Source organism: Chenopodium quinoa, unplaced genomic scaffold (assembly GCF_001683475.1).
Source record: "Chenopodium quinoa cultivar QQ74 unplaced genomic scaffold, ASM168347v1, whole genome shotgun sequence".
Lineage (NCBI taxonomy): Eukaryota > Viridiplantae > Streptophyta > Magnoliopsida > Caryophyllales > Amaranthaceae > Chenopodium > Chenopodium quinoa.
In genome coordinates this window covers 10,518,203-10,590,291 of record NW_018744239.1, presented here as the reverse complement: position 1 = coordinate 10,590,291, position 72,089 = coordinate 10,518,203, and the positions used below count along the sequence as shown (strand labels likewise).

Here is a 72,089-nt window from a genome sequence, read left to right as displayed (position 1 = left end):
CTCCCGCTTCCTCCACACAATTCCTTCCTCCTCCCCTTCCCTCACCGCAAAACCCATCTCCCTCCCATTCCCCACAACGAAACATAGCCCCATCATGTGGCTGGGTTGTTTTCAGGGGTTAGAAGAAGGGGAGGGGCGGTAATCAGGGTTAGGGAAAGGGGAGAGTATGGGTTTTAAGGGTTGGGGCAAAGGGAAGGGTGATAATTGTGGTGGGTTTCATGGTGGGGGTGAGTTTCAAGGTGGATGACCAAGAGGGGGTGGATTTCGTGGTTGGGGAGCTGCTGGAGGTGGTAAAGGGGCTGCCGGAGGTGGTGGGTAGGTGGTGCAAGGGTTTATCTAATTAATTAAGGTTTAAAAGCTATTAATTACAATTTAGACGAATAATTATGTCATTAAGAGGTTAAGTAGGCTGATTAACGAAAAGGTAGTAGTTACTAGAATTAATCTATTTTAGGGGTAGTAATTAACAACTTTTTTTTGGGTTGTAATTCACAAAGGCCTTCTTTTTGAGGTAGTAATTAACAAATTTTCCAATAAAATTTTATGTAGATTTGACAACTCAATGGATTCTGAAAAGTCATCACATGTAATAAATGGATTATGAAAAGTCATCAAATTAAGTCTGAAAAGTATTAATTGGATATGGAAAAGTATTCAATTAGAGTTATCAAATCAAGTGGATTCTAAAAAGTATTTACTATTGGATTTTGAAAAGTTAGTAGTATGGTAAGATTCTGAAAAGGAGTTAACAAATCACGTGAACAATGTTTCACACAAAACGACAAATATTTAAAATTTTATTACATGGTTGCAATACTATTCATTACACAAACCATTATCAATTGGAAGGATAGACACATTAAACTAAACATATATAGCACAACTAACCAAACAAATGAAAGCATTGAATGAAAAAAAAAAACTTAAAACACAGCACTAACACAATGCAACCTAATCATAACATAACATTAAAATGCCCTAAATTTGCTGAGGTATTCTTGGAGTTCGATGATCATCTGATCTTCCCACGGGGCACAGACTTCTTTGGCAAGAAATTGTTGGAGCATGTCCCAATTCATTTTATATTGTTGCATCTAAATGTTTCTCTCCTCCCATTCAATTTGTTTTTGTTATTTAACTTCTTTCTTCTTCTCTAATTCGTGTCTCTCCAAATCTCTATCAACAGCCTTATCCCTTATCTCGTTGTATCAAGTGCCTGAGTTGTTACTTCCTTGCCCTTTAACCTGAACTTACCCTTCTTCCCTCCATCAGGACGTGGTACAAACTCATCAGCAAGAACGTCTCCACTTGTTGGTGTATTTGGTGTTGATCCACCATCTTCACCCCTTGATCACTTTCCGCTGCTACCGCTCCCCGGAGCGCCAACCGTCGCGGGCTTCTTTGATGGACGACCACGTCCTGACACATGACCGTTTTGCTCTAGAATAGAGTGATATCTTTCCCACTTCTTAAGTTGGAGCCACTCTTTATAGAACAGGAACTTCCCAAAGGAGTTCTTATGGATCTTGTGGGCCTCAACAATCACATCATCAGCATTTTGCCCGCTATGCATCCTTGCCTTGTCGATGCTACCACACCACTTGACAACCGCGGAGTAATTCTTAACCACCGTCACTTCAGACTACCAACGATTCTGATGGCAATCTCCTCTAGGTTTGCTTTTCTTGCTATGTCGTAGGACGCTAAAACCTTCTGCCAGAATACATTCAACTTCTGACTTGTTCCGGTTTACCGATCGTTGGTTGTGTTCATGTACGCAGTGATTAAAGCAATTGTCTCTACATCATCCCAAATTTTTTTATCGGGCTCTTTAGTGGGTTTAGTAGTGAGATGAGGTGCAGATTGGAAGGTCGGCTGTGTTAGGAGTTCGGTGAAGTTCATTTGGGTGCATGGATCATCCAATTCCGGCCTCCTCCTCGTCATCGTCTTCTTCATCGTTATCAACTGCATAATTTTCGTCTGTGCTCTTGCCTCCTCCAGGTGTTGACTGACAAGAAATATTTAAATCACTCCCTAGACCATATTCAATCGTAATTTTGTTCGTAAATTGGTTCAGTTGAGAAGTTTGATTGACTTGGTTGAGTATAGTTGAAGCTTGGTGGGTAATTTTGACAATTTCCCTAAAAATTCAGGGTGAAACATTGAGGGATTACTTGTGGATAATTTTGTGGGTGATTAGGGGGAGTTTGAAGACAATTTTCTTGATGTATAGGATAATTGGATGGATTTTGTTGAGCATTTTTTTTTGGTTTTGCGCTTTCTTTGAGGTTTTAGATTAAAAGCATAATTAGGAATATTTAGATCCATAATTTATAAATTTTTTGGCTAGATTTGTGGAAGAAATTAAATTAAGATACTAACTGTTTTTATTCTAAGAAAAAATATGGTATCAAAAAGAGGTAATTTTTGAGGTTTTCGAAACTATATCAATATGGGTGTTTACTTATAGAGAATGAAAAAAATATGACCGTTGGTAATTTTTTTTTTTAAAAAATAATATGTTTAAAGTTATTAACGTAACAAAAATTGTAACGTTAATAACTGTTGGAGATCCAAGGGCATGCATGAGGACACATGGTGAGCTATTGCATGTTGCATATGTCAGCAATTTACCCTTTTATTTTTTTTTTAAAAAAAATCGCTTTTGGAGTAAAAAATTCAACAAAAGTGAGATCTTTGTCCGACAAATAATTTTCATGAACGGTTTGGTTTTCCAAACCATTTATACTTGTTCAAGCTATTATTCATCATCACCTCATGTATTTTACATTATTTTATTCAAATAGTAACACAAATAATTTTATTTATTCATTGTTAAGGATGCTCTAAGAGCACCCACATTGGTGGGGTTATTCACCATTTCCTCTTTAGTCACTCTACAATTCTCTCTCCAACTTTTATTTATATACCTCACTAATTATTATTGTTTTTTATGTTTTGATTTTAGTTATTTAATGTTAACAAATTCTATTATAAAGTAATCAATATTTAATTTGATAACAAGTGTGTGACCCCAGGCTTTGCCCCGGGTGACACTTTAATTTGAATAATTTCATTTTTATTTTAGACGCTTTAAAAGACATGTTAATTTTTTTATTATGGGTATATTAGAATATAATGACAAGAATAGCTTTTTTTGGATTTTATTTTTGTGATTATTCTACATTATAATACTTGTATGTATTTGTATATAAATGTGGATTACAAGATCATGATTAATTTCTAGCTAAGATGGTTATACAAGTGGTTTTCATTCAATGAGGTTTGAGGTTCAATTCTCTTTGTATGTATTTTTAATTTAGAACATTGAGTGATGATGTGGCGTGATGCTAAAGGTTGTAGAATGTTGATGTGGCGTGATATTGGTGTAAGAAAGATACACGTGGTACATACACAAATTTAATAACGCCTTTTAATATATAGTATAGATATATTTAATTAATGACCTTATCTTTCAATTATTCTTTGTAGTACTAATAAGTCTTGTTGAGCATGAGTGGTTTCAAAATAATTAAAATATAACTACGTTAAATTATATTTACTATTAAAACAACAATGTCACAATAATCAATTTATTGGCTTTAAAATAGTATGTTACAACTAATAAGGAAAAACAAAACAACGGTAATATCATTAAACAAGAAAAATATTTTCCCGACTACTAGTTACCTTTATTCATTACCAAAGCGACGACATATATGTTCAACCAATTCTTTCTTCAATGACATATGAATCCCCCTGTTTCGTACATTATTTCTATTTGCCATATAGTCCGCTAAATTTAGTTTGTCTAGTCTTCCACGTCTCACTGTGAATGGTTCGTTGTTATTTTGCTTTGAAGGTTCTCTTACATTTTTAGGTTGGTTAGAGATAAATTCAGATGCATCGTAATGCAAATAAGTTTCTCGCTCATTTCTTCAACAATCATATTATGCATGCCATTATAATTTTTCATAATAATTTTGTCGACCATGCGAAAGCTGGTTGGCGTATTATAGCGAATCGAGCTTGTAATAGTCCTAAAGCACGTTCAACATCTTTGCGATAACTTTCTTGTTTTTCCGTAAATAATCTTTGTTTAGCGGTTTGTGAAAGCTTGATTGCTGGGATAAACGCTGTCCATTTTGGATATATACCATCTGTAAGATAGTATCCCATATGGCATGTATTGTCGTTGACATAGCAGCTAACTTGTGGGGCTTGACCCTCACAAATATCATTGAGCATTGATGACCGTTGGAGGACATTTATATCATTGAAGGAGCTTGGTGTGCCAAAAAATCCATGTCATATCCACAAGTCTTGTGACGCAACGACTTCTAAAATGATCGTTGTTGTTTTACTTCTTCCTTGGTACATTCCTTTCCAAGCACGTGGATAATTTTTCCACTCCCAATGCATGCAGTCAATAATGCTCCCCAACATACCAGGAAATCCACATTACTTTCACGAAGAAGACCTGTTCTTTTGAGCTATTCTACTCTGCTCTGTTGAGCTCCACTTTGCTCTACTGCTCTACTTTACTCTGCTCTGCTTAAAAAAATAATTAATAATAATTGTTAATATTTCATAATAATAATTAATATTTCATAATAATAACTAATATTTCATAATAATAACTAATATTTCATAACTACGGATTTTTCATGAAATACCACTGAGTTTTTCCAAAATTTACCATATACCACACAAAAAATTTTAATTCACCATATAGCACTGAGTTTAACATAAATGTCACAACATGCCATTTCCGTTAACTCAGTTAGTCATTAAATTAATTGTGCTACGTGGCAGCTTGTAATTGGTTGCCTTTTAAATTATTTAGCTTTTAAATAATTATTTAATTAATTATCAAAAAAAAATGTAAAGGACCCTTTGAGGCTGTATAATTGATTTTTTCTTTCTGGAAAGTTATCCCCCAAACTGTTTGTTGAAATGCGCCTCCTCCATTAAAGCGCAATCTGAGTTCTCCATTAAAGTGGCTTCTGAGCTTACTCTCACTCCATTGAAGCAGTTTTTGGGGTAAGATGGTTTTTGTTTGTAATCATTGAATATCAATTTCCCGTCGAAGCGCATTTAACATTCTCCATTGAATCTACTTTTGATATTTCTATCTTCCATTGAAGCGGCTTCTGAGGTTAAGTTGTTGTTTTGAATATCAATTTCACAATCTAGGGTTTATCTGATTTAATACTAAGATTGAGGCAGGGAGAGGTTATGGGAGTTTCCCGAGGATAGTTTTGCCCCTCTCCTTAGACGACCACCGTTAACGGCGACCGTTTTTTGCCGCCGATTTCTCCGACAACCGTTAAAACTGTCCACCATATCGGAGAGAATCGCTGGTGCCGGAGTTATCAATCTTAAAGGTTGGGATTTTTGGGTTAGGGAATAGGGATCGGGTTGGGGGTTTCTACAGGTTCTGGGTTGGGGTTTTTGGGTTAATTGAGGTTTTTGGAAGAGGGAGGAGGGCGAGCTGCCGGGAAAAGGAGGGAAGGGGGAAGAGGGGGGGCTGCCGGAAAAAAAGGGAGGGAAGGAGGAGGAGGTAGCTTCCGGAAAAAGAGAGGGCAGGGGAGGATGGAGGTTGAGGGGAAGAGGCAGCCATTGATGAAGGTGGAGGGGAAAAAATAAAAAAAAAAAAAATTAATTTTTTTTATTAATTAAAAGTTAATTAGATTATTAAACGAATTTATTGAAAGCCAATAAGTGAAAGCCACGTGGAACTATTAACTTTAATTACTAACGGCGTTAACGACAGTTAGAAAAAATGGCATTCTGTGTTAATGTACATAAACTCAGTGCTATATGGTGAATTAAAAAATTTTGTGTGGTATATGGTGAATTTTGGAAAAACTCAGTGGTATTTCATGAAAAAATATTTAAAACAATAATAAATAATATTTAAAAATAATAATAATTATTATTTAAAGATAATAATAATTAATATTTAATAATAATAACTAATATTTAAATATAATAATAAGAATTAATTTTTAATAATAATTATAATTAATATATAATATTAATTCATAATAATAACTAATATTTAAAGATAATAATTAATATTTTATATTATTTAACACATTTTATGATGTTATAAAAAGAATAAAAAAAATCTCAAAAAAAATCCAAAAATCTGTCATCCTTATATCCAATAGCTAATTTTTTGGTCAAATGTTGGCAAAGACCTATTCACATTAATATCCTCAATTTCCCATACACTTTTTTTAAAGTTGGAAAAAAAATTAATTTGGTACTACATAATATTAACGGCTACAAGCAGGTTCAATTCAAAGTCTCGAACACTTTCTTTTTCTTCTGTCTCTCTTCAGCAGGTTTTGAAACTTCCGAAGGTTTGTCACCCAGACCTGCAGCCGCCTGCCAACCCGCCGCCCTTCCGTCCTATCGCCCTTTAGTCGGTAGCCCGTCCTCTCAATTATGGTTTTTGTAGGTTTTGACTTTGTAGGTTTTTGTTATTTTTCATAATAATAATAATAATAATAATAATAACAACAACAACAACAATAACAACAACAACAACAGTAATAATAATAATACTAATAATAATAATAATGATAATGGTTTTTGTAGATTTTGACTTTGTAGGTTTTTGTTATTTTTCATAATAATAATAATAATAATAACGGTTTTTTCACGATATACTCCTGAGTTTTTTGTTTACTCACCATATATCCCCGAACTTTTTTAAATTAATCATATACCTCCAAGTTTGCACAAAAATACACCATATACCCTTGGTAACTAATGATTGTTATCCTTGTCAGTCATTAGGGTTAATTATGACCCGAAACCACCCTATATACATTCCCCTACCCCCGAAACCACCCATATTCCTTTTTTCCACCCCCAAAACCACCCCAAATTTCTTTTTCTCATCTTCAAAATCAATCATACGGATATGGTTATGGAGATTTGGAGTGGTTTCGGGGGTTGGAGAAAGGAGAGGAGTGGTTTCGGGGATTGGGGGAGAGATCTAAGGTGGTTTCGATGCATAATAAACCAAATTTTACTCATTTTGTTGTCATTAGGAGTATATGGTGAATTTTTGTAACTACTTAGGGGTATATGGTGAATTTGAAAAATTTCAGGGGTATATGGTGAATCAACAAAAAGCTAAGGTGTATATGGTGAAAAAACCGTATTTTAGATTGAATATTAGATTTCAATTAAGATTTTTGATATTCTATCTAGATTGCCATCCAATTACAAAACTTTGTCTGACATCCCATTGTAGAAGGTGGGATATCCCTCATCATCATTAATTAAACACATGAACTTTACCACAAGGTGAAAACAACACAAAAGGACTTATATATATTTAAATAACATTAACTAATTAACACAATCACTAAATATTTAATAAAAGCATTACAACATAAACGAAAAACATAAACATTACAAACTAATACACTAAATAACATGACTGAAGACAAACTACAGTTTTATAATTAAGCTAACATAAAAGACACCCAAACTAGCCTAAGAGGTGGCTAAATTCCTCCTTCGGTTTTTTAAGAAGTTTTTCATCGTCTTCGATGAGGTGTGATTTGAATAATTTGAACCTTTTCTTCTCTGTCTCTTGATGATATCTTGCTCCATTTGTTTTGATGATTTCTTGCTTCTCATTAACATTTAAGTATTGCTCTTTCATCATATTCATATTTGATAAAGCTTGGGTGAACTAATATAAACTATAAATTCCAGAATTAGCAACTGATTTACCTTTTTCTTAGCCTTTTTCACCCCATCGGGTCGTCCACAACTTCTGTCATCCGTAGGAGTATCTGGTTCTGATCTTTTAAAGCTATCACTTTCTTTAATTTTTGGTACTTGCATGCTTGTTGGTCTTCATTTATCACAATTACGCAGCACTTCCCATACACTAATTAAGTAAAGTGAATCGTGCTCCATTACATGTTGTTCTATACATTTCTTGAGTATCAGTCATGACATTATGTTTGTTGGTACCACTCCTATTTCTATGTTGTGCCGGCGTAGCAACCCACCCATGTGTTCAAGTCTTGGTTTATTCTACCGCAACGACTTTTTATAGCCCTCAAAATTCTACGTTGGATGATTGAAGGCTTTTCTACCCTAGCTTGTTCATACAACTCATATATATCTCTCCACATATCCCTCAAAGTTTGACCAGTTGTCTTCTTTGGATCATCAAGCGTACAATGAATCAAGCAGAGACAAGTGCATTGTCTTCTTGTGCTCCCCACTTATTAGAGGAAGCGTTGTTGCTCTTTTTTGGATCTACCATGTCAACCTCATCATCATCATCAGTATTAATTTTTAGAGGAGTTTTATTACTACTCTCATCTCCTCAAGAAGTTGTAGGAAACGTTGAATTAGATGGATAATTATAGGGATATTGATGCACAAATTGTTGTTGAAATTGGTTAGGAAATTGTTGATTTGGATGTACAATTATTGCCGATTAGGAATGTTATAATATAACATCCTATGAACATTTGGATTAGAAAGAGTATTTGGGTCAAAATGAAAATTAGCTTGAAAATTTGGAGAGTTGGAATTAATATAATAATTTTGATTGTTTGGGGAGTAGAAATTATTTCCTTGATTTAGATTATTAGGATCCATAAGTAGGACTAATATGTGTGTAGGGAGTGTTTAAACAATATGGAAATTGAATGTTGAAGGTTAATAGAAAGGGAGTAAAAAATTTTTAGTGTGAATAAATATGTCAATATTAGAATCTTTTTATAGCTGAAAATATGGCATTACCAATTGGTAATTTAAAAAAAAAAAAATTCAAAGCAGTTTATTTAATTTTTACCGTTGAATGCTTTTGTGGTAATGAACACAAAGTATATTTGCTGTATAGTTTACAACGACTAGTAGTATAAGTTTGAAATAAATGGTCATTGTGGGAACTTACTGGGACCAATGTCATTTATTCACTTGCTGCTTTAAAATTCTGATGTACGTCAGAATTTAATAGTGTTTCATTTATTTTAAATTATCATTGAGCTCAAACGGTGTCGTTTTAAACATCTTCAAGGGAAAAATATATTTAAAAATGACATAGTTCACGGTACGCGGACCAATGTTATCAACAACTCGCCAGTGAGTGGAGCCTCATTGTTTACCTTACTCATGAGTCACATGCAACAATGGTGAGCTACCTCATGGAAGGAGAGAGAGAGAGAGTTGTGAGTAACTCTTGAGTAACCCATTGTGAGTGCTCTAAGATCATGAGTAATGGTGGGTAACTCACAACCACTACAAGTCACCTCATTTATTTTTCTCTCTTCCAAATCATCTTCTACCTCACTTTCTACTATCTTAAAGTTACTAATATGATTCACCGTATTTTTTTTTATCTACAATGGTAAGGTTACTCACCACTCTCTCTCCTAATTTTATCAATACCCCATTGTTTAGGGTAAAAATACCTAGGGCCACGTGGCCCAATGAGATGGCAACACGTGTCACCTCAGGAGAGGTTCACTAAGAACCAATCCCCTACTGACATGTGGGATTTCCAATCATTGGGAAAAAGCGGCCTTCGTGGCCCAATTCTCGAGATAGCCCACCATTCCTAAGTTTCCGTAACCTAGGATGGCAACACGTATTTCGAGACCCTATAAATAGGGAGATGTTCCCATCATGGGACACATTAAGAAATATCCACAAAAAGAGAGCAATCATTAATTGCAGATATTCTCTCGGAATCCGAGAAGATACTTTACTTTCCGCACTTTTTACAGACTCCATACACGTTCTAACTTGATTGTCGGAGGCGGAACTCCACCCAACCAGAGTTTTCGTTGTTTTGCAGGTACAGGCGTCCATAATCCAGTCTTGGTGTTGTAACTCTCCCGAGGGACACAGAAAACCCCGAAACATTTGGCGCCGTCTGTGGGGAGAGTACTTCTAAGGTGGCTTCGTATGAGTTTGTATCGCCTACTAATGAGAAACAGCCTTTGGCCGGAGTAGAGGTCTATACAGACCAAGACAGTGGTGACGACTTCGATGTCGACACTTATGTGGCCCCAGACGGGTCACTCAGAACAAGGCGCACCCGTCCCTTAGAAATAAAGGAACGGGGTACTGATCAAGCTGGCTTAATTGTGCCAATTATAAAGCTGTCTGAACCCTAGGCGGCAGAAGGCGCAGCCCCTGTCACTCGAAATGAGCTCATGGAATTCATGACAAGTTTCAAAGGGGAAATCAAGGATCTGATCAACAAGAAGACGGCTGGCTCCAGCAGGGGTCAGTCGGCCAAGAAGAAAAAGCCAGTTAAGGACCGTGTGCCTACTCCACATCCCAAACCAAAAGATGAGAACCGACCCTTGATTGATCTGTCTAAGATCTAATTCCCTGAAATAGGGAAGAGGAAGGCCATCCGACAATTTCAGCCAAATGGATCAAAGAAGACTTATTCGGATGCCCGGATGCTAATCTAGCAAAAGAAAAGTCAACAACTATCTGAGTCGGCCTCAACATTGACTTACCCAGACAGCTTTCAGAATACCTCGATGAGGTATTCGCAATCAAACCGAGAGGGTTAGTCAGGCGGCCTGTCCGTCCACTCTGGCCCTGAGATAATACATTCGGCTCCGTATGTGCCTCAACAACCATACATGCTATTTGGACAACAATATATGCAACCGGCTCTCTTTGGGGGTCAGGCGGCACAGAATGTTCAACCTTTGGACTGACAGCTTTGTCTGCTTAAACTTTGGGAACAACCTTCTGCGTTCTCCAAGGAGATAACCGAGGCGGCCCAACCGGCCAATAAAAATGTGTTGGTAGGTACTTATGATGGTACCACTGACCCTGAAGATCACCTGATGACCTACACCAACCTCATGTACCTACAGGGGTTGGACGATGCCACCTGGTGCCGATGCTTCCCGGCTACATTGAAGGGCATTGCCCAACGATGGTTTGGCAACCTGCCAGCCGGCTGTATCAATAGCTTCAAGACGCTTGCGTACTTGTTTGCTTCTAACTTCTCTATGAACATCCCTGCAAAGAAAACAAGTCTAGACTGGAGTGCTATACAGTAGGGAGATAGAGAAGGGCTTAGGTCCTACGTCAAGCGGTTCAACCTAATGAGAATTCAGATTCAAGGCCTGTTTGACGAAGTGGCTTACACAGACTTCTTAAAAGGTCTGAAAGACGGGACGACCTTTAAGTTCGACCTTGTCAGAAAGAGGGTTGCTACCCTCCAAGAGGCGCTGATGGAGGCGGAAGCCTATATACAGGCGACTGAACTCTGTGCCATCAGCAAACGGCCAGACCCTAAGAAGTTCGACAAAAAAGATAGTCGGTCTGCTTAGCCGGCTAAAAAAGAAGAGAGTAAGAAACGAAAAGAAGTCTTGGTGGCAGATAACTCTGGTCAGCCATCCCAGAAGAAAAATAAAGAGTTAAAATCGTACGTCCCCAAGTACGAGTTTAAAAAAGACTGCTACTCCATCCTCATGGAGATCAAAGACCGGGTGACAATTGAGAAACCGGCTGTAATGAAAGGTTCCACCATAAGTCGGAACAAAAATAAATACTGTCATTTTCATGAGGATATAGGCCACGACACCAACGACTGTTATAGCCTCAAACGGTTGTTGGACCGTCTGGCTGATAAAAAGGTGCTGAAGTCCTACATCCTAAAGTCCAAGGTGACTCTAAAAACAAACGGTGGACAACCGTTCAAAAAAGAAGACTAACTTGCTAATAGTTCGGACACTAACGAAGAACAGATCTATACTATAGCAGGCGGTTTTGTTGGAGGGGGTCCAACCATCCGGGGCACTAAAGACTATATCAGGCGGTTGGATGTCAATTCAATTGATGAGGACCAAGCGTCAAAAGACACCTTTCCTGAGAAGGACAGGGATAAGGTCAGGCGGCCGCATGATGACCCCATAGTCATCGAATGTAAGGTCGCCAACCAAAGAGTGGGCCGGATCCTTATTGACACCAGGAGCTTGTCTGACCTTATCAGCTACAAGTGCTTGGCGAAGCTCAACTACAAGCCCAGCATCATGCACAAAGTCTCTCACCCTTTGGTTGGTTTTAGGGGTAAAGTAGTGCATTCAGTGGGGATGATTGACTTACCCATCCGGCTAGGAGAAAAGGGTGCATATAACCTGATATTGGGTCGTCCAACCCTCAATGAATCCAAGGCTGTCATCATCCCATCCCTCATGCTGCTGAAGTTCAAAAGGGATGATGGGCCAGTAGGATCACTGAATGGGGATCAAAAGGCGGCGCGAGAGTGTTATCTCTCAGACGTCAAGCCTACTGTGGCTGCAGCCGGCAAGGTAAAGAACCCATTGACCTTGATGACTTCAAGGAATCGCGCCTGCTCTTAAGGCAGACGACAAAAAGAGGAAGGCGGACCAGTTGGTGGCCCTCAAAAAAGAAAAGCAATAGCAATCACTGATCGGGGAACGGTCAGATGATCTCCGTCCCCAGCCGGCTGGTGAAAATATTGACATCGCCCTAGACAATACACGTCCAGAGCGAACTTTTAAGGTTGGGACGGTTGCATTTGCAAAGTTGGGTGCAGACTTGCACCAACTACTAAAAGAGTTTAAAGACATTTTTGCCTTTGAAGTGGAAGAAATGCCAGGCGTCAGCCCGAATCTTGCTGTCCACAAACTCGCCGTGGATCCAAAAAAGAAGCTGGTTAGGCAAAAGAAAAGAAACCATAGTGAAGAAAGATCACAGGCGGCGGCCGCCGAGGGAAAGAAGCTGATGGAAGCTGGGTTCATTCGGCAATGTTACTACCCGGACTGGGTATCAAATGTTGTTCTCGTTAAAAAGCCAAATGGAACCTGGCGGCTGGCGCATGTGTGTTGACTACACAGATCTGAACAAGGCATGTCCAAAGGATAGTTATCCCCTTCCAAAGATTGACAGTCTAGTCGACTCTACAACCGGCCATGCCTTGATGAGCTTCATGGACGCCTACTCAGGCTTTCATTAGATACCCTTGTGGAAAAAAGATTAAGAAAAGACGGCATTTGTCACTGATCAAGGGTTATTCTGTTATACTGTGATGCCGTTTGGCTTGAAGAATGCGGCTGCTACTTTCCAACGAATGATTAATACAGTCTTCATTAATCAAATTGGGAGGAATGTAAAGGCGTACATAGATGACATGATAGTCAAATCCAAGCAACAAGAGGATCACCTTACTGACCTCCGAGAAACGTTCACCACCCTCAGGCGGCACAAGGTCATGCTCAATCCCAAGAAATGTGTCTTTTGTGTTGAATTTGGAAAGTTTCTCGGATTTTTGATTAATCAAAGGGGAATAGAAGCTAATCCAGAAAAGGTACAGGCAGTAATTGACATGAAGTCACCCCGCACTGTCAAAGAATTTCAAAAGTAAACCGGTTGTCTGACGGCGTTGGGGAGATTCCTCAGCGGTCAGGTGACAAGTGCCTTTATTTCTTCCAAGCAACCAAAAAGAAGACAAGATTTGGATCGGAAGAGGATGCTAAGTCGGTGTTTCAGAAGTTGAAGGAGCACTTGCATTCATTGCCAAGGCTTGTAAGCCCTCTACCACAGGAGGTGCTTTACATTTATTTGGCCGTCTTAGACCATGCCCTCAGTACCGTACTCTTGGCTGAAAGAGACGGTATCCAGCTTCCGGTTTATTTCATTAGCCATGTTCTTCGAAATGCTGAACTACGGTACCCCATGGTTGAAAAATTTGGCCTCGCTCTTTTCATGGCAGTCAAGAAGTTAAAACCTTACTTCTTGGCACATCCGGTTGTGGTCTATACAAATCAACCTTTCAAGCGGCCAATGACAACTTTGGAGTCATCCGGCAGGATGCTCAAATGGGCTATTGAAATGCAAAGCCTTGAAATCCCTTTCGAACCTAGGAAGGCAGTGAAAGGTCAGGCGTTTGCTGACTTCATAATGGAGAACTCTTCAAAAAGGGTTACCTCTAGCCATTGTTGAAATGTGTTACCCCAGAAAGGGGGAAAGAGGTTTTAGAGGATCTGCACTCGGGCTTTTGTGCATCACAAATAGGCGGCAGGACTCTAGCAAAAAGGGCCAAGCGACAAGGCTACTTTTGGCCCACTCTTAAGGAAGATGCCATGGAAATGGTGAAGAAGTGTGGTAAATGTCAAAAATTCGGTAAACTCATACACCGTCCGGCTACTGATTTAACGACTATATACAGCGCAGTGCCATTCGCCAAATGGGGTATGGACATTTTGGGTCCATATACGCCTGCTACAGGCGGACGGAGGTACATTCTAGTTGCCGTTGATTACTTTACCAAATGGGTAGAGGAAGAGGCGGTCAAGGGCGTAAAGACAAAGGATGTCATCTCCTTCATTTGAAGGAATATCATCACCCGGTTTGGGGTACCTATGTCTATGGTTTTTGACAATGACCCTCAGTTTGAGACGCTTACCCTCAAAAACTGGTTGGGAGATCAAGGGATATCACATTGTTTTGCATCAGTCGGCCGTCCCCAAGCAAACGGCCAAGTTGAAGCCTTCAACAAGCTCATCTCAGACGACATTAAGAAGAAAATTGAAAGGGCTGGCGGTCTATGGGCAGATGAGTTGCCTCATGTCCTATGGGCCATCAGGACAAATGAAAAAGGGGCAACTGGTGAAACCCCGTTTCTCATGACATACGGTACAGAAGCCGTCCTGCCTATTGAGCTTCACGAACCAACTCTAGCTTCGAATCATGCTCTATGATGAAGAGGCAAATTGGGAGGCCATGCAGCTAGCATTGGACTCACTTCCTCAGCGCAGGGGCAATGCCGCCTTGCATCATGAGATTTATTGTTTGAGAATGACGAGATCCTAGAACAGAAGAGTACACAAACGACCCTTAAAAGTAGGGGACTTTGTGTTACGAAAAATGGAGGCAACCGGTAGGGCCAATGGGCAAGGAAAGTTGACTGCCAATTGGGAAGGCCCCTATCGAATCTATGAAGAAGTGAGAGGCGGCACCTACCTCTTGGAAACTCCAGACGGCAGGCAGCTAGCAAGAACTTGGAACGTAGACAACTTAAAAAAGTACTACTTCTAAGACTTGTAAAGATTTTGTTGTAAATAGAGTTTATCAATGAAAAGATGCTTTATTTCTACATACTTATTGCTTTTTGCACCGCATGTATAATGTACAAAAGGACCTATTAAAAATTATGTTTGCTCCAACATGAGTGGATGCAAGCTAAGTCCAAAAACTTAGCAGCTATTAAAAAGGTCAATAGCTCGATAACCAACGCCTGCTCCAACATGAGCTGGCAATTGGCGACACCCATCTAGGTGAATTCGTCGAAGAGAGCATCTCCCATTTGGGTGGAACATTGTTCTATAAATCATAACTCAAACGGCTTTAACCGTCTGTCTAGGTTAAAATACCTCACAGCCGTTTGAATAATCAATAAGTGAGACCTAGATACAACCGGTCGTTGCTCCAAAGCAACACAAACAGTAACTGATATCGTGGTTAGATATAACCGGTCTTTGCTCAAAGGCACTACAGACGGTTACAATTGAAAAATTAAGCTAAGTCAAAACCTTAGCAGCTAAAACATAACCTGGTTATGGCACCTACACACGGCCAATGGCCTCTTGCTATTAAACAATCGGCGAAGACTGATTATCCTAAGGGTTAATTCACAACCGGTTAATCGAGTAATCTAGGTAGGACCCTAGCCAAAACCGTCTGCTATTCCAACTTAGAAATTAATATGAAAAATTTCTTAAGAGGCGATTAATGACCGTCTGACTTTCCATACGGATGCTTGATTGGACGACTGCCTGCTTGGGGTGGGGCAATTACCAAGCAAACAACCGTCTAGAGGCAGATAAAGCCAATGCATCCGGTAAACCGCATGTGTTTAGTTACTTTTCAAAAATTCGCATGCATTTGGATACTTAACAAAAATTGCAAGAATTGAAAAATTGAAGCAAAATTTGACAAACACCGACACAGTCGGTAGAACATATCATTAAAAAACCGACCAAGAGGCCGGGAGAGTTATTGTTAACCGGATCCACATTCGGTGAAAAGAGATATAAAAATACACGGCACGCAGGTCGGAAATACAAGCAGCTGAATTACTGAGCCGGGGGTGAAGGCACATCCTTTGCAGGCGGGACTGGGGCAGAGGCCTCCTGGTCTTCCTCAAGATCCTCCTCTTCTCCTTCGAAGTCCGCCTCCTCCTCGACGGCTGCAACTTCCTTCTTGACCCAGTCTTGGAATGGCTCTGGCTGATTTTCCTCCTTTGCCAGGATAACAAGATTTGCATATTTGTAGGCAAGCTCCCAGGTGCTGTAATCCACCTCTGAACTTAGGAAGGACCAGGCCATCCTCATGCTATTCTCGCAGTCGTGCTCATTCTCCTCAGTGAGTCAGCTCTGCTCAGCCTCCAGCGTGGCCTTGAAATTTTCTCAGAGGTGGCCCTTTCCTTCAAGCGGCTTTCTTTGCCCGCCTTACCTCTTCCTATTTTCGGGCATACGGCTTTTTTAGCCCCTCCACCCGTAACATCGTCTATACATTAAAAGTGTTAGATTGCAACCGGCAAATACTAAGAAGTTAGTAAAACTGGAAGTGAAACACTCATACCTCAGATAGCTCGGCCAGGATGCGGTCAATATTGAACGCATGTATACCCGGGATGGCCTCCTTGTCTTCCTTGGAGACGACCTTCAGCATGTCCCGGGAAAATTGCTTTACATCCAGCCATCGGGGAGACAGATCTACACCAGAAAGATATGGTGAGAAAGCAACATAACCGCCTCCAATAGATTGCCGGCTACCAAAGGAACCTTATGACAGAAGACGAGAATGTGACTTGACTCGCATGAGCCAACCAAGCTCAAGGGAATTGAAGGTTTCAACAGTACCTTGAAGGTTCAAATCGCCTACAGCTCTAAGAGGCAGGACACCAGACGGTGCCGCAGCAGCATCCGTCTGGGAAGAAAGGTCAACGCATAATTGTAGACTCTTTCCTCTAACGGAAATTCGGGAAGTCGTTTGAGCAGACGAGGTCTTCCTAGTCTTGTTGCCAAAAGTCTCCTCACCAGACCTTGGTCTGATGACCCTAGAGAGGGACCTAGGAGCCCTGTCTCCCTCCTGAAAAATAAGCCAAAAATTAGGCATAAAGCTGGGACCAAGCACAAACTATACAAACGGTATATCACTGTCTGTACATATAGAAATAAAGCAATAAATTGGAAGTTGGTTCAGACGGTTAATACCTTGCTTTTAGTCGCCAGTGCGGCTCTCTTCTTCTCCACATTCTCCTTGCGGATGTCTGCGGCGGATTTAGTAGGCGTTTTGTCGATAGGAAGCATGTTTAATGCGGTTTTTGCAAAAAAAAGAACCGCCTGTTAGATCATTAAGCAAGAAAAAACACAAGTTACAAAAGATAGAGACAGCAAAACATAGCCGGAAGAATAATCTACATACATCTGTCAAATTTGGTACTCAACCCACAGGCGGACAAAAATGCCTCGACCCTCAAAAACTCATGTTTAGGTACCTAGTTTTTGGGTACACTAATTAATTCCCCGGTTGAGAGAGTAGTGGTTGTAAGTTCAAAAAACCCCGCCAATATTATTTTTTAATAACCCTCATCCGAGATTTGAGGTAACTTGCACTTTTGCCCCAGCAGATCCGGTCTCCGGTTGTAAGTGCGAAGTTCAAAGTTTTCTCGCTTAGTGGGGGTACAAACCATGTGGAAGCGGTGTTTCCAGTCTGACCACTTAGACGGTTTGTCTAGGGTCATTAGGTATTTTGGGTAGGTGGTTAAGGTATACCATGCCCTCCACCAGCCTGGACTTCAGCTCAAATAGTGCATCTTGGAAAAGGCCTCCCAACCGAGATGGAGACCCTACATCTCGCAGGCGGCGATGTAGCCCAGATGTTAACCCAAGAGTTTGGGGTTAGCTGCCTCACTCCTAGGCCATATCCCCTAAGGATAGCCTTTATTGCATTGTGAAAGGGGAAGCGGAGCCCAGCCAAAAATGCCGCTTCATAGCAGCCGAAATATATATTGGCGTTGGGCTGGTCGTCATTCCAGGCTATGGTCCCCAGCTCAAGTGGCACCCGGATGGTATATCCGTTTCCTAGAGGACGTTTGAGTTTAACAGTCTCTAGGTGCCTCTCCAGATTTTCCCTGTCTTTGGCTGAGATATGGATTTGAAGTGGATCCCCTTAGTTATTCCATGTTGGCCTCTCTTTTCCTCACTATCCATATCCGGAGATAGAGAGCTGCTGGAGGCTACAGACTCAGACCCAGAGGCGGATTTACTCCCGTATCTCTCAGGGGCAATCACATCCGCCTCCTCTTGACCAAATATGGAGGCGACTTTTTCTCCGTCTCCATTTTCGGACCCTAGAATCCCATCACTGGGAGTGCTGGGTGTGCCTATAGGGGATCCTCTTTCCATCTCATCCTGATCTACCTCAGGCGGCTTTTCTTCGGTGCTCTCCTCCCTATACTCTGGATCTACAGCCGTCTTCCTAGTCCTAGCCATAGTGTCCGCACAGACACGGAGACGACCGCATTGGGAGATGAGCAAGAGTGATCCAAGCACCCAGAGGCAGCTCCCCCAGTTCTAGACTCAGCCGTTCCAGGGGACTAGCCGCCTACTAAACTATGGTGTGCCGTGTGTGCTATTGCTGAATCCATTAATGGAGTAAAATGTACACAAATGGAATTATATGAAAGAGTTGATAAGAGGTGAAACGGTACCTATGAGATGAGCTGCAAAGTAGTCAAACGGTGGTCGGTTGAACTAATAGGCAGGAACTGAACAATTGCTTGCTAGAAGGCTCAGACGGGTATCCGGTTGCGCCCACTTGAAATGCCAAAGCTTTCTTGAAGGGTACATAGGCGGTTCTAGAGAAGATAACCGGATGTACCCCTTAGAAAAAGAATAACAGTTTGCAAACTACCTAGACGGTGTACCGGCTGTGAGTAGTGAAATGTAAGCAACTACTTGCAAGGTATACAGGCAGTTATCAGAGTTTATCTCTTTAAAAACGGACGTCTCTCTCTCTAAGTTTTGGAAATGTCCAAAAAAGGGAGGGGTAAAAATCTATTTATAGAAGGGTAATTCAGGGGGCATCCCCGTAATTTCCCTAGAAGACAAACGATTAAAAATCGTTCTCCAATGGCCGCTGACAGATGTCACCAGTGCCACGTGGCATGCCACGTCACACCCGTGAGGGGCAAATGTTTAGGGTAAAAATACCCAGGGTCACGTGGCCCAATGAGATGGCGTCACATGTCACCTCAGGAGAGGTGCACTGATAACCAATCCCCTGTTGATACGTGGCATTTCCAATCATTGGGAAAAAGCGGCCTTCATGGCCCAATTCTCGAGATAGCCCACCATTCCTTAGTTTCCGTAACCTAGGATGGCAGCACGTATTTCGAGACCCTATAAATAGGGAGATGTTCCCATCATGGGACACATTAAGAAATATCCACAAAAAGAGAGCAATCATTAATTGCAGATATTCGCTCGGAATCCGAGAAGATACTTTACTTTCCACACTTTTTACAGACTCCATACACATTCTAACTTGATTGTCGGAGGCGGAACTCCACCCAACCAGAGTTTCCGTTGTTTTGCAGGTACAGGCGTCCAGAATCCAGTCTTGGTGTTGTAACTCTCCCGAGGGACACAAAAAACCCCGAAACACCCATCATTTATTCTTTCTCTTAATTTGTAGTTATTGAACTTACATAATTAAGTAATAAAACTAAGACATTATTAATTTTTATTTATTTTTTTTATTTATTTTTATTTTCCTAATTTTCGTAATGAAAAATACAAAGTAATATAAAATTTAAATAACATAGTTTATAAAACAAAGAGATACATAAAAATTTAAAATAAAATCTTCATTAAAAGTGACTTTGGTCATCTCTTCATTCGTTGCCGAAACTTCCCCGTATACGTCAACCAAGTCATTTTTAATGCAATATGAGTCTCCCTATAACGAACAATGTTTCTATTTTCCATATAACCATTTAAATTGAGCTTATCTAATCGTCCTCTGTTCACGATAAATGGTTGGTTGTCGTTACCAGATGATGACCCAACTATATTTTGTGGTTGATCATTGATAAATTCTGATGCATCATAATGCAAATATCCATCTCGCTCATATTCAACAACCATATTGAAGCCATTACGATTTTCCATAAAATTTCAGTCGACCATGCTAGACCTAGTTGACGTATTATTACAAATTGAGCTTGTAACACTCCAAAGGCACGTTTGACGTATTTTCGATAACTCTCTTGCTTCTTGGTAAATAATTTGTGCTTAGCGGTTTGTGGATGTTTGATTGTTGAGATAAATGTTGCCCATTTCGGATAAATACCATCTGTAAGATAATAACCTCTAGAGCTTTTCCCTCACATATATCAGAGAACACCGACAACTATTGGAGGATATTTATAACCTAGTGTGCCAAAAAAGGCATGCCATATCCACAAGTCTTGTGAAGCAACGACCTCTAAGATCGTCGTTGCTGTTTTACTTTTACCTTGATACATTCCTTTCCAAGCACCTGGACAATTTTTCCACTCCCAGTGCATGCAATTATTAAGATCCATAATCACAAAATTTTTGCAATGAAAAAAAGAAGAGTAAAAATTTTAAGGGTGAAAAACTATATCGATATTAGGCTCTATTTATAGATAAAATTATAAGTAAGTCATTGCTGCAATTATTGTTTGAAAAAAGTTTAAAAGAATTGTACATTTTACCGTTACAAATATCTTTGTAAAAATAAAAGTGAAAAAATAGCCGTTGTACTCTACGTTAATATTAGATTATATGAAATCAAATTTTGCTTTGTAAGTGGCACTTGTCATCTTTTTATTGGACCATAGAAAAATTAGAATTTTTTTTTACTTTTTTTTATTTTTTTTATGTACATGTCAGTTACTTGGTAGTAGGGTGTTCCTCTTACTATGAGTAACCTTTGTGTCACTTTCCACAATAGTGAGTTAACTCACAAAGAGGAGAGAGAATATTGTGAGTTACTACTAACCCACCATTGTTTATGCTCTAAGAGTAAGGCCATTCGATGACCAAAATATTTTGGTCATGAAATCATGTATTATTATTTTCTATTCCACCTCACCTATGACCAAATTTTATGATCACTCTCATTTTAATACCTTAATGGTTGTCCAAGAAAGTTTGGTCGTGAGTTACCTTTGTGTCACTTACCATGAGTACCTTTGTGTCACTTTCCACAATAGTGAGTTAACTCACAAAGCGGAGAGAGAGTATTGTGACTTGCTACTAACCCACCATTGCTAATGCTCTAAGAGTAAGGCCATTAGATGACCAAAATATTTTGGTTATAAAATTATTTATTATTATTCTCTATTCCACCTCACCAATGACCAAATTTTATGACCACTCTCATTTTAATACCCCAATGGTTGTACAAGAAATTTTGGTCATGAACTTTATCTTTCCTACTTTTACCATACCCCATCATATATTCTCTCGCCTCTCTTCAATCTCACCATAATGAAAATTATTATTATAAATAAATGGCATAAGTACCTTAATTTGTACTCTTAATTGAAAATAATTATACTTTGTGATATAGTTATTAATAAGAAATTAAGAGAGATTGCCTTAAATTAGAACCTCAATATATAATAATTAAAATACGTAACAATACAAGAACACATCTTCTAAACATGGAAATTAAAAAAAAAAACATAAATATATTTTTAAGACAACATAATACATTATTATATTTAAAAAATATACGATAATAAATTATATAACCAAAACATTATTTATAATATAAATTAAACATACTTAATCAAAGGGAAAAACTCTTAAACAGACGATAATACATCCATTATTGCCTATGACCCCCCATACTTACTCCGATCCATAAATGCTCTACTAAATCTGACTTGAGTGCTGTATACATAATTTTATCACGAACACGAGCTCTATTAGATATGTAAGTCCTTGAACTTGCTAGTCGGTCACAACTTTTTCTTAATTGAAAAGGTTCCTCAATGTTTCTTCTGCGTGAGGACGAAGGAGCAGCTTGGTCATATCCATTTGGATTATAATATGTTGAATACATATCACGCTCATCTTCAACGATCATGTTATGTATGATAATGCAAGCTATCATAATTATTCCCAACATAGTAACATCCTGAGCTAGAGCAGGATAATGGACTATTGTGAAACAAGCTTGTAGTACTCCAAAAGTATGTTCCACATCCTTTCATCTACTCTCTTGTTTTTTGGCAAAAAGGCCCTCTTTTTCATTTTGTAGGAGAGATATTGTGGGAATGAATGTCGATGATAAAGGGTAAATTGTAACACCCCAATAATCCTTTCTTAAAAACCTGTAAATACCTTTAATAATTTGCAAGAGAATTACTGAAGTGCTAGCGCCACGTGTTCAAACGTTAAGGCTAGTTCATAATTTAGCAGTGGAAAAACTAACTCAGTTATCAATAAGTTTCAAAACCAATAATCAAAACCAAATTTATCCTTACAAGTTGGAACCATTAAGGCCCTTATTCAAAACCCAATAAAAGTAGTAAATAAATCAAACCAAAGTAAAAATAAATCCAAACTTATGAAATGAAATATACTGTGGAAATATCTAATACTCCACTCAAAATCCCACCACCTTGATGCAAGTTCTGATTATGTAAAAACCTGTGATTAATCAGCTCCCCAATATTACAAGTGTAAAAAAATTGGATCATTACAAGGTCATTGAAAAGGCGAAGGCCATGACCAGGGAAGAGACACACAAAAGCACGCAATCAGCAACGCTCAGTACATACAAGCTACGAATTATAACAAAGAATCCCTAACATGTTACTAAAAATCAATCAACACACACAATTTAATTATTGACTCAAACACACGCCTCAACTGTTAACATTACTAAGACTTCACTAATTACTAACAATAATTTATTTCATTTAATTCATTGATTGGATTAAGCAATAGACAAGGTTGTCCCCCCATGGTCCATTTCAGAACATCAATAAAAGAAAAACCCCATGCCTCCTTTTGGAAACATCAATAAACATCCAATGGCAGACGGGCGCGACTCCGTGGCCATAGCTAGTATGAGATCTCATCTAACTCCTTATAGTTTTAAAAAGTATTTAAAAACATGAGACTCGTAGATCAGGCGGCCTCTAAAAAGTACACGGCTAATACCCCGTGAACCCCAACCCCTGTTTGTCAATACTCTAGATATGCACAAATCCTGAGTTTTATTGCTCATCCATCTTGCACTTTAAGTGATTTACAAGTTTAAACTTGGTGATGACTCAAATGCAAAACAATACAGCCAATCATACATCAATCATTCAAACAATTTGAATTTCCAATTCAATTCTTGATTTATTAGTGACAAACAATATTTAGTATTAAATCATTTAACTACCTCGGTGTATAAACACCTTAAGTGCATAAGACACCTCAATCCTCAACCTCGTCTTATAAGACTTTAATTCTCCCTTTACTCATTCCATTTCAATAATCATGAACGAGTAATAAAATAATTCATTCCACATATTCACGTACCTTTGCCTATAAGCTCATCTTGCAAGTTAATGCATAAATAATACTTACAAGATAAATTAATACGCATTTCTCATACATGAAACAAAACCAATCATCACATTAATCACAAATCAAACTTACTACCATACAATTCCAACCAATCCACAAGTTTCCTAACATTATTCTAAATCTTTTAAGTCCTTAAACATGCTCCTAAAGTCAAGGGTTTCGTATCCTTGTACGTACCTTGAGTAAAAGAGTTGGTTATCCACTTTAGGAACTAGAAATCGCCTTCTACAAAGTCCTCTCCTAAACCAAACAATAATATATAATTCAATCAATACCAAAGCAATATAATTTACAACAATACCAACCTACTTTTAAACCCCATAAACCATTGAAATAATGCCTTTAAATTATTCCCAATAGCAAAAGTTAATTATTGAATAGTTCAAATATAAGTTTATATGCTAAAATCATGAAAAAATATAGCTTATAACATGAAATTCCAGCAACTTTAAGGTAGGGACATAATCTGAAAATTTAGTTTAAAATTATAAAACAACCTTATAGACATCTCTACTTGAAATAATCATTATGTAGTAGGTTAGTATGTTAAAAACCTAAAAATCCATCATAAAACCATGATTTAAAACCAAGATTAAAAATCTAAAAATTTAATTTAATAGTAGAATGTATGAATACAACAATTTAAGCTTGAAATATATTATTAGAATTCAATTAGTTTCATAAAAAAATCAATCAAACCTTCAAAATTCAATTAAACAACACTTTAAAACCTTCCTTTTTGCTAGAATTAAAAGCTTATATATTGTTCTTTAAGTTTCCTACATAAAAACCTTAAAATACATACTTATTCATGAAATTACAACAAGCTTAGAGCTTTATAAAAATCTAAAAATTTATTTTACCTTTGAAATCTTGAAATTCTAGAATTCCTTATCACTACATACATTATATAGAAAATTAGTAGACTTTAAACCCAAAGATTCCTCAATTCAATGTAATTAAAGACTCCAAAAACAATAACCAAAAATCTGAAAATTTATTCTTGAAATTAAACTTTAAAGTTCCAAACTTTATAATCATAAAATGACCACAATATTTGTTTAATGAAATTAGAGACTTGAAACACATGAATCAATACAATTTAAACCCAAGATTAAAACTTTAATAATCTGAAAATTTATTTATCATCAAAATATTTGAGTTTTAACATAAATTAAACATAGTATAATCAAATAACTTTAGCAACACGTTTTTGAACCTTAAAACCATGAAAATCAAGTTTTAAACCCTAATTTTCTTAACTAAATAAATCTGAAATTTTAATGCATAATTTAAACATGATAAAACTTATAAATTTATAATCTTTTATAATTCATATGCATAATTAAATCATAATAATTAATAATCAAGGAATAATTCATATAAAGATTGAAGCATTGATCAATTTAACAAAAGAAAATAAAGAAGGAAGGAGAGAGAGAAGGGGCGAACTACTGGTGGTGTGCTGGGCGGCGCGGCAGCAGGCAGACGCCGATGGTGGTGGTGCTCGGTGGTTGGTGTAGTAGCAGCAATTTTTTTTTTGATGGTTAATGCGTGAATAGGAAGAAGAAGAAGGAAGGCAGTAGCAACAACACTTGAACATGAGATTTAGGAGTGAAAAGGTGGAAAATTTTAGGTGGGTTTAAATAATAAGTAGGGTTTTGGATTTCCTAGTTCTAATAAAACTAGGGTTGTTACTTGGGCTTAAAGTTAGTGGGTTTTAGATAAGAGAATAGGCTTAGTAATTAATGGGTTGGACTTGCATAATAATTCAAGATTAAAATATGGGTAGTGAGATTAATTTAATGAAATAATTTTATTAGCTTTATAAACATTAAATTTATTTGCTTAAGTCATGGTAAAATAAATTATGTAAATAAATAATCATAATTAAATATTCACATAAATATGTTAAAATACAATTTTAAATTTCACAAAATTACGGGGGATTACAATCTACCCCTCTTAAAAGAAGTTTCGTTCCCGAAACTTAACCCAAAATCCGTAATTTCTCAAAATTATTATGTTTTGTATTGCTGTAAATTGCTTGCTTCTGAACATATATACTCAACAAACTAAAGTTATACTCGATAAATTTGCACTTGGCCAAAGTTTACATACTTTAATAGCATGCAAACACAACAATATTGTTCAATAATAAGCAAAATCATGCAAACTTAAGCAATAAATGGCATAAATGAGGTAAAAAGGGCGAAGTTATATCGCATTCTACCCCTTTTAAAGAAAAGAGTTACGCCCCCGTAACTCACCTTAAGAAAAGAATTAAGTGAATAGAGAAAGTACCAGTAATCACATCTGAGGACCTCTCAGCCTATCCTTTTCCCATTACAGACAAACGCCCGGGAGTCTTATTCCTTCCCTGATTACCATTGTTGCCATTACCAGTATTATTGTTGCCATTATTGTTACCAATCCCAGACTTCCTATTCTGACCACTCTGCCCATTACTCTTTCTTCCTTGGTTATAGGAATTGCTAGACCTCTGTTGGTTATTTCCACCATTTCCACCATCCCCCTGTTGGTTCAGCTTGGAGTAACACTCATACTCCCTATGCCCTTTCTTATTATATAACCTGCAAGTCACTAAATTCCCATCATAGTTTCTCCCAGGGTGGTTCTTACTACACTTCTTGCAAAAGAATTTCCTCTCCCCATTGCTATCATTAGAAGAATTGCTAATATTCTGGTTACCCCTCTCAGATGAGTTCCCATTCCTAAACCTCTTGAAGTTACCTTGGTTTTTAGAATTCCCATAGTCATTCCTTTTCTCCCCGACCTTAGCACTCTCTCCCACATCCCTAGAGTTTAGATGATACATGTGTGCAGCTCTCTCATATACCTTATCTAGGGTCTTAAAAACTTTCCCAGCTAGGTCTTTCTGTAACTGTTTGGTCAATCCTTGTTCAAACCTTTGGCCTTTATTTCTTCAGTCGGGAAAACCTCAGGGACAACCCTAGCAAGGGTCATAAACTTATTATAGTACTCTGAAATTGACATTCGGCCCATCTCTTAGTTTATAAACTCCTGAGCCTTCTGCTTCTTCAGAAATGGGGGGTAAAACTTATCCCTCAATTCAGTCTTAAACACTTCCCACCCAAAATTTGGTTTGGCCTTAACTATTTTAGCATTATCTCTCCACCAGATATCAGCCTCATCCTAAAGGTACATAGCAGCTTGGTCAACTTTCATATCCTCAAGACAATTCAGTGCCACAAATAACTTATCGAACTCTCGAATCCAGTTTTCCAAGAAAGTAGGATCAACAACTCCCTTGAAAACTGGTGGCCTAACTTGAGCCAACTTCATAAACATCTCAACTTGGGGAACGAGTTGGTCAACCCAGTTTTGATTCAAGTTCTCAGCCAATATACGGATGAAAGGAATGGTGTCTTTCCAACAAGTGTATTATTCTGATAGAGGGTTCAGAATTATTACAGAGCTAATTCTTCAGTAAGGTCAAGTGATCGGAATGCCTAGATGGAGGCTGCTTCTGATCAGTAATATTAAGGTATAATTAATATTACAACTTAATCTTAACTGAACCCTTCGGGTCGAACACAATCGAACAACCGATCCGAGACGACGAATCAATTCGAAGGATTCAATGAGTAGTCGGAGTTTTACGAACACAGACGTCGGATATCGAGCCTAGGGCGTCGAGACCGAGCGTTGCAAAATCACAAGCAACAAGTACAAGCATAGCCGTAGCATCACATTGGCCTAGCCATGTGAAGTGCTAGGCTAGGTTATCTCATCGCAAGCCTAGGCGCACCATGTGTATGCTAGGCGCACCATGTGTGTGCTAGGCGCGCCATGTGTGCTAGGCACACAAGGCAGCCCATCGCAGCAGCATGCTTGCGTGCCTTCGCATGGCACAACACCACCGCAGCATGTGTGCTTGGGTGCGTAGATGCCATCGCAGCCTTCGCATGGCATATCATCACTATCGCAACCCATCGCACAAGCACAACACCATCGCAGTGCTAGGCACTTGCGTGTGTGTGCGTGTGTGTGTGCCTAGGGCTGCCACACCATCGCAGCACACAGCACAGCCTATCGCATGGCTAGGCCTATGCGTGTGTGTGCGTGTGCATGCATGGCATCGCAACATCGCTAGCAAAACACCAAGCATCGCATGCTTGTGCGCGTGGCTGGCGAGGCAATGCCCAGCATGCGTGGCTCGCTAGCAGCACGCATGCTGGCTATGCGAGTGTGTGCGAGAAGGGGTAGGCAGCAGCACCACGCACCAGCTAGCATGGCTATGCGTGTGCATATGCGTTGGCTGGGCAGCGGCAGCTCGCTAGCAGCGCCCAGCGCCTAGCAAGTAGCAGCAGCGCAAGGCATCACCCAGCACAGCAGCATGCAGCGCGCATGTGCTGGCTTGGGCTGATGCATGCTGGCAGTGCTAGCTGGCAGCTAGCCCAGGAGCCCTTGGTGATGCCTATTTGTGAAAGGTGGGGACCAATGCTTGGAGCAAAGCCTTGGGGAGCAAGGCAATGGTCCCCCCATTGGTTTTGGTCCTCAACTAACTATCTCTCTCCCCTTGACACTTGTTGCATGGTGATTGCTTTGATTAATTATTTAATTTAGAATTAAATAAATTATCACATTTTCTCATTCTCCCACATTGGTTTGAGAATGAAATCCAAGGGTTCATTTCCCTATAAATACCAAGGCTTTGGCATTTGGGAAAGAACACACTTGAGTGGAACTATATAGGCATCTCCATTGTTGAGAATACCTTAAGTTCGTAAAACTCCAAAGTTTATATTTTGTCCGGATCCCGACTAACCTTCGGAGCTTAGGACGATCGGGTTAGGTTTGAGGGTACGAACCGTCGGAGGCCTTGCATTTGCGAGGTTGAAGTAAGAGCTCTTTTAGCGAGCGAAGCACGCGTCTAGGGTATAATTCTTTATCCCTTCTTCTTTTAATTATGTATTAATTATGTTTTGCATGCTTTAATTGCTTTAGTTATCGGGGCGGGTCTTGGGGGGTTTCTTTTCGCGTAGTGAGGGTCACTACGAAACATTACAACGGCATCGGAGCCGTGCTCCTTTTAATTACTGTAATTATTTATTAATTAAGGTGTTTTAAATTGGATTTAAATTCTGGTTTTGCTTTTCTAATTGGATTAGAAGCTTGTTTTAATTAATTTTAAAACTCGTATTTTTTATCGTTTTGGCTGTCGAACCCAGATTTTGGCTTAAAAATAGTGTTTTTTGGGTGGAATCGACATTCTGAATCAGTTTCAACCCTATTAAGGACATTCTAGAAGCCAAATTCAAACCAGAAACCCAGTTTTTGAGGGTTTTTTTCGTTTTCAATGAAAATTTTAAATCTTTTATGCCTTGATTTATGCAAGCATGTCAAGGGTAGATTAAAATGCATTATTGCATCCCTAATCTACTGCAATTTAAATATCTTTTAAGCATAATTATGGAGTTATAATATGTGCTTAAGTTGATATGTTCCTTTTCACATAAACTTGCTTTTCACAATTATGCAAATAAATTGCATCAATGGGTGAATACTTGTTGTGAATATGTAATTTTAAGTTCCTAGTATGTTAAAGATCTAATCTTTAAATGTTTAAATGATTGGAACTTTAACCCTAAATTCCATGTTGAACTAATTTTGGATTTTTCATATTTGGTTGATTAAAATCCTTGAAGTTCAAATGCTTGTGAGTAAATGTTGATTGATCTTCATATTGGAAGATGTAATCTTGTTATTTTACACAAGTATAAAAGTTGGAAAATTTTATCATTGGATGATTAATTTATTTTTCCAATTCCCTAATTTGTCAAATCCATTTTTAATTTGCATATTGGTTAAATTAATTATGGACATAGCTCTTTCAATTTTAAGCATCAAGAAAGACCTAAAATATTCCGAAGTAATTTTTGAAAATTAGGCTTGTGCACCGTTAAAATTGAATTTAATTAAGTTGGACTTATTTTATTTTCATTTTTCCTCAAATTGATTCTAAAATAAATTTGGAATTAATTTTGTGTCACACACAAATCGAGATTAAAATCCCAAGAAAAATGCACACAAATCGAGGCAAAACCCCAAGCGTCACCAAGGCTAGTTGGGCTGCCCAGCAGCCCACATGTAGGCTGCCTATGGTGCGCATAGGGGCCATGCCATGATGCTGCTGTGCAGTGTGTGGCGAGGGCTGTTGCGTGCTGTTGCATGATGCCGGGTGCGTGGGCCTTAGGCTGCTGACGTGCTTGTGCTGCTGCTGCTAGGCACCGAGGCAGCATGCCCCATCCAACTAGCCCACTGCTGCCAGCGCCAGCAAGCAGCTAGCATGCGTAGCGTGCTACTGGTGCTAGCTAGCAGAGCAGGCTGCGCTAGGCGTGCTTGCTAGCAGCCATCACCACACACACATGCCTAGCAGCCATGGTGTGCAACCCACTAGGAATTGTGTGAGATGTTTTTGCTTAATTTCGAGCTATGTATTTTGCGAAAATTTTAACGAGGTTAGACCTCGATTTTTCCGGCTCTTGCAAAATTTTTGATTTTGACAAATTTGGGTTAACCGGCTTAATTAATTAGATTAATTAAGTTGGATGCGGAATTTAGTGGGAGCTTAGCTAATTATGTGAACAAATTGCACCTTAGTAATACATAATTTATTAAACAACTTTGACTAGTTTTAATTAGGCGCGTTAATCGGATTAACCACCTAAGTTAGTTACTAGTATTGCGTGTTTACTTTTATTATCTCGTAAATTGCATGGGCCATTCACAAATAGTGAATGGGTGAATGAAAGATTGTTTCAAACCAGGTTTTGAGAAAAATGACAACTAGTGGGACCCGACTAGGATAGAAAATACGGACTGCGTTCCGTTATGTATTTTTGTAAAATCTAAATACGGTCTGCAAACCGTTAAGTATTTTTGTACTTTAGATTAATCTTAGTCATAGTAGCTAGTTATTTTATTTTGGCAAAGATGCCTCAAGACGACGTTTCGATGAAGACGAGCCAAGATGAAGGCCCTTGAAGATTTAAAGATTTCAAGGCGTCATGCTAGTTGCCAAATGCATCTTTATGCTTTATATATATTGTTGTTATATATATATTTGAATGTTAGATGCATGTCTAGGATTTCAAATGTTGCGATGATTTGTTAAGTTCATTTAAATCAACCAACATAGAAACCCTAGGTCCCTTAAAATAATGAGCTAAAATTTGTCGTTCCAAGAACAACACTTACCGAACTAATGCACGTATGTGATGGGCTACACCAAAGCGAGGCATCACTACTTTCCTAGGAACGTAAGGTATACTAGGTATACAAGTTGTCTTGGTTTAGCTCGACGATATCAGTAAGGAGTCCTTAGATGTCGTGGCCAAAGAGATAAAATGTCAAGAATACATTAGATGCGACGTTTTATCAAACCAAGAGTAGCTTAAAGCTATTAGCAATTGGATTGTTTACCCTAAAATATCTAGTGTTAAGACAAGCCAAAGCATGCTTAATCACTTCTTGATTTTTGGGATCTCGGAATCATTTTATTCTCGCCTAAAAGGGACAAATTATTAATGCGTGGATAAAATGCTCGATAAGATTGAAAATTTGCATGAACGCTTTTAAATTTCAAACTTATTGATTATATGAATGGTTTTTCGTTTCAAATTCTTTCAATTGTAGAACAATGTCTGCAAGTAACTCAAACAACAACCAATTCACTTTACGCTCAATTCTCGACAAGGAGAAGTTGAGCGGGCCAAAATTTCTTGATTGGCAAAGAAATCTGTGCATTGTACTAATGCAAGAGCAAAAGGAATACGTCCTTGATGAGGAAATGCCCGATGCTCCCAATGAGGAGGTCACTCAGGCTACCCTTAACCGATGGCAAAGTGCCAATCGGGATGTCAAATGCATCATGTTGGCCACTATGTCTCCGGACCTTCAAAAGACTTTCTTTGAAAAGGAGACGGCTTTTGAGATCATTTATGAGCTTCAAAATATGTTTCAAGAGCAGGCCCGAACTGAAAGGTTCGAAACCCACAGGCAGATCCTTAAGAGTAAGCTCAAGAAAGGAGAGCCAGTCAGCTCGCATGTTCTCAAAATGATTGAATTATTTGAGAACATGGAAAGGCTTGATACTGGGTATTCAACTAAGATGGAAATTGACATCATTCTCCACTCGCTTCACAAAGGCTATGATCAGTTCAAGATGAACTATAATATGCATAGCATGGAGAAAACCCTCACCGAGCTTTATGTTATGTTGAAGCAAGCTGAGCAAACCCTTAAGGATGAGGGCAAGCATGACATGCTCATGGTAAGGAAGGGCAAGCCATTTAAGCGTCCGGGCAAGAAGAAGAGCTTTAAAGGGAAAAAGAAAAATTTTCCGCCTAAGTCAAACACTGGCAAGCGCAGCAAGGACAAAAAGGTAGCCTCTTCCAAATTCGACTCCGAATGTTTCTACTGCAAGAAGAAGGGACATTGGAAGCGGGACTGCCTGAAATTGTATCTTTGTTATAGACTTAAACTTCGCTAGAAAAACATCATGGGTATTAGATACCGGATGTGGCTCACACCTTTGTTCCAATGCTTAGGGACTAAGGATAAATAGGAGGCTAGAGAAGGGAGAGGTCGAGTTTCGGGTCGGCAATGGAGCAAGGATGTCTACCGTCTCCGTTAGAACTCTCAGTTTGTCATTGCCCTCTGGGCTTATTTTAGAACTTGACAATTGTTATCATGTTCCTAGAGTTACCAAAAACATTATTTCAATATCGGCGTTGGACGCCAAGGGTTTTAAATTTCGAATTAAGAACAATAGTTGTTCATTTTATTTCAATAATGTTTTATATGGTAAGGCATATTCAGAAAATGGTCTTTATGTGCTTTCTCTTGACAAACATGTTTATAACATTGATGATACCGCCAAAAGGGCTTAGACCATCGAGTCAAATCAAACCTACTTGTGGCATTGTCGTCTTGGCCATATTAACATCAAACGCATCAAGAAACTTCTACAAGAAGGTGTTCTTGACTCATTCGACTTAGAGTCATTTGAAAATTGCGAAGGATGTCTTTTAGGCAAGATGATAAAACAGCCGTTATCCAAGTTGGGAGAAAGGGCTAGTGACTTATTAGGTCTAATACACACGGATGTATGTGGACCAATGAGTACACCCGCAAGACAAGGTTACCGATATTTCATCACCTTCACCGACGATTTTAGTAGATATGGCTATATCTACCTAATGTTGAATAAATCTGAATCTTTTGATAAATTCAAAGAATTTCAGAAAGAAGTTGAAAATCAACTTGGTAAGAAAATTAAAGCACTTTGATCGGATCGAGGTGGCGAATATTTGAGCCATGAATTCGACGATCACTTGAAAGAAAATGGTATTCTTTCAGAGTTGACACCTCCCGAAACTCCTCAATGGAACGGAGTTTCCGAACGGAGAAATCGAACCTTGTTAGACATGGTTCGATCAATGATGGGTCTTAGTGAACTTCCTATTTCTTTCTAGGGACATGCGCTACAAACCGCTGCACTAAAACTGAACCGAGCTCCGTCAAAAGCTGTTGAAAAGACTCCATATGAATTATGGACTAAGAAACCTCCTAGGTTGTCTTTTCTCAAGATTTGGGGATGCGAAGCATATGTCAAACGATTAATTTTGGACAAACTTCACCCCAAATCAGACAAGTGTTTCTTTGTGGGATACCCAATAGAAACCAAAGGGTATTACTTCTACAATAAATCCGAGAACAAAGTGTTTGTTGCTCGTGATGGTGTCTTTTTGGAGAAGGAACACCTTTCCAAAATGAAAAGTGGGAGGAAAATCGAACTCGACAAAGTTCGAGAGGACAAGCAACAATGTCAACCTGATAACACTGACAATCTAAGTGCTTTAAAAGCAGCTCAGAAGATTGGTCAAAATCAAATAGTCGATGTAAATGCTCAACCCATTACCCTTCGTAGGTCGCAACGGCAAAGATCTCAACCAGACAGATACCTTGGTATTGTCTTAACCGATGATCAAGACATCCTAGTTATGGATGGTGATGAGCCAGCGACGTACAAACAAGCTATGAAAAGCCCCTACTCTGCTAAATGGCAAGAGGCCATGAAATCCGAGATGGACTCCATGTTTGAAAATCAAGTTTGGGACTTGGTGAATTTGCCCGAGGGTTACACACCCATTGGTTGCAAATGGATCTTCAAACTGAAGACAGACAAAGATGGAAATGTATCAATATACAAAGCTAGACTGGTAGCGAAAGGTTATAGACAAATCCACGAGATTGACTATGATGAAACCTTTTCACCGGTTGCAATGCTAAAGTCTGTCCGGATTATCCTAGCGACTGATGCATATTACGATTATGAAATATGGAAGATGGATGTCAAAACCGCCTTCCTAAATGGGATTTTGGAAGAAACTGTTTAAATGACACATCCAGAAGGTTTTGTTGATCCAAGCAACGCTGGAAAGATATGCAAGCTTAAGAAGTCCATTTATGGACTAAAGCATGCAAGCAGAAGTTGGAATCTGCGATTTGATGAAGCCATCAACAAGTTTGGATTTATCAAGAATCCAGATGATTCTTGTGTCTACAAGAAGGTCAATGGGAGTGACATCGCATTCCTAGTCCTATATGTCGATGACATACTGCTCATTGGAAACAACACAAAATTACTAGAGTCCGTAAAGGGCTTGTTGGGAAAGTGCTTTTCAATGAAGGACTTAGGAGAGGCACAGTACATATTGGGCATCAAGATCTATAGGGATAGATTTAAGAGGATGATTGGATTGAGCCACAGTACTTACATTGATAATGCCAAAAGAGGGCATCTACCCATGGCGTAACTCTCAGCAAGAAACAGTGTCCACAGACACCAGTTGAGCGAGAGAGAATGGATCAGATTCCATATGCTTCACTATTTGGGTCAATCATGTATGCCATGATATGTACCAGGCCAGACGTATCGTATGCCTTAAGCGCTACGATCCGATACCAATTAAACCCAGGAGAGGCGCATTGGACTGCGGCCAAGAATATCTTGAAGTACCTGAAAAGGAACAAGGATAAATTCCTGGTTTATGGTGGCCATAAAGATCTGGTTGTTGAAGGTTACACCGACGCTAGCTTCCAGATTGACAGAGACTACTTCAAGTCACAGTCAGGGTACATATTTTGCCTAAATGGAGGAGCGTTTAGCTGGAAGAGTGCCAAGCAGAGCACCGCTGTAGATTCTAGAACTGAATCCGAATACTTGGCAGCTTCAGAAGCAGCTAAGGAGGCTGTTTGGATTCGCAAGTTCGTTAGTGAACTTGGTGTTGTACCCTCCATCAAGGGTCCGATAGATCTCTACTGTGACAACAATGGAGCTATCGCTCAGGCTAGAGAGCCGAGAGAGCACCAGAAGGTCAAACATGTCCAAAGGCGATTTCACATGATAAGGGAATGGAAATCGGAAGGTGAAATCAGAATTTGTAAGATCGAAACGGATGATAATGTGGCTGATCCTTTGACTAAACCTGTGCCTCAAGTGAAACACAACAAGTACATTGAGGCAATGGGAATCAAGCATGGTGGAGATTGGCTTTGAAATTCCCTGTACATGTGTTTTAATTAAACTGGTCGTTTTAATGTAAGACACTGTATTGAAACCATTCATTTATGGAGTAATGAATTTTATATTTTATATTCACTCCATTGCTATTTAATTGTGGTTTAGAATTAAATAATGAGTCCATTCGATTTATGGAAATATTCAAAACAGGATATCAAGACCATGTCTTGGATAAAGAAACACCTTTTAAGTGAACATTGAATATTTAAATCGAAAATCATTCCTAATCGAGGTCATTTAACTGATGGATGATTAATGACCACTGGAGATTAGTGTGTAGTATGATTTACAACACCGTTTCTTGTGCTGCAAGGACATAGTAGTCATAAATCATTTGCACAGGTGTTAGTTTGGAACTGCACCGGATATACCTATGAGAGTACTTTAAGAGATTCAAAATTGTCATAAGTAAATTTCTCATTATTGCTATCGGAACTTATTTCATCGACCATGAGTATTGTGAACTTTTCTTGTTTGAGTACTAGTCTCTTTGATGTTGCCTAACGTCTGCTGTAATTGGGGATCATAACGGGAACACTCGGGAGATTAGGTCCTCTTAGTAAGAGAAACTTACAGTACAAGACTGGGAATGTTCCCCTATTAACAATAGGGATCATGTCTTTGTTGTTTACAAGGCCGCTCGAAGAGCGAGACTTTGAAAATGCATGGTCGTGCTCAGATGGATTTTAGAAATCATCTGCTTATTGATAGTCGAACTCGGAGATCGAGAAACACTTTTGAACGTAATAAGAATGACGATGAATCTTACCTTATAGTTCATGAAGAGACATTAAGCGACTTAGGAAATGGGCTATACACTGTATGCACACTTGTCCGGAAGGACAAGTGGGAGATTGAAAGGAATGGTGTCCTTCCAACAAGTGTATTATTCTGATAGAGGGTTCGGAATTATTACAGAGCTAATTCTTTAGTAAGGTCAAGTGATCGGAATGCCTAGGTGGAGGCCGCTTCCAATCAATAATATTAAGGTATAATTAATATTACAGCTTAATCTTAACTGAACCCTTCGGGTCGAACTCAATCGAACAACCGATCCGAGACGACGAATCAATCCGAAGGATTCAATGAGTCGTCGGAGTTTTACGAACATAGATGTCGGATATCGAGCCTAGGGCGTCGAGACCGAGCGTCGCAAAATCACAAGCAACAAGTACGAGCATAGGCGTAGCATCACATTGGCCTAGCCATGTGAAGTGCTAGGCTAGGCTAGCTTTTCGCAAGCCTAGGCGCACCATGTGTATGCTAGGCACACCATGTGTGTGCTAGGCGCGTCATGTGTGCTAGGCACACAAGGCAGCTCATCGCAGCAGCATGCTTACGTGTGTACGTGCCTTCATATGGCACAACACCACTGCAGCATGTGTGCTTGGGTGTGTAGATGCCATTGCAGCCTTCGCATGGCATATCATCACTATCGCAGCCCATTGCACAAGCACATCACCATCGCATTGCGTGTGTGTGCGTGTGTGTGTGCCTAGGGCTGTCGCACCATCGCAGCACACAGCACATCCTATCGCATGGCTAGGCCTATGCGTGTGGGTGCGTGTGCATGCATGGCATCGCTAGCACAACACCAAGCATTGCATGCTTGTGCGCGTGGCTGGTGAGGCAATGCCCAGCATGTGTGGCTCGCTAGCACCACGCATGCTGGCTATGCGAGTGTGTGCGAGCAGGGGTAGGCAGCAGCACCACGCACCAGCTAGTATGGTTGTGCGTGTGCGTGTGCATATGCGTTGGCTAGGCAGCGGCAGCTCGCTAGCAGCGCCCAGCACGTAGGAAGCAGCAGCAGCGAAGGCATCACTCAGCACAGCAGCATGCAGCGCGCTTGTGCTGGCTGGGGCTGATGCATGCTGGTTGTGCTAGCTGACAGCTAGCCCAGGAGCCCTTGGTGATGCCGGTTTGTGAGAGGCGGGGACCAATGCTTGGAGCAAAGCCTTGGGGAGCAAGGCAATGGTCCCCCCATCGGTTTTGGTCCTCACCTAACTATCTCTCTCCCCTTGACACTTGTTGCATGGTGATTGCTTTGATTTATTATTTAATTTAGAATTAAATAAATTATCACATTTTTTCATTCTTTTACATTGGTTGGAGAATGAAATCCAAGGGTTCATTTCCCTATAAATACCAAGGCTTTGGCATTTGGGAAATAACACACTTGAGTGGAACTATATAGGCATCTCCATTGTTGAGAATACCTTAAGTTCTTAAAACTCCAAAGTTTATATTTTGTCCGGGTCCCGACTAACCTTCGGGGCTTAGGACGATTGGGTCGGGTTCGAGGGTACGAACCGTCGGAGGCCTTGCATTTGCGAGGTTGAAGTAGGAGCTCTTTTAGCAAGCGAAGCACGCGTCTAGGGTATAATTCTTTATCCCTTCTTATTTTAATTTTGTATTAATTATGTTTTGCATGCTTTAATTTGTTTAGTTATCGGGGCGGGTCTTGGGGGGTTTCTTTCCGCGTAGTGAGGGTCACTACGAAACACTACAATGGATGGCCTCATCTAAAGCAGCATTATTCGCCATTCTAGTTCTACGCCTGAAAGAAGGTAAACATTCACTCCAGCTTATACAGAATTCAAACATTGTGCACATACACTCATTCAATCACAATATTACATTTTATCACATAAATTGGTTGAAAAGGGTACTTTGGTCTTTGCACCCCCTTGTCCAAAGCAAAATCTAACGAATATAAGCACAATCCACACGCCGGATTGAATAAAGTTAAGAAAATAATTCCCATCCCGCGCCACTCTTACTCAACTTAATCATAAACAAAGAAGTTTTCCTCAAAATTATATGTAATTACAAAAATTTAACTTGTTTCTAACACAAGAATATAAATAAAATGGAATCCTTAAAATAAAATAATAACTCTTAATATGACTCAAATGAAAGTACTAATCGCAAACAGTAGTTTGTAGCTCTCTGCCACTTATTAAAACAGATACTTTATTCCATAAAAATCCTAATAGTCACCAATAATAAATAGGAACTCCTAATACTATATCTATGCTAGTAAGTATAACTTCAAGGGACGACATTTGAGTAATTGTCTTTCTCTTCCTCATAAGTATTAACATAAAAAATAGGGTCATTCTCATCTTCGGAATCTTCAATAACAACTTTGTAAATTGGGTTTGGATTTCAGTAGTCCTCTTCCCAACTTGTGGTTTTGGCGGTTCTAAGTCCTCCTCGTCATCTGATGTCTCATTAAGGATCCTCCGAATGAGCTTCTTTTTGTCTTTCTTCTTAGTTGTTCTGTACTCGTACCAATGCTGGTATGTTACCTCCCTTTCATCATTTCGGTTTGGATGTAAGGTCCACTCATCCCAAGAGTCTGTGTTGTACTCGATTTTTACTTCCTGATTATGCCGAGTCACCTTCACTGGATTTATATCCATCTCTCTACGTTATCCCAACATAACAAGCATTCAAAGAATTGCCACAAGCACATCATAGAGGAAATCAATTAGAACACAATCATACAATTATTAAATAACAACTTGCAAAATAATTAAATAAATGCAAGATATTCAGTATGCATGCATGCCCTTTTTAATTCTACCCGAATCTCACCAATAAATAATTCAAGCTTCAAAGTTATTTTATAAACATTTAAAACAATTAGTTCAAACACAGTTAAATTTAAAATCATTTTTTACTTTTAAATACAAAATCCTTAATCGATTTGTTAGGCACCTAAGACATACTAATTGGCTTTAGTGGTAATCAAATCAAACCTAAGCTCCCAGATCCCACTTTGTAACACCCCAATAATCCTATCTTAAAAACCTGTAAATACCTTTAATAATTTGCAAGAGAATTACTAACGTGCTACCGCCACGTGTTCAAACATTAAAGCTAGTTCATAATTTAGCAGCGGAAAAACTAACTCAGTTATCAATAAGTTTCAAAACCAATAATTAAAACCAAATTTAGTCTTACAAGTTGGAACCATTAAGACCCTTATTCAAAACCCAATAAAAGTAGTAAATAAATCAAACCAGAGTTAAAATAAATCCAAACTTATGAAATGAAATATACTATGGAAATATCCAACACTCCACTCAAAATCCCACCACCTTGATGCAAGTTCTGAAAATGTAAGAACCTGTGATTAATCTGCTCCCCAATATTGTATCGGTGGCCATTAACAACATACTTAACAGGATGTGCTCAACCTTCAAAAACATCATTAAATAATGGAGATCTATCTGTAACATTTATACCATTACACCTTCTTGGGGTCCCAAAAAAAAGCATGCCAAATCCAAATGTCTTGTGAAGCAATTACTTCCAAAATCAAAGTGGGCTTATTAGCTCTTCTAGAAAACATACCCTTTAATTTAAGAGGACAAATCTTCCATCGCCAGTGCATGCAATCAATGGATCCCATCATGCTGGAACACTTGGGTGCCCCCCATCTCGTAACAATTTGACCAAATTCTCTTCGTTGGGTCTTCTCAAGTATTCGTCACAGAAGTAAGAGACAACTCCTTCAACAAAATGTTGTAAATAGTTTCTGACAAGATAAGCACTAATATGTAGGTAGTCGTCAACGGAATCAGCTACACCACCATATGCAAGCAACCTCAAAGCGGCGGTACATTTCTGCAAAGCTGATGCACCTAATCTACCAGCGGCATCTGGTCTTTGTTGAAAGAACTGATGACGTTCTTCTAAAGTTTGCAATTTATGAAGAAAGACATGCTTTCTCATGCAAAATCTACGATGGGACAAGTTTGGAAGGTAGATTGGTTGGTTAGAAAAGTAGTCACTCCATAGACGGTTATGTCCATCTTCATGATCCCTTTCGACCAATGTCCTTGGCACCCTCGGAACTTGGTGAATCATTTGAAAGAATTCAATTAGGTCGGACATTATGAATCCATCCATCATTATCCGAATATTGGAAGAATTAGAAGATGAGTAGGAAGAATTGTTAGAACTTTCATTGGACATATTTTATGAAAAAAAAAATTGATGTAAGAGTTAAGAAATGGGTTGGGTGAAGTGAAACTAATATGTACACCAATATATAGAATAATAATTGAACAATATCAGTAATATACATCAATATAGCTATCGTACATTTGTTTGACACTTTTTCTGAAAAATTACATACACACTTTATCAGTGTTACATCTCATCAATCTAAAAAATTGCAGTTGGCTTATGTGATCAGTGTTATGTCTTATCAATGTCATTACTGCACTGCTTCAGTATTTTCATTTTTGACAATGAGAAATCACATCATATGAAAAACATCTACATTTATGACAAGTTTATAATGTCTATAAATTTTGATGGAGTGATAAATCAAATAAAAGAAAATTACAGTTTATATTTTGGGCATCTAGGCTTCTCAAACATAGTCATTCATGAATGATAAGATGACAATACATTCATTAATAATAAAAACATCATATATTACAATAACAATTTATTAAAATTTAAAACTACAACTTACACTTGTTCGTTCTAATAACTAACCCTAGATAGGTGAAAATTGCATAATACACCAGAGTGTACCATGCTTATGGTACACCTGGTGTTAAATGATGCGTTTTTAACATTTCATTTGCAAGTTGTCAGTTTGTTATTTTTTTAAAAAAAAAACCAATCTCTTCCACAATTCATGGGATTCAACGTGATATATATTCTCCATTTTTACACAACTTCCAAAATTAAATTTCACACTATTTCAATTTCGAATTAAGATAGAGAACAAAGTTTATAGAGAATTTTGTAGAGAGAAAAATATAGAGCAAAATATGAGAACATTGTAATCGATGGAGAAGGTAATTTAAATTTATTTGTTATGATTTTAATTTCAGAATTTTGCTTATTAGGTTGATTATGTTTCGTTATTATATTGCACGATTATTGTAAAATTATCATTGTTTTTATTTTCAATTTTGATATTTATGAATTTGAGATCCATATGAAAGGTTGAAGATGATGTTCTTTATAAAGTTTACTTATGTTCGTTATTATAATTATTGATCAATCATATGAATGTTCTTTATTTTTATCCCCTATGTACTTTGCTTCGATGTACTTTGATTTATCCTGTATGTTCTTTGAATAATTATAATATTAATTTTAAATACTATATTATTAATTAATTCTATGTTTTTTTTAATAATAATTATCATTAACTATGTATATTTTCTTAAAAAAAATCAGGATCATGAAGGTTGATGACGATATTCTTGTGGGATCTCCTTTATTGATGATTGTTTTTCAAATCTAAAGAACATCCGTAATATTATTAAATAACATGATAATATTATGTAATGAACATAATTTATATATATATATACCTACCACGATCCAAAGACAAAATTCAAAGAGTTTTTTCACAATAAGCAATGAATATTATATGACAATAAAAGTACATTGCAATTACAATCAAAGAACATGGACATTTAAAATAATCTGTCAAAAGATCTAATAAAAATCATTATATGATATAATTATGGACATAAGGAAAAAATATAGTTGTAAAAATTAATTGTACATTACAACAACCATAAAGTATATCATGTTTTTTTTAATAAAGAACATTATTAAATCACATATAGAACATCACCAGAAATATATATACCAAACCTAAAATGAATATTATAACTATATATATAATTGGTAAAAAATGTGAATAAAATAAAAAAATTGAAAACTGAAATTTTGAAAATGAAATTTAAATAATTTGAATTTTGAAATTCAAAAACGAAATCTTAAATTATTTTTGGGTGAAATAATTTTAGAGAACAAAAATAATTATGAAAAACTTTATTTTTGGAGAGAAATTGAATCAGATTTTGGAAAATGATAATTTCTGAAAAGATTTTATCAGTTAATGTGAGCCATGGGTAGATCTTTTCCCGTAATTAAAGAATAATGTTGAGAAAATCTCGCGTTCTTTTTATCTTAACTTGATGTTCTTTATAATATGCATGTTCATTATTTACCAACATTATGTTCTTTCCGCTTCTTTAAGCTTGTTTGGTGCCTGCGTTTTATAAAGAAGCGAATGTCATTTTTGCTCGGGTGTACAATGTCCATGGTACATCCGGGTGTACAAATCAAACATTAACCCTAGGACAATAAGTGAACACTTAATATTAACGTGACGGGAATAAAATTTTCACTAAATTTTCTTCTTTCTTAATTTTCTTCAGATGAGTATGGTTTTGCTTCAAGTATCTTGAACAATTCGAGATTGATTTTTCGTTGCTTTCATGCTTCCCTATCCCTTTCTAGTTAAGCTTGTTCAACTTCTTTATCTCTACGGTACTTAATCTTTTTCATTTCAACCTCAACTTTAGTTTTCCTTGCTAGCACTACAAGAAAATTGATTTTGGGCAACGACAAAGGTTTGGATGTGCAACGAGATTTAAATTTGTCGCCCTTATCTCATAGGTTGGGAAACCAATAATTATTTGTTGCCCATTACAACTAATGGGCGGTGAATAGTTTAATTCATTGCCCAATTTGAAATATTGGGCGACGAGCCGTTAGTTTTGTTGCCCGAAGGCAATTGCAGGAAACCAAGATTTATTTTGTCGCCCGAAATGTTATTATGTTCGTTGCCCTTAATGAAGAGTAAGGACTATAAATACTTGAATCCGTTGCCCAAAACACTGAAAATAAAGGCGGAGTTTTTTCGCCTGCAACAAAGTTTTGAAATTCAAATCATTTTAATGTTGAGAATATTTATAAACAAAAAGTTTTGGTGAATTCCTTGACATTTCACATAGGCCACATTTCCTTCTTTCTCTCTAATACCCTAACCCTGTTTCCTCATTTCATCTCTCTCCTTCCTCTCCATGTTCATCTCAGATCTTCTTGAAAGGGAACGAGTAAGGAATGGACGCCCACAAATCATCTCTCGTAGCCTCGACCACCACCCTAGTCTAATTCTCTATTTTCTCTCTTCTCTAGTTTGTGCCGACAGTCACACCGTCCACCACTTCATGGGCTAAAAATATGGTATGTTTCATCGTCTTTATACTAATTTAATTTAGTTTATTTTAATTAATTAAAGTTCAGTGCTAATTAACCCCTTTTTGTTTTACTTTAATCTACGCTTTCCCAATATTTGGTAATTTTCGTTATACAATGATGTTGGATTTTTGATTTAATTAAATTTGCAAAGATCTACAATTAATTAGCAGGTAAATTATTTTTCCTTATCAAATTCTCACTTGTATATCTTCATCTTTGTGATTAAAAGTATATTTAGTTGCAAATTTCTACCTTTTAATTTATTAATTTAAACTTTATTCATGTGCAAATATACTAGGATATAGGATATATAATTGAAATGTTTATCTTAACCATGCTTTAATATGTTATAGAAATTACATTTTCTGCCTTTTAATTGATTATTAACTTTCAACAGGTTTTTGTTTTTAATTTTAATTTAAATTTTATTCTGCTTTATCTTGTCTAATAGGTTGATAATGATTGCATGATACCCACATTACTTCAAATGATTAACGATCAAGCTAAGGACAAGGAATTGCAATACGATCGAGGTTTTTTTTTTTTTTTTTTTTTTGTTTTTTTTTTCGTATTTTAGTTATCAAGTTTTATGATTTACCAATTAGGAATATGAACCTGTAAAATTTTAATACTTTAATGATATTTCTTGCAAGTAATTTGTACCTTGAATAAATACATATAGGATTAGTGATTCGTATACTCTTATCTACACAAATGCAACATTAGCATATAACCATTGAATGTAGTTTCTATATAGAGGGCGATGGTTATGGACTTCGTAAGACGAAATTGTACACGGGTGACGAATCAAGAAATGCCCAAAACCATTACAAAATGAGCTTTAGATGCTTAAATTTGTTGGGTTTCGTAGAGTCCGACTCTACGCGGAAGGGAAACCCACCAAAGACCCGCACATTAATTAAAGCGACTAAGCACGTAATCCCTAATTAAACAACAATTAAGAGAGAGAAGAAAAGACATTCTTACCCTTGGCGCATGCTTCGCTCGAATCCCGAGCTCTTACTTGAACCCCGCAAATGCAAAGGTCTCCGACGGCTCGTACCCACGAACGTGACCCGAACGATCCAAGTTCCGAAGGTTAGTCGGGACCTGACCAATAAAAACTAGAGTTTTACGAACTTAAGGTTTTCTCTCTTTTCTAAGGAGATGCCTTATTAGCTCCACTCAAGTGTTCTTCCCAAATCCCAAAACCTTGGTATGTATAGGGAAATGAACCTTGAATTCTCGCTCTCTATCAATGTGGGAGATTTGCAATTTTCCTATTTTATTTTAATTAAAACAAATATAAAGTGGCAAGAGGAGGGGAGGGAGAAGGTGAGGACCACTAAGGGAGGGGACTAACCCACCTTGCTCCCCAAGGCATGAACCAATCTTTGGTCCCCACTAGCAAAATCGGTCCTCCTTGGCAAGTGGCTGGCTGGCAGCCTGCCTTGGCTACCAAGGTTGCCAGCTGGCGCCTAGCACCAAGGTTGGGCAGCCTGGCCAGCCAGCCAGCACACTCGCACAGCCAACCACAGCCAGCAAGTGCATGCGTGCTGCTAGCGAGCCACACATGCTGGGCGCTGCTGCTAGGCGAGGCATGCGAGCTTCTTGCTGGGCTCTGCTATGCGAAGCACACGCACAGCCCAGCACGCTGTTGGCTGGCGCATGATGCTGTGCGATGCTGTGCTAGGCACACGCACACACACGCACAACCCAGCACGCTGCTGGCTGGCGCATGGTGCTGTGCGATGCTGCTAGCTAGGCAGCCGGCGCTAGCATGCTAGCAAGGCCTAGCCTTTGCGATCCTTGCTGGGCTAGCTGTGCGCCATCGCCTAGCATGCTAGCAAGGCCTAGCGTTGCGATGGCTGGGCGTATGGCATGCTAGCACACACGCAAGGCTGCGATGCTTGCGGTGGCTAGCTAGCATGCATGGGCCTGGCATGCTTAGCATGCTAGGCTTGCGATTAGCATTGCGATGCACATGCTAGCTCGAGATAGCCTAGCCCTCGCATGGCTAGGCCAATGCGAGGCTACAAACTGACTTGAACTTGTAACTTGATTGATTTCGCGTCTCGTCAAATTCTAAATTCGACTAGACTTGCGACGCTCTGTCTCGACGCTTTAGGCTCGATATCCGACGTCTTTGTTCGTAAAACTCTGACGACTCGTCAAATCCTTCGGATTGATTCGTCGTCTCGGATCGGTTGTTTGATTAGGTTCGACCCGAAGGGTTCAGTCAAGATTAAGCTGTAATATTAATTGTACATTAATATTACTGATCGGAAGCGGCCTCCACCTAGGCATTCCAATCACTTGACCTTACAGAAGAATTAGCTATCCAATAATTCTAAATCCTCTATCGGAATAATACAGTTGTTGGAAGGACACCATTCCTTTCAATCTCCCACTTGTCCTTCCGGACAAGTGTGTAAATTGTGTATAGCCCTTTTCTTATGTCGCTTAATGTCTTTTTCATGAACTATAAGGTAAGATTCTTCGTCATCCTTATTACGTCCAGAAGTGTTTCTCGATTCCCGAGTTCGACTGTCAATAAATAGATGATTTCTAAAATCCATCTGAGCACGGCCATGCATTTTCACAGTCTCGCTCTTCGAGAGGCCTTGTAAACAACAAAGACATGTTCCCTATTGTTAATGGGGGGACATTCCCAGTCTTGTACTATAATCCCTTACTAAGAGGACCTAGTCACCTAAGTGCTGCCGTTATAATCCCCATTTACGGCAGACGTTTGACAACATCAAAACGACTAGTACTCAAATAAGAGAACTTGCAATACTCATGGTTGAGGAAAAAGGTTCCGATAGCTATAATGAGAAATATACTTATGACGATTTGATATCTCTTAAAGTATTCTCATAGGTCTATCCGGTATAGTTCCAAACTAGTACCTGTGCAAATGATTTATGACTATCAAATCCTTGTAGCACAAGAAACGGTGCTATAAATCATACTACACACTAATCTCAAGTGGTCATTAATCGTCTTATCATTTAAATGACCTCGATTAGGGATAATTTTCGATTAAAATATTCAATGTTCACTTAACAGGTGTTTCTTTATCCAAGACATGGTCTTGATACCCTGTTTTGAATATTCTCAAAAATCGAATGGACTCATTAATTAATTCTAAACCACAATTAAATAGATATGGAGTAATCATAAATTTGCTGAAAAATTAATTGCTCCAAAATTGAATGGTTCAACATATTGTTTTACATTAAGACACTGAGTTTAATTAAAACATCTCTACAGGGAAATCAAAGCCAATCTCCAATGTGCGTGATTCCCATTGCCTCAACGTGCTTGTTGTGCTTCACTTGAGACAAAGGTTTAGTCAGAGGATCGACTACATTGTCGTCCGTTCCAATCTTACAAATTCTGATTTCACCTTCGGATTTCCATTCCCTTATCATGTGAAATCACCGCTTGACATGTTTGACCTTTTGATGTTCCCTTGGCTCCCTAGCCTGAGCAATACCTCCATTGTTATAACAATAGAGGTCTATTGGACCCTTGATTGAGGGTAAAGTTCACTAATGAACTTACGAATCCAAACTGGCTCCTAAGCTGCTTCCAAAGCTGCCAAGTATTCGGCTTCAGTTGTGAAATCTGCAGTGGTGCTTTTCTTAGCACTCTCCCAACTAAACGCTCCACCATTAAGGCAGAATATGTACCCCGACTGCGACTTGGAGTCATCTCTATTAGTCTGGAAGTTCGTGTCAGTATAACCTTCAACAATAAACTCATTACAACCACCATAGACCAGGAATTTATCCTTGTTCCTTTTCAGGTACTTTAGGATATTCTTGGCCGCAGTCAAATGCGCCTCTCCTAGGTCTGACTGGTATCGGCTCGTAGCACTCAAGGCATACGATACATCCGGCCTAGTACATATCATGCCATACATGATCGATCCAATAAGCGAAGCATATGAAATCTGACTCATTCTCTCTCGCTCATCAGGTGTCTGTGGAAACTGTTTCTTGCTGAGAGTTATGCCATGGGACATGGGTAGGTGCCCTCTCTTGGCCCCTTCCATGTTAAATCATGCCAATACCTTATCTATAAAAGTAGTTTGGCTCAATCCAATCATCCTCTTAGATCTATCCCTATAGATCTTGATGCCCAATATGTACTATGCCTCTCCCAAGTCCTTTACTGAAAAACACTTTCCCACCCAGCCCTTTACGGACTCTAACAGTTTAGTGCTGTTTCCAATGAGTAATGTCATCGACATATAAGACTAGGAATGCGGTGTCACTCCCACTGACCTTCTTGTAGACACAAGACTCATCTGGATTCTTGATAAAACCAAACTTACTAATGGCTTCATCGAATCGCAGATTCCAACTTCTGCTTGCCTGCTTTAGTCCATAAATGGACTTCTTAAGCTTGCATACCTTCCTGATCGGCCCCCTAGGTGTCGTTAGTTCCTAAAGGTCGAGTCAAGAATAAAAAGAAAACCCACGTCCTAAACTAACCAAAGGTAGCATAGTGGAAGAGGGGTCGAATCCTCAGGGAAGGTCAAACGTCTCTTGCTTAGATCACTTATAAGTCAATTGAAAAGGGAGGAATAAATTTTTGATGGATTTATCTATAGCTACTAGGGAAACAAATAAACTAAGAACTAAATTAACGAGCAACAAGCAGAGGTATAAAACTTCGAAAATCAAGGAATAGCAAACACTAGGGGATAGGGGAGAATTCCTAACTAACAATGATTTCAACAATTAGAGGCAACAAGAATGGTTCAATCGGTCAACCAAACAATTGGGGCCTATGGTCCAACATCTAGGATTCCCTCTCGGGCTCACCTAAACACCGCCTACCCAACCCCGCCTCGGTGGTCGAGGTCATCCCTAACCTAGTCATCATCACATACAAGCTCACTCTCGCGCAACTAGCATGCAACACAAAATAGGGTCTTAGAGGTGATCAATCTCTAATTCCTAACAACTAAAACCTAGGTTGGAATCAATTGCAAAACTTCTCAATCTACCCAATCTTGCACCACATATCATTCATTTCATCATTAGTTCATCATTTCCCCCTCCCCTAGCTAGAAACCTAGCCTAGAGAAGGAAGGGTCATACCAAAGCACACAAGAACATTAACAAAAGCAAAAACTAAGTTTAATGAGAGAAACATGGCTAAAACCAGAAAATAGGATGATTAAACTTTACTAAAGAAGTTAACTTTGAAGAGAATATGTTAAGTCTACTTGTAATCTATTCTAAATAGCATGAAATCTAAGCAAATAAGGATAATATTATACTAATAGCAAGAAAATAAAGGATCAAAACCAGAAATTGCAAGTTTAAACAAGGAGGCAACTAAGATATTAAACTATTCTATTGACTTGAAATAACAACTAAAGATAAGCTAAAACTAATTAAAATAGATAAATAAAGCAATAAATAAAGAGTAGGGATAGAAATAATACCAAAAGATTTAATCTTGGATTGAAAATGAAAGAGAGTAACAAAGAGTAGTGTTTTAGATCTAATGAGGAACTAAACCCTAACTAATCTAAAGTGCAAAAGAAAGAAAAAAAACAATAAGCTGAAATTTGATTTTCTAATATTTCTCTCTCTACATACCTCTCCCCTCCCAATTACAAGGAAGAGAGGTATTTATACCCTCCTCTAAAACCTAACCCAAATCAAGGCCCAAAATTTTAGGCATCACGTGCAGAGTAAAATAATTAGAGCCGTCGGCCTACGCGTGTAGCAGAGTTCAAATCGGTCAGGGGAACACGGAGCGCCCGCTCTAAGGCCAGAGCGCCCGCTCTGAAGTCTCGCAGAAAATGCTCTGATTATTCTGGGAGCTAGAGCGCCCGCTTCAACATTAGAGCGCCCGCTCTGAGGGTTGGGTACTTGGTTTTTCTGCAGCAAGGAATACAGAGCGCCCGCTCCATATCTAGAGCGCCCGCTCTGAACTCTTCTTTCCTTCATATTTTGGGCTCTAATGCTCCAATCCCTTTGACTCCAAAGCATGCCTAATCCTTGCATCCAATCCTTGCTTTCTTAGCCACGGGAGGACCTGTAAGATGGAAAACACAAATCATAGGAAAGGTTCTAATAGGAGCAAATTGAAATGGGTTAAAGGAGAGGGAATAAAACCTTAGGAAATGAGCCAAAAATGACTCAAAACCACTCCAAGTAACAAATATGCTCAATAATAACAAAACTAAGCTAAAATAGAGGAAAAAGGGCAAACAAAGGGCTCAATCGGGGAAGAAACGAAGTAGAAAAGTGGGCCAAATGGCCACTGATCAAATTCCCCCCAACTAAGTCCTTTGCTCGTCCTCGAGCGAAGTAAAATAAGCAAACAAAAATAACCAAAAGCATAAGTCTATACACTAACTCACTTTCGTAGGAATCACGGTCGTTTTTAGCGTAAACGACAAGCCATTTAAACCCCCAAGTCACTTAGGAGGACGAGTATGCTCTCGTGAGGGTTTTCGAGAGAGATTAACCCACAACTTCGCACTAAATCAAGGCAAGGTTTTTAGAGACAAATAGAAAAATAGAAAAATAGAAAAATAAAAAGGGAAAGAAACACAAACATGAATGGTTGAACTTTCACTACAATGCAATCACAAGGATGCGCAAGCTTCTTGACAAGATAGGTGGACAAGCTAGCTAATGCTCCTGGTTGAAGGCCACATAGCTCATGCTCAAAAGCTTGGACTATAAAGATCCTATCCTCCAATTGTCCCTCACCAAGGCAACCTTCCTCATCTCGATCATGTACACTAGGCGGCTAGTCGTCTCGAATTCCACAAGAGAATTAGGAGAACAACAAGGAGGTGGGCAAGGTAGGATTGCCCTAACTTAGTAAATGCAAATCCAATCTAAAAGCTCGACCCATGACTCTCTCCACCGACATTGACTCAATCACTCAAGGTCCAAAGGGCTTTTAAGGTGCAATGAAATGGCTTGGGGTAAGGGTTAAAAAAAAAAAAAAAAAAAAAAAAATTCTGGCTGGTGGTGTAAGCTCCTAAGAGTGAAACATTAATGAATCGAGCAAAACCAAGGCCAACTAACCTTAGTTGGTGGGTATTATACCCCCCAACTAACTCTAAACTATATACAAGATCGATGCCTTACTTATGCATTCTTATTCCAACTTTTTTTTTTTTTTTTTTATACCAAAAGATTTAATTGGGGAAACAAACACGTCCCTTGCAATTTACATTATAGACATCCACTATGCCAAACTTTTAACTTAGATACAAAGCCAAGCTCGAGTTTCACTCATTTCTATAAAGGTGAAAATAAAATTAGGTTCATAAGGCTTGTAATGCGGGTAGACAAAAAGTGGAAGGCTCAAGGGGGTACGCAAAAGGTGAATGTAAACCCAAAAACCTGAAATTTGAAAGTAAAGGTGTCCTAGGAAATAAAAAAAGGATCTAAAAAGAACGAAAAATTATGCCCTTATCCCGAAATGAATGCCTTTATCATCCTATGAGTCGATTCGGTCGCGGTCTCAAGAGTCAAATGGAGCGAGTTTTAGATCAAGTAGCAAAACACTAAGTCTCCAAATTTCTAGCCACCTAGCTTTCATTCACAAGATGAGCTACGCCCAACAACCACAAACCGAGGACAAAAGGGATCAAGGCCTAAATAGCCCAAGATATGTCCAATAGGAGTCATTTGAGCAATGAAGCTATGTGATTTTCAACCAAAACATTAAAGACCTTGTAAACCTATCAAACCAAGGAACCAACTCATATATGTTCATACATTGTAGCTACTAATTCAGCCAAACACAAAACAAAGTTTTAACACTTGCCTTGGATAACACTAAGAGAAAGAAAAAGAAAAAGAAAACATTGAAGAGCAACAAGAGAAGTAGGACTTCGTTTGGAATAAATTCCATAAGTGGGGGCGGTAGAAGGTACGTGAATTGAATGCACGTCCTCCTAGGCATAAAGCCGGGCGCCTCTCACGAGGTGTGAACCTCGCCCCGTTGCTACTCTTCAACAAAAATAGAAAGGAAGGGATAGAAGGATAGAAGAGGAACTCAAGAATGAAAGCATCAATTCACACAATTCTCAGTACACAATTCCAAGTATGCAAACATCCATGAATCAATCAACTTAATCCTAACTCCGCTCCTAGGAACTAAGCAAGATAAAATAAATAGAAGAGAGTTTGGAAAGATCTCACCGGAGCCATGCCAATCCAAAACATAAAAAGAATGATGGGTTCCAAGTCAACCAACCTTGGCTCCTTCCAAAAGTAGTATACAACCTGCCAAAAAGTGAGAAATACCAGAACTCCAAAGCAAAAAGATTAGAAAACAAAATAAAGAAGAAAAAGGAAAAGTGATCATGTATAATACAAACCAACAGATACAAGCCAACAGATTATTAAGCACAAGCAAGCATAGGAAAGGCTGCTCATCCCCAAAATGATCTTTTCATTTGCCCCTAGATATGAAAATGCTAAGGCACCCCCCCAACTAAAACCAGGCACCGTCTCGGTGCGATAAAACATGAAATAGTCAAGGGTGGGGGGGGGGGTCAAAAGAAATGATCATCTATTCCTCAGAGTCTTCCTCTTCCTCTCCCTCTACAACTACAGGGGGCGCCCAATCATAATCAACATCGCATGGCGGCCCATATGGCTCCCACCCACCGTAATAACCGGGGGGAAAGCCGTCGCCCTGATAAGGATAGGCGGGATCACCGAGGTAATCACACCCACCTGGGCGCTGGTAGTTGTAGGGGGGGAAGGAGTGGGGAGGGTCATGCAGGGTACCGGGCCTTGCCAATAGGGGTATTGGCCGCCGGTACGAGGAATGAGGTTCCCATTGTCATCTACCTGAGGGGGCTCCTAATTCGGGACAGGCCCGTGCTGCGGAGGGTAGTAGGGGTAGTTGACACATGGGCTAAAATGTCCCTGGTCCACATGGTAATCATAAATATGGTTTTGATAAATATCAAAAGTGGGACCAGGAGACTGAGCAGGGGCCTCCTCTCTTTCCCTAGGCCGGGCTTGAGCAAGGTTCCTAACCTCCAGAGTGAGGCTAGCGAAAGCTTGCTCAATATTAATGGTTTATGTTGGTTATCGTTAGCCAAAATGCTATAAACCGAAGGGCACGACCTCTTGGCTCAACCAATCAATGGTTGAGTCGGGTACTTAGGTCGCATCCCATAGAAGTACTAACGATTTTGGTTTGAGTGATATTTGAGTGTTTGCAGGTTTGGGAAATAATGCTTTTAAAGCCAAAAATCCGACAGTCTAGAGCGGGCGCTCTAAACAGAGGGCGGGCGCTCTGCATCATTGGGAATTATTCAGAATACTTGAGGCCAAAATCCGAGAATTTAGAGCGGGCGCTCTGGGTGTAGAGCGGGCGCTCTGGGTGTAGAGCGGGCGCTTTGAAGGTCCCTCAGAAATTCTACATTTTTGGTGCTAAAATCCGAGAAGCTAGAGCGGGCGCTCTGGTCAGAGAGCGGGAGCTCTGAGTTTTGGGTGAAAAATTGACTAAGTGTGGGAAAATTGCGCAGCTTTAGAGCGGGCGCCCTGGTCTTAGAGCGGGCGCTTTGATTTTCAACCCAGAAACCTGATTTTTAAGCGAAATGTTAGAGCGGCCGCTCTACCCTTAGAGCGCCTGCTCCGACCCTCATTTCAGACTTTGCGTTTTATCCCCTTTTAATTTTGAGCACCCAAATTCTCACCTCAAACTCCCTATCCCTATCCCTTCTCTCACCTCAAACTCCCTCAACTTCTTCCTCCATAACCAAACCTTCATCTCCTCCAAATCTCCACCTTCCAACTACGAATTCCTCTAAAATTCACAAATTATTCATCCCCTATCTCCAAAAATCATACATCTCCATCAAGAATTCATCACCTAGTCCGGATTTCATCAAGAATTGAAGCGGGTTCTACCGGGTTCGCGTCGGGCCAAGTCGGGTTCTTCTTCAATTTCAACTCTAGGCTAATTTGTCTCCAATTGTTGGTATAATCCTACTCTTACTAAGTTAATTTTCCCTATTTCTTTGGATATTTGCTTATTAAGGTTGGCTTAATTGGAGAATTGATGGTGAATGAATGGGTTTTGTGTTTTATGTGGTGAAAATTTGTTGTGAATTGTAGTGTGTTGTTTGTTGTGGTGCTTTGGCAAGGGAAAATTATTGTGGATTTTTGCTAGGTTTTGGTTTGTAGAAAGTTTTGGTTTTAGAATTGGTGGTTGTGCAAAGTTTTGGAGAGTTTTGTTTTTGTGGTCATTGTGTAGAATTGTTGGAAATTGTTGGGTTGTTGTGGTGTGTTGCTTTGGAAAATTTCTATATTGTTGTTGTAAGAAATGGCTGGTGGTTCAAAGAGGCAAAGAGCCGAACCAAGGAGTGGTAATGTAGGAGAAAGTAGTGGTGCCGGTAGTAGTGGGGTGGGCATGCTCAACCCACTCAATTCAACATTACCCTGCCACATGCGGCCCAAAGGACCAAATTGGCCGCATTGGATAGGAGGGCAATTAATCCAACTCTCTTCTATTCCCAACACGACTGTTATATGATTGGAATAGACGAGAAGGTTAGGGAGCTTGCAGTGAATCTGGGGTTTGATGCGTTCTTGGATTGTAGATTGCCAAATGATTACATCACCGCAGATACTTCCTACTACTACCCCACCCAACCGCCTCTAACTTACCGCCCCCTAACATTGGAGTTTCTTGCTAGCTTCGAGTTAAATCAAGAAGAGGGTATGGAAGGCATTGATGCATTCAAAGTAAAATTCCGGTTGTTCAACAAAGGCCGCCACATTACCCTCCGTGCTTTCAATGAACTATTTGGTTGGGACCCAAATGCTCGAATCTTGGATACCTCCGGACTTGACGATCAAGGTTATATAGAGGGGTACAGTCCGCAAGAATTTTGGGCCCGAATCACGAGTGGGGCTAGAGAATTCCAATCAAACTCCTCCAAGGCCTCAGAGATCCACCATGCCGCCTTACGGTACTTTCACCAGATGCTTGCATATATTTTCTTCTCCAGAAAAGATCTAGGTAAAATGAGCGATCAAGAGTTATATCTTCTTTGGAGAGCTACCGAGAGTGCGCTTCTTTACCCACCTGCCACCCCGGAGCACAAGATCAATCTAGGGTATCTGTTTGCCAAGAGATGTAAGGCAATAAGGGACTCCCCCCTCTTGACTGGTCCTATCTTTATGGGAGGGATGGTCACGTATATCGCCTTCAAGTACAGATACAAGACCCAGCTGCAGCAGATGGAGAGCTTGAACATGGCAACCGAATTGAACATAGAGAAGATGAAAAGAATGCAATTCATTTCGGATTCCACGGGAGTCACGGGTAAGGCCTTCATTTGGCGGATCCGAGACGTCCCTTAGTGCTACATGCCATGTCCGTTCATGATGAATCCGCCCCCGGGAACTGAGTTACCATGGACATGGCATGTAGCACCAAGGGACGTCTCGGATCCGCCAAATGAAGGCCTTACCCGTGACTCCCTAGGAATCCGAAATGAATTGCATTCTTTTCATCTTCTCTATGTTCAATTCGGCTGCCATGTTCAAGCTCTCCATCTGCTGCAGCTGGGTCTTGTATCTGTACTTGAAGGCGATATACGTGACCATCCCTCCCATAAAGATAGGACCAGTCAAGAGGGGGGAGTCCCTTATTGCCTTACATCTCTTGGCAAACAGATACCCTAGATTGATCTTGTGCTCCGGGGTGGCAGGTGGGTAAAGAAGCGCACTCTCGGTAGCTCTCCAAAGAAGATATAACTCTTGATCGCTCATTTTACCTAGATCTTTTCTGGAGAAGAAAATATATGCAAGCATCTGGTGAAAGTACCGTAAGGCGGCATGGTGGATCTCTGAGGCCTTGGAGGAGTTTGATTGGAATTCTCTAGCCCCACTCGTGATTCGGGCCCAAAATTCTTGCGGATTGTACCCCTCTATATAACCTTGACCGTCAAGTCCGGAGGTATCCAAGATTCGAGCATTTGGGTCCCAACCAAATAGTTCATTGAAAGCACGGAGGGTAATGTGGCGGCCTTTGTTGAACAATCGGAATTTTACTTTGAATGCATCAATGCCTTCCATACCCTCTTCTTGATTTAACTCGAAGCTAGCAAGAAACTCCAATGTTAGGGGGCGGTAAGTTAGAGGCGGTTGGGTGGGGTAGTAGTAGGAAGTATCTGCGGTGATGTAATCATTTGGCAATCTACAATCCAAGAACGCATCAAACCCCAGATTCACTGCAAGCTCCCTAACCTTCTCGTCTATTCCAATCATATAACAGTCGTGTTGGGAATAGAAGAGAGTTGGATTAATTGCCCTCCTATCCAATGCGGCCAATTTGGTCCTTTGGGCCGCATGTGGCAGGGTAATGTTGAATTGAGTGGGTTGAGCATGCCCACCCCACTACTACCGGCACCACTACTTTCTCCTACATTACCACTCCTTGGTTCGGCTCTTTGCCTCTTTGAACCACCAGCCATTTCTTACAACAACAATATATAAATTTTCCAAAGCAACACACCACAACAACCCAACAATTTCCAACAATTCTACACAATGACCACAAAAACAAAACTCTACAAAACTTTGCACAACCACCAATTCTAAAACCAAAACTTTCTACAAACCAAAACCTAGCAAAAATCCACAATAATTTTCCCTTGCCAAAGCACCACAACAAACAACACACTACAATTCACAACAAATTTTCACCACATAAAACACAAAACCCATTCATTCACCATCAATTCTCCAATTAAGCCAACCTTAATAAGCAAATATCCAAAGAAATAGGGAAAATTAACTTAGTAAGAGTAGGATTATACCAACAATTGGAGACAAATTAGCCTAGAGTTGAAATTGAAGAAGAACCCGACTTGGCTCGACGCGAACCCGGTAGAACCCGCTTCAATTCTTGATGAAATCCGGACTAGGTGATGAATTCTTGATGGAGATGTATGATTTTTGGAGATAGGGGATGAATAATTTGTGAATTTTAGAGGAATTCGTAGTTGGAAGGTGGAGATTTGGAGGAGATGAAGGTTTGGTTATGGAGGAAGAAGTTGAGGGAGTTTGAGGTGAGAGAAGGGATAGGGATAGGGAGTTTGAGGTGAGAATTTGGGTGCTCAAAATTAAAAGGGGATAAAACGCAAAGTCTGAAATGAGGGTCGGAGCGGGCGCTCTAAGGGTAGAGCGACCGCTCTAACATTTCGCTGAAAAATCAGGTTTCTGGGTTGAAAATCAAAGCGCCCGCTCTAAGACCAGGGCGCCCGCTCTAAAGCTGCGCAATTTTCCCACACTTAGTCAATTTTTCACCCAAAACTCAGAGCTCCCGCTCTCTGACCAGAGCGCCCGCTCTAGCTTCTCGGATTTTAGCACCAAAAATGTAGAATTTCTGAGGGACCTTCAAAGCGCCCGCTCTACACCCAGAGCGCCCGCTCTAAATTCTCGGATTTTGGCCTCAAGTATTCTGAATAATTCCCAATGATGCAGAGCGCCCGCCCTCTGTTTAGAGCGCCCGCTCTAGACTGTCGGATTTTTGGCTTTAAAAGCATTATTTCCCAAACCTGCAAACACTCAAATATCACTCAAACCAAAATCGTTAGTACTTCTATAGGATGCGACCTAAGTACCCGACTCAACCATTGATTGGTTGAGCCAAGAGGTCGTGCCCTTCGGTTTATAGCATTTTGGCTAACGATAACCAACATAAACCACCCCCTCTTTGGGGAAAAATCCTCCGGATTTTTGCAAAGTACTTAAAACAAAAAGTAACTAAAGAGATAGTTCAAAGACAAATATTCACAATATACTACAAAGCATGCTAGTTTAACGTCCCTAGCTTGACGTTACGTCACGAGCAATAAAGCTAAGGGGGAGGAACGGTGTGGACCGTCCCAAGCATTAGGCAACCGATCTTTCCAATATCTCCTTCATCATAGTATCTTTTGATCCGTTGCCCATTCACCATGAACCGGCTCCCATCTTCATGATTTTCCAATTCGAACGAGCCATAGGGGGTTACTTTGGTGATTGTAAACGGCCCCACCCATTTGGACTTGAGCTTCCCGGGAAAGAGTCGGAGACGTGAGTTGAAGAGAAGAACCTTGTTACCCACCTCGAAGTCACGATCTCGAATCCTTTTGTCGTGCCACCTCTTGGTTTGTTCTTTGTAGAGTCTAGAGCTCTCATAAGCATCATACCTCAACTCTTCCAACTCGTTGAGCTTGAGTAACCTCTTTTCTCCGGCCAAGTGAAGGTCCATGTTGAGTTCCTTTACAGCCCACCATGCCTTGTACTCCAATTCCACCGGAAGGTGGCATCCCTTACCATAGACAAGTCGATATGGCGTGGTGCCAATCGGTGTCTTGTAAGCGGTCCGTAAGGCCCATAGTACATCATCCAGTCTTAGGGACCAATCTTTTCTAGACTTGTTGACCATCCTCTCGAGCAAACTCTTAATTTCTCTGTTGGACACCTCCACTTGCCCTTGGGTTTGTGGATGGTAAGGGAGTCCAACCTTATGATGTACCCCATATTTCTTCAAAAGTGCTTCGAGTTGTTTCTTGGCGAAATGAGATCCGCCATCACTAATTAGGCACCGTGGCACCCCAAATCTAGGAAAGATGATCTTCTTGAGCAACTTCAACACTACCTTGTGGTCATTTGTGGGTGATGGTATCGCTTCCACCCATTTAGTCACATAATCCACAGCCACAAGGATATACAAATTCCCACATGAGGAGACAAACGGACCCATGAAGTCCACTCCCCATACATCAAATGGCTCAACTTCTAAGATTGATTGTTGCGGCATTTCATTTCTCTTTGTGATTCCTCCCATCCTTTGGCATCGGTCACATCGAAGGATGAACTTGTGAACATCTTTGCGCATAGTTGGCCACCAAAGCTTGCAACCTAGGATCCTTGCCACGGTCTTGTTGACACCTCCATGACCTCCACAAGGTAGTGAATGACAATGTTCCATAATACCTTCCATCTCATGATTTGCCACACATTTCCGGAACAAACCGTCACTACACTTCTTGTACAAGCTTGGATCATCCCAAAAATACCTCTTAACTTCCTTGAAGAACCTCTTCCTTTGTCGAGCATCATAGTCATGAGGTACCACCCCGCTTGCTAAATAATTTGCAATATCAGCGAACCAAGGGATGGTGTTGGTAACGATCGCCATAAGAGAGTCATCTCGAAGCTCATCATCGATGGGATCCTCTTTATCAAGGTAAGAAGGGTGGTCTAACGGCAACCTTGAGAGGTGGTCAGCCACTAGGTTCTCACTTCCTTTCTTATCCCGTATTTCAATGTCAAATTCTTGTAAGAGAAGGACCCATCGGATTAGACGCGGCTTAGCATCCTTTTTGCTCATTAAATACTTCACCGCGGAGTGATCGGTGTAGACAATGGCCTTGTTGCACACCAAATAGGGTCTAAACTTGTCAAAAGCGAAGACCACCGCCAACATTTCCTTCTCCGTGGTGGTGTAATTCTTTTGTGCCGTATCTAAAGTCCGGCTTGCATAAGAGATCACATTCAATTTCTTTTCTTTCCTTTGCCCAAGGATTGCTCCAACTGCATTATCACTCGCGTCACACATTAGTTCAAACGGGAGTTCCCAATTCGGTGCTTGCACTATAGGCGCATTCACTAAAGCATTTTTCAAGGTTTCAAATGCCTTAGTGCAAGCATCATCGAATTTGAACTCCACCTCTTTTTGAAGTAAACTCGTCAAAGGTCTCGCTATTTGTGCAAAATCTTTGATAAATCGGCGATAGAAGCCGGCGTGCCCCAAGAAGGCACGTACCCCGGTCACCGATGATGGTGGGGGTAGCTTTTCTATCGCCGAGACCTTTGCCGGGTCTACCTCAATACCATTAATGGACACTTTATGCCCGAGGACAATGCCCTCCTCGACCATAAAATGGCACTTTTCCCAATTCAACACAAGGTTCGTCTCTTGACACCTCTTTAAAACCTTTTCGAGATTGTGCAAGCATAGGTCAAAAGACGAACCACAAACACTGAAATCATCCATGAAAACTTCTATTGCATTTTCGATCATATCAGAAAAGATTGCTGTCATACATCGTTGGAAAGTCGATGGGGCATTGCACAATCCGAAGGGCATCCTTCGGTAGGCAAATGTCCCAAATGGACAAGTGAAGGTTGTTTTATGTTGGTCATCCGGGTGAATTGGGATTTGAAAGAAACCCGAATAACCATCAAGAAAACAATAGTGTGAATGCTTCACCAACCTTTCCAACATTTGATCGATAAATGGCAAGGGGAAATGATCTTTTCTAGTGGCTTTATTAAGCCTCCTATAGTCAATGCACATTCTCCACCCCGTGACAGTGCGGGTGGAGATATCATTCCCCTTGTCATCTTGTATGATGGTCATGCCTCCCTTTTTGGGAACCACATGAACCGGGCTCACCCATTTGCTATCGGAGATAGCATAAATGATCCCCGCTTCACGTAGTTTGAGGATTTCCTTCTTAACCACTTCCTTCAAAGTCGGATTCAACCGCCTTTGAGGTTCAATGGAAGAGGCATGATCATCCTCAAGATGAATGCGATGCATACACAAGCTAGGGCTAATCCCCTTAATATCATCAATGCTATACCCGATAACACTCCTATATTTTTTTAAAATCTCAACTAATTTTTGCAATGAGGTGTCATCGAGGTTAGCATTGACAATAATAGGATGTAAGCAATCATCATCCAAATAAGCATCTTTGAGAGAAGGAGGGAGGGGTTTTAGTTCTACCTTGGGAGGAGGCGTGGAACTCTCCTCCTTAGACTCACTTTGGATCGATGGGAGCTCATCCACGGCTCCTTGAGTCTCGGGATGAGTTTCACCTTCAAGGCTTTCAACCTCCAAGGCACACAAAGATTCTCCTTCACCCACCTCCTCACATGGGAGGTCTTCATCACCCTTGTCTTTAATTACCTCATGAGACTTCACCAATTCATCAAGTTCGGAGTCCCCCAAGTCCACCCGCCAAATCTTCTCTACCATAGGTTGCTTCAAAGTCTTTGAGAATTCAAACTTGTACTTCTCATTGGCCACCTCACATGTAATGGTATTATCTTTGCAATTGACGACCGCTCCCATGGTCTTGAGTGCCTCTCTTCCAAGGATAAGAGGAGTATGAGGGTCCTCCTCCATATCCATCACCACAAAATCGCAAGGCACAAACAAATTCCCAATCTTGATAGGAACGTCTTCTAACTCACCGCATGGGAATTTTGTGGACCGGTCGGCTAATTGAATCACCTTTCTTGAAGGTATCATCTCGAACTTGAGCTTCTTTGCAATGGATAGTGGCATGAGGCTCACACTTGCCCCAAGATCGGCTAGTGCACCCGTGGTCTCCATATCACCAATCTTGACCGGAAGAGTGAAGCTTCCCGGATCACATTGCTTGGTAGGCAAGGTTCTTTGCACTAGGGCACTAACTTGATGAGGAAGAGTGATACACTCATCACTTAGCTTCTTTTTGTTGGAGAGGAGTTCCTTGAGGAATTTTGCATAGGGTGGCATTTGAGTCATGGCTTCAAGGAATGGAATGTTGATGTGAAGTGACTTGAGCATAGCCATAAACTTGTTGTACTTGTCATTCAATCTCCTCTCAACAATCCTCTCGGGATAAGGCGGTGGTGGTTCAAACCTTGATGGTTGATAAGATGTTGATGGTTGCTTGTCTTTCCCAACTTCCTTGCTCTTTTCACTACCTTCACCCTTCTTCTTCTCAATGCTTCCTTCAACACTATTGTCAATTATTTGACCTTGGCTATCTCCATTGACCTCTTCAACCACTTGCTCTTCACCCTCCTTGTTGTGCTCCGATTGATCACTCCTAGGCCCCTCATAAGACTTTCCGGACCTAAGAGAGATAACTTTGATATGATGGGTGGTAGCCGGGTTGGTAGTAGGTTGGCCCGGGAGCTTCTCATTGGCTAGATTGGTCACCCTCTCGGCGAGTTGAGCCACTTGATTATCCATCATCTTTTGATGTGCGGTGACCTCTTGATGCCTTTGATCCGCTTTTCGCTCACTATTGGTTATTCTTTGATCCATGGCGGATAGGCTTGATTGGATTCTATTGAGAGTTTCCATGAGCATTTGTTGATTAGGATCATTTTGCATGGAAGGGTTGGGTTGGAAATTCTGAAATTGGTTGGGTGGTCCTTGCTTGAATGGTGCTCTAGGGTGATTGCTAGCATTTGGATTTGGAAAGGGAGCCATTTGACCCGTGTTGTGGCTTGGGCCACTTGCATCTTGAAATCTATTACCATAATTGGCATTGGGGGCTCTCCAATTATCACGTTGATTGTTCATGTACCCCATTGCCGCTACATGTTCGGGGTCTCGACCACCACAATATGATATATCATGGTTGGTACCCCCACAATTCTCACAAGAGAAAGAGTGTACTTGATTGGTGGAGGAAGATGAAGACCCTTGGCTATTTCCCAGCTTCTTGTCAATGACTTGTTCCATAAGAGCCTTGAGTGAACCTTGATCAAGCTCGAATTTGCCCGAAGCTCTCTCTTCACCTCTTCTTCTTCCACCACTCGTAGAATAGTACCTCACAACTTCCTCTATGGTGTCCTCCAATTGAGCTTGAGGCACCTTGCTAATATGTCCACCACATCCGGAATTCAAATTTTGCTTGGGTATGTCGTCAAGACCATCATAGAAGAACTTGATGAGAAGTTGCTTGTCAAACTCATGGTGTGGGCAAGCTCTCACATACTCTTTAAACCGGTCCCAAGCTTCCCCCAAAGATTCATACCTTTCTTGCCTAAATGATGAAATTTTCTGCCTCAATTCGGTTGATTTGTCTTAAGGAATGAACTTGTTCAAGAAAGCTTTGGCCGTGTCTCTCCATGTGGCCAACGAGCCGGGCTTTAGGTTTTTGAGCCACCTATAAGCCTTGCCTGTGAGCGAATACCGAAAAAGGTGCATCCGGATGTATTCTTGAGTGACTTGGTTGGTTTGGATTAAAGCACATGTCTCGAGAAATTTGTCCAAATGCTCTATCGGATCTTCATGAGCTGCTCCAGAAAATTGATCTCCACGCACCATTTGAGTGTAGTGCGGGTGGATAGTGAAATTTGTTTCCGTTGTAGGAAGTAGAATCCCACATTGCAATTCATGACTACCCGGATTACCAAAGTCACCAAAAAGAGCGCCATTGGCATCCCCATGTCTGAAGAAATATCACTAGAAGAATCAAAGAACTCCTCCTCCTCACCCGTTTGTTCAACAAATAGTCTCCTCACTCGCCTTAGAGTGCGGTCAATGTCGAGATCGAGGTCGTGAGTAGGTGGTCCCTGTGATCTTCTAAGCATTCAACACAGCTAAGCAGACAATTAGCGAATGACAACAACGGAGAAATAAATGAAAAATAGAAGGATAGAAGTAGAAAACAATTGAAAAACAAGATAACTAAGCAATAAACAATGTTGCCTTTCCCCGGCAACGGCGCCAAAACTTGATCGGCCCCCTAGGTGTCGTTAGTTCCTAAAGGTCGAGTCAAGAATAAAAAGAAAACCCACGTCCTAAACTAACCAAAGGTAGCATAGTGGAAGAGGGGTCGAATCCTCAGGGAAGGTCAAACGTCTCTTGCTTAGATCACTTATAAGTCAATTGAAAAGGGAGGAATAAATTTTTGATGGATTTATCTATAGCTACTAGGGAAACAAATAAACTAAGAACTAAATTAACGAGCAACAAGCAGAGGTATAAAACTTCGAAAATCAAGGAATAGCAAACACTAGGGGATAGGGGAGAATTCCTAACTAACAATGATTTCAACAATTAGAGGCAACAAGAATGGTTCAATCGGTCAACCAAACAATTGGGGCCTATGGTCCAACATCTAGGATTCCCTCTCGGGCTCACCTAAACACCGCCTACCCAACCCCGCCTCGGTGGTCGAGGTCATCCCTAACCTAGTCATCATCACATACAAGCTCACTCTCGCGCAACTAGCATGCAACACAAAATAGGGTCTTAGAGGTGATCAATCTCTAATTCCTAACAACTAAAACCTAGGTTGGAATCAATTGCAAAACTTCTCTATCTACCCAATCTTGCACCACATATCATTCATTTCATCATTAGTTCATCATTTCCCCCTCCCCTAGCTAGAAACCTAGCCTAGAGAAGGAAGGGTCATACCAAAGCACACAAGAACATTAACAAAAGCAAAAACTAAGTTTAATGAGAGAAACATGGCTAAAACCAGAAAATAGGATGATTAAACTTTACTAAAGAAGTTAACTTTGAAGAGAATATGTTAAGTCTACTTGTAATCTATTCTAAATAGCATGAAATCTAAGCAAATAAGGATAATATTATACTAATAGCAAGAAAATAAAGGATCAAAACCAGAAATTGCAAGTTTAAACAAGGAGGCAACTAAGATATTAAACTATTCTATTGACTTGAAATAACAACTAAAGATAAGCTAAAACTAATTAAAATAGATAAATAAAGCAATAAATAAAGAGTAGGGATAGAAATAATACCAAAAGATTTAATCTTGGATTGAAAATGAAAGAGAGTAACAAAGAGTAGTGTTTTAGATCTAATGAGGAACTAAACCCTAACTAATCTAAAGTGCAAAAGAAAGAAAAAAAACAATAAGCTGAAATCTGATTTTCTAATATTTCTCTCTCTACATACCTCTCCCCTCCCAATTACAAGGAAGAGAGGTATTTATACCCTCCTCTAAAACCTAACCCAAATCAAGGCCCAAAATTTTAGGCATCACGTGCAGAGTAAATTAATTAGAGCCGTCGGCCTACACGTGTAGTAGAGTTCAAATCGGTCAGGGGAACACGGAGCGCCCGCTCTAAGGCCAGAGCGCCCGCTCTGAAGTCTCGCAGAAAATGCTCTGATTATTCTGGGAGCTAGAGCGCCCGCTTCAACATTAGAGCGCCCGCTCTGACGGTTGGGTACTTGGTTTTTCTGCAGCAAGGAATACAGAGCGCCCGCTCCATATCTAGAGCGCCCGCTCTGAACTCTTCTTTCCTTCATATTTTGGGCTCTAATGCTCCAATCCCTTTGACTCCAAAGCATGCCTAATCCTTGCATCCAATCCTTGCTTTCTTAGCCACGGGAGGACCTGTAAGATGGAAAACACAAATCATAGGAAAGGTTCTAATAGGAGCAAATTGAAATGGGTTAAAGGAGAGGGAATAAAACCTTAGGAAATGAGCCAAAAATGACTCAAAACCACTCCAAGTAACAAATATGCTCAATAATAACAAAACTAAGCTAAAATAGAGGAAAAAGGGCAAACAAAGGGCTCAATCGGGGAAGAAACGAAGTAGAAAAGTGGGCCAAATGGCCACTGATCACTTCCCAGCATTGCTTGGATCAACAAAACCTTTCGGCTTTGTCATATACACAGTTTCTTCTAAAATCCCATTAAGGAAGGCGGTTTTGACATCCATTTGCCATATTTCGTAATCGTAATATGCAGTAATTGCTAGGATTATCCGGACGGACTTAAGCATTGCAACTGGTGAAAAGGTTTCATCTTAATCAACTCCGTGAATTTGGCTGTAACCTTTTGCCACCAGTCTAGCTTTGTATATAGATACATTTCCATCTTTGTCTGTTTTTAATTTGAAAATCCATTTGCAACCGATAGGTGTATAACCTTCGGGCAAATTAACCAAGTCCTAGACTTGATTTTCAAATATGGAGTCCATCTTGGATTTCATGGCCTCTTGCAATTTAGCAGAGTGGAGGCTCGTCATAGCTTGTTTGTATGTCGCTGGCTCATCTCCATCCATAACTAGGATGTCTTGATCTTCGGTTAAGACAATACCAAGATATCTGTCTGGTTGAGATCTTGGTCGTTGCGACCTACGCAGGGTAATAGGTTGAGCATTTACATTGTCGGTTTGACTCTGACCAATGTCAACAGCTGCTTCTATAGTACTTTGATTGTCAGTTTTGTCATGTTGACTTTGTTGCTCTACCTCTCGAACTTCGTCGAGTTCGATTTTCCTCCCACTTGTCATTTTGGAAAGGTGTTCCTTCTCCAAAAAGACATCATCACGAGCAACAAACACTTTGTTCTCGGATTTATTGTAGAAGTAATACCCCTTGGTTTCTTTTGGGTAGCCCACAAAGAAACACTTGTCTGATTTTGGTGAAGTTTGTTAGAAATTAATCTCTTGACATATGCTTCGCAACCCCAAATCTTAAGAAAAGACAACCTCGGAGGTTTCTTCGTCCATAATTCATATGGAGTCTTTTCAAACAGCTTTTGACGGAGCACGGTTCAGTGTTAGTGCCGCAGTTAGAAGTGCGTGTCCCTAGAAAGAGATAGGAAGTTCACTAAGACCCATCATTGATCGAACCATGTCTAACAAGGTTCGATTCCTCCGTTCGGATACTCCGTTCCATTGTGGAGTTCCGGGAGGTGTCAACTCTGAAAGAATACCATTTTCTTTCAAGTGATCGTCGAATTCATGGCTCAAATACTCGCCACCTCGATCTGATCGAAGTGCTTTTATTTTCTTGCCAAGTTGATTTTCAACTTCACTCTGAAATTCTTTGAATTTCTCAAAAGATTCAGATTTATTCGACATAAGGTAGACATAACCATATCTACTATAGTCGTCGGTGAAGGTAATGAAATATCGATAACCTTGCCTTGCAGGTCTACTCATTGGTCCACATACGTCCGTATGTATTAGACCCAATAAGTCACTTGCCCTTTCTCCCAACTTGGAGAGTGCTTGCTTTATTATCTTGCCTAATAGACATCCTTCGCAATTTTCAAACGACATCAAGTCGAATGAGTCAAGAACACCTTCTTGACGAAGTTTTTTAATGCGTTTGACGTTAATGTGGCTAAGACGACAATGCCACAAGTAGTTTTGATTCGACTCAATGGTCTTAGCCCTTTTGGCGGTATCATTAATGATATAAACTTGTTTGTCTAGAGAAAGCACATAAAGACAATTTTCTGAATATGCCTTACCATATAAAACATTATCGAAATAAAATGAACAATTATAGTTCTTAATTCGAAATTCAAAACCTTTGGCGTCCAACGCCGAAATTGCAATAATGTTTTTGGTAACTCTAGGAACATGATAGCAATTGTCAAGTTCTAAAACAAGCCCAGAGGGCAAAGACAAACTGAGAGTTCCAACGGATACGGCAGACATCCTTTCTCCATTGCTGACCCGAAGCTCAACCTCTCCCTTCTCTAGCCTCCTATTTATCTTTAGTCCCTGAGCATTGGAACAAAGGTGTGAGCCACATCCGGTATCTAATACCCATGATGTTTTGCTAGCGAAGTTTAAGTCTATAACAAAAATACCTGATGAAGAAGCAACGGTGCCGTTCTTCTTATCTTCCTTTAATTTGAGGCAATCCCGCTTCCAATGTCCCTTCTTCTTGCAATAGAAACATTCTGAATCGGATTTCGAAGAGGCTACCTTCTTGTCCTTGCCACTCTTAGCAGCACTTGACTTAGGCGGAATGTTTTTCATCTTTTTCCCTTTAAAGGTTCTTTTCTTGCCCGAGCGCTTAAATGGCTTGCCCTTTCTCACCATGAGCATGTCATGATTTCCCTCATCTTTGAGGGTTTTCTCGGGCTGCTTCAACATACCATGAAGCTCGGTGAGAGTTTTCTCCATGCTGTGCGTATTATAGTTCATTTTGAACTGATAATAGCCTTTGTGTAGCGAATGGAGAATGATGTCAATTTCCATCTCGGTCGAATACCCAGCATCGAGCCTTTCCATGTTCTCAAATAATCCAATCATTTTAAGAACATGCAGGCTGACTGACTCTCCTTTCTTGGGCTTGCTCTCAAGGATCTGCCTGTGGGTTTCGAACCTTTCAGTTCGGGCCTGCTCTTGAAACATATTCTGAAGTTCAGAAATGATCTCAAAAGTCGTCTCCTTTTTAAAGAAAGTCTTTTGAAGGTCCGGAGACATAGTGGCCAACATCATGCACTTGACATCCCGATTGGCACTTTGCCATCGGTTAAGGGCAGCCTGGGTGACCTCCTCATTGGGAGTGTCGGGCATCTCCTCATCAAGGACGTATTCCTTTTGTAATTGCATGAGAAAAATACGCAAATTCCTTTGCCAATCAAGAAAATTTGGCCCACTCAACTTCTCCTTGTCGAGAATTGAGCGTAATGAAAACTGGTTGTTTGAGTTACTTGCTGACATGTTTCTACAATTGAAAGAATTTGAAATGAAAAACCATTCATAAACCAATAAGTTTGAAATTTAAAGAGTTCATGCAAATTTTCAATCTTATTGATCATTTTATCCACGCATTAACATTAGTCCCTTTTAGGCGAGAATAAAATGATTCCAAGATCCCAAAAATCAAAAAGTGATTAAGCATGCTTTGGCTTGTCTTAACACTTAATATTTTAGGGTAAGCAATCCAATTGCTAATAGCTCCAAGCTACTCTTGGTTCGATAAAACGTCGCATCTAATGCTTCCTTGACATTTTATCTCCATTGCCACGACATCTAAGGACTCCTTATTGATATCGTTGAGCTTAACCAAGACAACTTGTATACCTAGTATACCTTACGTTCCTAGGGAAGTAGTGATGCCTCGCTTTGGCGTAGCCCATCACATACGCGCATTAGTTCGGTAAGTGTTGTTCTTGGAATGACATATTTTAGCTCAATATTATAGGGACCTAGGGTTTCTATGTTGGTTGATTTAAGTGAACTTAATTAATCATCGCAACATTTGAAATCCTAAACATGCACCTAACATATCATTCACATATATATAAGAACAATTATATATAGCAAACATGAAATAAGATGCATTTGGCAACTACCATGACCCCTTGAAATCTTCAAGAGTCTTCATCTTGGCTCATCTTCATAGAAACGCCGTCTTTGAGACATCTTCGCCAATATAAAATTACTAGTTACTACGACTAGAATTAATCTAAATATTGAGGTACAAAAATACTCAACGGTACGCAGACCGTATTTAGATTTACAAAAGCACATAACGAATTGCAGTCCGTTTTTACTATCCTAATCGGGCCCCACTAGTTGCCATTTTCACGAAACCTATGACACAATATATCTTCCATTCATCCATTCACTATATTTGAATGGCCCATGCATTTTACAACGAAAAACAAGTAACAATGCATAACCCGCGCGAACTAATAACTAACTTAGGTGGTTAATCCAATTAACGCGCCTAATTAAAACTAGTCAAAGTTGTTTAATATTTTATGTGATTAAGACGCAATTATTTCATGTAATAACGAAGCTCCCACTAAATTCCGCATCCAACTTAATTAATCCAAATAATTAAGCCGGTTAACCCATTTTTTGTCAAAATTAAAATTTTGCAAGAGCCGGAAAAACCGAGGCCTAGCCTCGTAAAATATTTAAATAAATTAAAACGGCAAAATTTTGCAAAACGCGATAGCCCAAGTTTAAGCAAAAAATGGCCCACCCCTAAAACTCGTGGGCTGCGCACCATGGCTGCTATGCAGCCCTTGGTGTTGTGCCTAATTATGCTGGGTGCTAGCATGCTCGCCCAGCGTAGCATGACACGCTAGCTAGCACCAGCAGCACGCTACGCATGTTACGCATGCTAGCATGCTCGTTGGCGCTGACACGGGTGGCTGGCTGACTGGGGCTTGCTGGCAAGTAGCATGCCCAAGCATCCTCTAGCAGCCTTGGCCACGCATCCAGCATCAGCGCGCAACAAGCATCGCCACACAACAGTAGCACCTTAAGGCACATCACCCTTGTGCGCACGTAAGGCAACCACATGTGGGCTGCGTGGGCAGCCCGACTAGCCTTGGTGGCGCCTGGGTGTTGTTGCCTCGATTTGCGTGCCTTTTCTCGAGATTTTAATCCCGTTGTACGTGTGACATAAAATTAACTCTAAATTTATTTTAGAATCAATTTAGGGCAAAATGAAAATAAAAAAAGTCCCACTTAATTAAATTCAATTTTAATGGTGCACAAGCCTAAATCATCCAAAATTACCTTTGAAACAATTTAGGTCTTTCTTGATGCTTTAAAATTGAAGGGCTACACCCATAATTAATTTAACCAAAATGCAAATTAATAATGAGTTTTGACAAAGTAGGGAGTTGGAAAAATAAACCCTTTCATCCAATGAAAAATTTCTCAACAATAACTTGTGTAAAATTGAAAAAAAATTACATCTTCCAATTAGGGGTGAAACAAATTTGGTTTAAAATCAAACCGAACCGAAAACCGAACCGAATTAGGAATATGGTTCGGTTTTTTTCTTAAGTGGTTCGGTTTCGGTTTGTAAAATCAAGAAACCGAAATTGTATGGTTCGGTTTCGGTTTCGGGAAATGAAAAACCGAAACCGAACCGAATTTCGGCCCATAAAGGCAAAAAAAAAAACCCTAATCACTCTTCTCAGCCTCTCACTCTCTCCTCTTCTCTTTCCGCCCTTTCTCTCTCCTCTAATCCTCTTCTCTTTTCTCCATTTGTGAGCTTTCTCCCTCTCGGTTCTCTCTTTCTCCTTTCCTCTTCTTATCTTCTCCAATCTCTAGTTCTCTACTCTGTCCTTTCTCTCTCCTCTTCGATCTCTTCTCCACTTTCACTCTCTTCTCCTCTTCGACAGTACGACCAAGGAGGCAAGGACGACCACCTGGGCACCAGTGTTCACATTCTAAAGGTTTTCATGTCAAATTCGACCATGAAAACACTAGATCTAGTGTTTTCATGGTCGAATTTGACCTTTAAAACCCAAATTCGAGGTTTTTCGGTGGAATGTGAGGTATGTCCTCTTTTTCTTTCTTTTAATTTGGTTTGAGTTTTTTATTTTTATGGTGGTGTATGATTGAATTGTGGTGGTGGTAGGTAGTTTTGGGTGGGTTTCGGGTGGTCAGGATGGATGGTGGGTTTCTTCAGTGGGTGGAGGGGTGGTTTTTGATGGATTTGGGTTGATGCATGATGAGTGGGTTTCGGGTGGTTTTTGATGGGTTAGGGTGGATGGCGTGGGTTTCGGGTGGTTTTGGGGGATGGGTGGTGAGTTTCGGTGGTTTTGGTAGGTTAGGATGGGTGGTGGGTGGGTTTTAGGTGGTCAGGGTGATGGGTGGTGGGTGGGTGTTGGTGGTGATAAGGTGGGATAGTAATAATTAATACCCTAGATTGGTTTGGTTTTGTTTGGTTCGGTTTTAATTGGTTTGGTTTGGTTCGGTTTTTTTGCAAAATTTGATGTTCATGATGCTTGATAGGAAAATTCGGTGCGGTTTGGTTTTTTTTTAAGAAAACCGAAATTTAGGTGGTTTGGTTTGGTTCGGTTTCAAAGAGAAAGTGGTGCGGTGTGGTTTGCAAAATCAAGAAACCGAAATATGGTGGTTCGGTTTCGGTTTGGGCCAAAAACCAAATCGAAAACCGAACTTTCACCCCTACTTCCAATATGAAGATTAATCAAAATTGAATAACAAGTTTTGAAATTTAAGGACTTTAATCAACACAAAAATGATCAAATCCAAAAATTAGTTCAACATGGAATTTAGCAATCAAAGTTCCAACCAAATAAACAATTAAAGATTGAATCTTTGAAATTTTAGGGGCATCAAAATTGCAAGTTCACCATAAACATTCACATTTAAAGTAATTTATTTGCAATAATGTGAAAAATACAAGTTTATGTGAAAAGTGAACACACCAAATTAAGCACCAATTATGACTTCATAAACATGCTTAATGAGATTTATAAATGCGGTTGATTAGGGATGCAACCATACATTTAATCTACCTTCAACATGCAATAATTAATCAAGGTTAAAAGATTTAAAAAATTTCGTCAAAAACGAAAAACCCCTCGAAAAACATATTTCAGGGTGGATTTTGGCTTCTGGACAATCCTTAAAGGGTCAGAAACTATTTAGAACATCGACTCCACCCAAAAATCACTATTTTTGAGTCGAAATCTGGGTTCTTCAGCCAAAATTAAAAAAAAATACGAGATTAAAATAATTAAAATGAGCTTCTAATCCAATTAGAATGCACAACTAGAAATTTAAATCCATTTTAAATAACCTTAATTAATTATTAGTCACAATAATTAAAGTGAGCGCGACTCTAATACCACTGTTGGGTTTCGTAGAGTCTGACTCTACGCGGAAGGGAAACCCACCCAAGACCCGCACACTAATTAAAGTGACTAAGCATGCAATCACTAATTAAACAACAATTAAGAGAGAGAAGAAAAGACATTCTTACCCTTGGTGCGTGCTTCGCTCGAATCCCGAGCTCTTACTTGAACCCCGCAAATGCGAAGGTCTCCGACGGCTTGTACCCACGAACCCGACTCGAACGATCCAAGTCTCAAAGGTTAGACCAATAAAAACTAGAGTTTTACGAACTTAAGGTTTTCTATCTTTTCTAAGGAGATGCCTTTTTAGCGCTCCACTCAAGTGTTCATCCCAAAGCCCAAAACCTTGGTATTTATAGGGAAATGAACCTTGAATTCCCACTATCAATCAATGTGGGAGATTTGCAATTTTCCCATTTTATTTTAATTAAAACAAAAATAAAATTGCAATTCAATCACCAAGTTACAAGTGGCAAGAGGAGGGGAGGGAGAAGGTGAGGATACCAAGGGAGGGGACCAACCCACCTTGCTCCCCAAGGCATGAACCAGTCTTTGGTCCCCACTAGCA

At 39.8% G+C, this 72,089-nt stretch overlaps 2 protein-coding genes and 1 long non-coding RNA gene across 3 annotated transcripts; 1 reads left to right on the top strand and 2 right to left on the bottom strand.

Annotated features, from left to right (window-relative positions):
• Positions 1–26,007: 26,007 nt before the first annotated feature.
• Positions 26,008–26,514, bottom strand: LOC110694387 (N66 matrix protein-like). Its single transcript, XM_021871556.1, has one exon. It carries the CDS (start codon positions 26,512–26,514, stop codon positions 26,008–26,010), a length of 507 nt encoding a protein of 168 aa, XP_021727248.1.
• A 13,215-nt stretch (positions 26,515–39,729) lies between these two features.
• LOC110694386 lies at positions 39,730–40,296 on the bottom strand. Its single transcript, XM_021871555.1, has one exon. The coding sequence runs from the start codon at positions 40,294–40,296 to the stop codon at positions 39,730–39,732; it is 567 nt and encodes a 188-aa protein (XP_021727247.1).
• A 2,543-nt stretch (positions 40,297–42,839) lies between these two features.
• Positions 42,840–44,043, top strand: LOC110694574. The gene is made up of 2 exons (XR_002505907.1): positions 42,840–43,329; positions 43,796–44,043. It is a non-coding gene; the product is annotated as an uncharacterized LOC110694574 (long non-coding RNA).
• Positions 44,044–72,089: the final 28,046 nt, after the last annotated feature.

Bases quoted from the DNA above. Each gene is read 5' to 3' on its own strand.
- LOC110694387 (XM_021871556.1), bottom strand. From the start codon at position 26,514: ATGTATCATCTAAACTCTAGGGATGTGGGAGAGAGTGCTAAGGTCGGG.
- LOC110694386 (XM_021871555.1), bottom strand. From the start codon at position 40,296: ATGTCCAATGAAAGTTCTAACAATTCTTCCTACTCATCTTCTAATTCT.